Source organism: Leuciscus leuciscus (genome assembly GCF_965113295.1).
Source record: "Leuciscus leuciscus genome assembly, contig: SUPER_11_unloc_2, whole genome shotgun sequence".
NCBI lineage: Eukaryota > Metazoa > Chordata > Actinopteri > Cypriniformes > Leuciscidae > Leuciscus > Leuciscus leuciscus.
In genome coordinates this window covers 679,327-751,415 of record NW_028118545.1, presented here as the reverse complement: position 1 = coordinate 751,415, position 72,089 = coordinate 679,327, and the positions used below count along the sequence as shown (strand labels likewise).

Below are 72,089 nucleotides of genomic sequence, written 5' to 3'. Positions count from 1 at the left end.
TTTTCTAATATGTTTATTACTTATATTACAATTAGATTTCATGCTTAGCATTTAGCATGCTAATATATGCTATTGCTAATTAATAGTTTCGTAGCAATCTAATACAATCTTATAACTCAGTCATGTGACACAAATATAAGAAATTGAATGAATTAATCCAGTTAGGGAACCATATTAAAATCACTTTAAAACTTCTTAATTGGGTTACTTGGAAATGACTTGATTCCACGATGTTGACATTATGTGAACAAATGATCTTTGTTGAACTTAATTGGTTCATGTGGAGCTGATGTGCATGATTCAATCATTTAAATCCTACACACTTTTTCAGTGCATTGTTTTCTGTATCTTAAAAAGAATTTTGGATTTACTGTAAATCCCTCTGGTCCTCTTCGTTTAGGGGTCACACTTGGCTCCTTCGCGGTCAAAAGTGACCGAAGCCTTAAAATGTCTTCTTTTTTTTTCATTTTTTTTTTCAGGAAAACCAATGTAACATATTTTTGTTCAATAATATTTTTTTATTATTATTTCGAATTTAGAAAGGTTTCTATGGTACTACTAAAAAAAATTTATGAGCATTTTGTTCCATTAGAATTCATATTTTTATTTGTATTATTATTATTTTTCAATAAATGCAACATGTCACATTAGTGCAGGCCTTTAAAATCCATTTTTTGAAGTGAGAAAAGCGTCATCCAGTGGCGTTAAAAAGTAAAAACTTGTGTAATGTCGTGTAACCGCCTGTAGGCTGTACTGTTGCTCCCTATATAAATACATAGAGAGGCTTTTTGATTCCCATTGTTTTTTTTAGACATGATTTCTCCATTTTATTAGTTTTTTAAAATTTATTTAGATATATATTTAGACATTCTAAAAGACTATTTTTTTTAAGGTTTAGATAATTTTGTTACATAAGTATCAGGTTTTGCATTATGATTACAATCAAACAATAACGTTTGGTTAGAAAAGGAACACAATGCAAGCATTTTTGTTAATCAGTATTTGATAATTAAAAAAATCTAACAAAATAAGGGATGGATAGTGATAATTCAAAACACTTTAAACAGACATTTTGCAATTAATTGGTATTTTATTCAGTTTAATTCTATAAATGGTAATAAAACTTCAGAAGGGAACAGCAATTATGATCCAACAGCAAAAACAATCAAATAACAACAGCAAACAATCATTATCAAACTGTAGGTTAAAAAACAGGAATAAAAATGTAATTATAATAATAAATATTATTTTAACTATGTACATACAAACTGTAATTATTTTATGTATTGTTGCATATGCAGCAGATATCAGGAACACCTATTAGGCTAAAATAAGACCAAACAATTATTATTTGTTTGTTTGTTTGTTTGTTTGTTTGTTTGTGTTTGTGTTTGTGTGTGTGTGTGTGTGTGTGTGTGAGAGAGAGTGAGAGAGAGAGAGAGAGAGAGAGAGAGAGATCTTTTGTATTTTTTTATTTATTGATTTTATTTCGCATATTCTCAAAGTTTGCTGTTGCAGTCTTACCAGATCATTTCTCTCTCTGTGTGTGTGTGTGTGTGTGTGTGTGAGTGTGTGTGTGAGTGTGTGTGCGAGTGTGTGTGTGTGCGTGTGTTTGAGCGAGAGAGAGTCTCTTTTGTATTTTCTTCATTTATTGATTTTATTACGCATATTCTCAAAATTTACTGTTGCAGTCTTACCAGTTCATTTCTCTCTGTATCTGTGTGTGTGTGTGTCTGTGTTTGTTAATTTACAGTATGCATATTCCATAACAACCCGGCCCTCTACAAGAGTTTTAAACATTCCAAGCAAATCAGCATCTTCTCCTTCATTCTTACATGTATGGGATTTTAAAATAGACAGCTTTGCCTGTCCCACAAGAAAATTACCAAGTGTACATTGTACCTTCCATTCTTTCTTATACTTCACACCAAAAATGAACATATTTTTTGTAAACATAAAACCAAGCTTAGTAAACATTTTATCCAACAATTCAAACAAAGGAATTAATCTTGAACAATCACAAAAAAAATGAAAAACAGAATCGAGAATATTGCAAAAAGGCATGCAGATAAAACCATCTCATTAAATTTTGATACAAAACTGTTAGTTGCCGCACAATGGAGTACTCTCCACTGGAGGTCCCCAGACCTCTTAGGAATGGGGGGCTTATACAAACACCTCCATGATGGAGTTATTTCCGAAGAAATTGATAGATGTTCTCTCCATTTAGTATCAACACATCTTTTCAATTGAGTATAAAACAAGGATTTCACACACATACAATATAATATCTTTTTGCCAACATTATGAAACAATACATCTTCAAATCTTTTCAATAAAGTATCATTTAAATCTTCATCCAAATCAAGACTTATATTAACTCGAAGATCTGGAAAAATCATAGGCCTTTCATCATTCTCAATAAAATTGTTTACATAGGTCAAGAAAGACTGAGGAAAAGATTTTTTAAGATCTCCAATTATCCCTTCAACACATCTTTCTGATCTAAGCCCAACTCTATTAGCTATAGATTTAGCCGTATACCATTGACCCTTTGAAAAATCAATTCAATCTTTTACAGTAGCTATTCCTGTGTTTAAAAACTTGTCAATTACTGAACTCAGAATGGAAGAATTCCTTTTAAAGAGAGGATTAAAAAACAATGGTTCTAAAACACCATAATGTTTATCATCATCTCTCAATTTTTTAAACATTTGCCAGGCCTTTAATACAGTTACATAAAAGTTAGAAGAAGAAACACTTACTCTTGGATTTGGATTTTGGACAGATTTTTCAATTAGGAATAACTGCTTAGCTAATCCAACTCCCCCAATACTTTGTAAAACAGACAAACCTAATGCAATCCAGGGTATCTTATCTGAACAATATAATAGCCTTTGTAATGTTTGAAACCTCATTGTCTTAACTCTCGCCTCCAGATTTATAAGTCCTTGACCACCTTCTACAACTGGGAGATACAAAACTCCAGGAGGAAGCCAATGATAACCATCCCAAAAGAATTTAACAAAGACTTTTTGAATACCAGTCAATAACTCTTCAGGGGGATTCAACACTGTAAATCTGTGCCACAACATTGAGGCTGCCAGATTATTAACGATTAAACATCTCCCTCTGAAAGATAACCTCGGGAGAATCCATCTCCACTTCTGTAGTTTCCCCACAATTTTATCAACTAATCCTTCCCAATCATTTTTCATATAAGTATCAGATCCTAAATATACCCCAAGAACTTTAAAACCATCTTTGATCCATTCACATTGTTGTGGGATTTGAGGAGGATCTATATCCCTCCACTCGCCTAACAGAAGGGATGTACATTTATCCCAATTGATTCTAGCAGATGTAGCTTTTTGAAAAGTTTTCAAACTAGAAGTCAAAGCAGCCATATCATCAATGTTCCTTATGAAAACAGTTATATCATCAGCATAAGCTGTGAGTTTTACAGGTGGGATCTCTGGAAAACCAGGAATACAGAATCCATATAGTCGTTTCCTCAAATGTGACAACAAAGGCTCAATAGAAATTGAATATAGAAGTCCTGAAAGAGGGCATCCTTGTCGTATACCTCTTGTTACTGCAAAAGGTCTAGTTAGACAACCATTAATCTTAAGCATACTAGATGTTTCACTGTAAAGCAGTTTAATACAAGAGACAAATTGTGGTCCAAAGCCAAAGGCCTTCAGAGTCTTTAGTAAATAAAAGTGATCCACTCTGTCAAAAGCTTTTTCTTGATCTAAAGATAAGAGTCCAATATCAATTTGATGTTTTTTAGCAACTGCAATAATGTCTCTTAGCAAAAACAAGTTGTCGAAAATTGTCCGCTCAGGGATACAGTATGACTGATCTTCATGAATTATAGTTGCCATACATTTCTTCAACTTATTAGTTATAGCTTTTGACAGTATCTTAAAATCAGTACACAGCAACGACACAGGGCGCCAATTCTACAAAAGTCCAAGATCTCCTTTCTTAGGGATTAATGTCAACACTGCCCTCCGACAGCTTAGGGGTAAAACACCTTGATTAAAGGACTCCAAAAAAACATCATACAAATCATGTCCAATCACATTCCAAAAGCTTTTAAAAAACTCAGCAGAGAGATCATCCACACCAGAAGATTTGCCACTGTTCAGCCCTTGCACAGCACTTGAAAGCTCATCAAAAGTCAAGAATTCTTCCAATTCCATCTTTTCTTCTTTAGACAACTGTGGAAGATCTAGAAGAAGTTCTTCAACTGCTACTTCATCACAAAATTCGGACTGATAAAGTTTTTCATAAAAAGAAATAGCAGAAACTATCATTTCTCATTGATTGGTTATTTCTTTGCCATTAGGAAGTTTCAGTTTGTGAAAAAATTTCTGCTCTTTAGATTTTTTTCTCCAGTCCGAAAAAAAAAAGCAGTTGGAGCATCCATTTCATTGCACTTCACATATCTTGTTCTGACAAGTGTCTCCTTCTCCTGCTCTTCCAATAAATCCTTCAAAAGGCCTTTGTTCTCTTTAATGATATCACCTCCTCCCTGATTGCTGAGACTTTGTTGAAGAATTTCTTGCTCTATCATCTTCATCTTCACTTTCAAGTTCTCAGTATTATTTGCTGTGTATTGTTGACAAAAAACCTTTATCTGGACTTTTCCCAGATCCCACCATTGACTAAGAGATGAATAACTACCTCTCTCTTCTCTCCAAGACTTCCACAAAAGACCAAAAGAGTGCACAAAGATGTGATCTTGAAGTAATGTATTATTAAAGTGCCACTGTGACTTATAGGATTTAGGTGACAAGACAGACATAGACATAGAGATATAATGATGATCTGATATAGATGTAGGGGAAATACGATTACTAAAAAATCTTCCTTTATTGCATTCCTCAATATAAAAACGATCCAATCTGGCAGCAGAAACCTTATTTGAATTAATTTTCAGCCAAGTATATTGTTTAACTTGAGGATAAACATCCCTCCACAAATCTACAAGACTATGTCTATTAATTAAAGATTTAAGAACATCAGGTTTTTCCTGGCTGAAAATGAGGCGGAGGTAGCAAAATCCGATAGCTCGGTTCCTCTAGGGGGGTCCGGGGGCATGCCCCCCCGTAAGAACATTTTGTACATTTCAAAGATAAATGCATTAATCTGGTGCATCTTTTTATGTATAATGACCACTAGAAGGTGAAAAAAAAAAAACTTTTTACAAGCATGTATTTATTTATTTTTAGGCATTTTAATAATCAGATAATTTGATTTTATTTACAGTTCATAGGGGGCCATGAAATTACAAAACAGTACTAGTAAATTACGTGACTGCTACTTGTGATAGCTTATTTTATAAAAACGGCAGAAGAATTTCGGCTATTGCCTAAGTCAGGCTGGCTCTATGGATATATTTTAAGTAACCTAACTAGTTTGAGAGCCGAAGCTTAAGAAAAACAGTATCGGTACCTGGCTGTGACAAGTGAAGGCACTTCGATGCTGCAGAGAAGGTGCTTCTTGACTTTCGTGCGTCTGTGGAGGTTGTGATAACTGACAGGTGATGTTGAAAAGGGGGAGGGGCAGGGGCTCGTGCGCTTTCGCAGAAATTTACCTTGCTCCGTTTGAGACAAGCACGTTTTGGTGCTTAAAGCCCTGCATTTCAGCCCGAGCCCGACGTGCCAATATTATTATTATTGACTTATGCCCCTAGGGCCGGGCTTCGGGCCAATTCTCACGTCATAATTCACATGCGGCCGGGCCTCAGGCTTTTTTTGGGTTATCCTTCTTTTTATATTTTTAGACATTAATTTAAAAAATATGAGAAGCTGACGACGACGATAGAAAAACAAACATAGAAAGACATTTCATAACCTCATAACTTTCATAATCTTATAATTACACAGTGACATATGACTGACATGACAGTCTCATGCACGCACGCACGCACGCACGCACACACACACACACGCACGCACGCACGCACACACACACACAGAAGGTTTCCCATCAGCGCGACCCACGATTCACCTCATGTGCAAATAATGGAGAATATTAAGAGAAAAAATCACAGATGGCCAACTTAAAACGCAGCGGGAAGAGTGATAGAAGAGAGGAGGACTGGGTTAAAACCTTAGGCTACACTGTGGATGCTATTCTTTTTCTCCACGATGCTCTGTAAAAGACTGCTCTAACTTTTCGTTTCATTGGACTTTATTTTCGTTTAACTGTTGGAAACTACTGGAAAAAAGAATGGCCATGTTCTGTCGTGCATTTTTGAGGTAAGATAACCTGCAAGTTTATTTAATTTAATTGGTTTAGATAGGCTATTGCTCCTTTCGTTTGCGAGCGCTGGTTCGAGCAGCCTGAGCCTGCCTCAGTATTTCAAAAAAAGTTGTTTTACTCACTGTGGTTTAATAAATAATCATTTGTTAAATTAACTGTCTGTGTGATATGCTTGAAGTGTTTTATAGCCTATCTATGGATTGTAGCCAAGTAAAGTAGCCTATTAGCGTTGATTTGAGAGGCTAAATTGATCAAACATGTTGTAGGCTATACTCGCTGTCGGTTCGGCTTCATTTAAAAAAAAAATGCTCCAAAACATTTGTCTAAATTAACATGATAAAGAAATGAAAAGAAACATAACTAACAAAACTGACCTATTTTAATGGCTGCAAATAGGGCAGGCTGCCGCTGTGTAATAATAATAATAAAAAAAACGGACTCGGGCTGATAATTCTGATGAGCTGTCGGACTTGTGCTTGAGCGTCTCGGGCCAGGGCCGGGCTCGTGCTTATTCTGATGCAGTCGAAATGCGCAGAACGGTTTGAGAATGGAATGGAACCCGGCCGTGAACCCGCTGCCGAATCGTGTCGGTGGAAAAGAGGTATCTAATCATGTGATTCCGTCTTGAGTTTTTGTCGACAGACGGAGGCGGCCCGAAATTTGACGGAGGCGGCCGCCTCATAATTCTCTTTGCAGGAAAAACCCTGTTCATGATTCCTATCCAATTTATGATCTACCGTACAATTAAAATCACCCCCTATAACAACAATCTTATCATCTGAACACTTCAACAATTCTTCAGAAAGTTTCAGAAAAAAATCACAGCGCTCGCTTCCTATATTAGGAGCATAGATATTATAAAAAGAAAAAATATTATTGCCTATTATTAAATCAGCTCTAAGAAGGCGTCCTGGTATTATTTCTAAGAAAACTGGATTATCTTTAACACGCTTTGAGAATAAAAACGCAACACCAGCACTCACGTTCGTACCATGACTAAGACTAATACTGCCCTCCCATTCATTTATCCAATCTGTCTCATTACAGGCATCAGTATGAGTCTCTTGCAACAAAATTACATCTGCTTAGCCCCTTTCACACAGAGATTCCGGAAAATACACGGATAAAGTGACCCGGGATTTGACCCGGGTTCGTTTGATTTGGTTCATTCACACTACCAGTGATTTTCCGGAATCAGAGAGCGCGTTCACACACAACCCGTGTATGTTCCGGAAAGACGCGTGACGTCAGGATGTGACGTATAAGGTACGCGTCGAAAAGCGGAAGTGTTTGCATTGCTTTGAACAACATGGCAGCTGATCAGGCATTAGATGTTGCTGTTCAAACTTTGTTGTTTATGTACAACATGTTTCGTGGTCAAATCACAATTTTATTTTCGATTTTGAGTTCTTTTCAACGTGTTAATTCGATACGGAATACGCTGGAAGTTAAATTGGCGGAGAGTATGAAAGAAAATGAAGCAGCGAGACGTAAAGCACGGAGACGCCATCGGATGCTAAAAGCTATAGTTCTTTGTACACGGCTCATGCAACTGGGTGTTTCGAAGAGAAGACTGTGGATGGTACAAAGACCTCAAGGGGCTGTGTTTTGGTCAAATGTCCTGGAAAACTTCAACGAAGATCAGTGGCGGCAGCACTTTCGGATGTCATGGGACACGTTTGAGTTTGTTCTGCAACTTGTTGAGCTAAGCCTGAGACGCAAGCTTACAAACTGGAGAAAGCCCCTTGAACCACGCCGTAGATTGGCTATTGTTTTGTGGTGGTATGCTACCCCTGGCGAGTACCGTACAATCAGTTGTCTCTTTGGTGTGGGGCTATCCACTGTTTGTACACTGGTTCACGAAGTCACTGCAACACTGAAGACAAAGCTTTTGAAACGTTTCATCTCCTTGCCCAAAGGAGAAGCTCTTCAAAAGGCTTTAAATGGGTTCGCTGAACGTGGGTATCCTTTGTGTGCTGGTGCCATAGACGGTAGTCACATCCCTATAATTGCTCCCCAAGAAGATGCTACAGCTTACTACAATCGTAAGGGATGGCATTCGATTGTACTTCAAGCTGTTGTGGACCACAATTTCTGGTAAGAATGTAGTTCCTAAGCTATTGTGTTCATTACAGAAATTTGATAAATTTTTATGTGTCCATATATTAATGCCATGTCTCTTTATTAGCTTTACAGATGTATATGTGGGCTGGCCTGGGCGCACACATGACGCTCGTGTGTTGTCCAACTCTCCCATTTTCAAAATGGCAGAGCAACAGGGTGGATACCTGTTTCCTCGTGAGGTACGCAATATTTGTTTTACTGGCACATTTTATTTGTCATGTTTTGATATCAAGATGCAAGTGTATTAAGCCATGTATGACATTAACAGCTGCATTGTAAAAAATTGCATTGTGATTTATGTATTTTTACATTTATTTTTTAACAGAACTCAATGACAGTGAATGATGTCGAGGTTCCTGTCCATTTAATCGGCGATGCGGCATACCCCCTCAAGAACTGGCTTATGAAGGGTTTCACAAACCACCATGCCCTGACCCCTCAACAACGACACTTCAACTACCGACTGAGCTCAGCACGGATGGTTGTGGAGAACGCCTTTGGTCGCCTTAAAGGTCGTTGGAGGTGTTTGCTTAAGCGCAACGATGTTGACACTGCTCTGATGTCTGATGTTGTTGCTGTTTGTTGTGTTCTGCACAATATTTGTGAGCTGAACAAAGAAGTTTATTTGCCTGACTGGAACATCACAGATGATTTGCAAGAGCCTGATCAAGATATGTTTCAGGGGGTGGGAGGACATAATTGTCAAGGAATTCGTGAGGCTATGATGACTCTCTTGTCTTGACTCGTGTTACTTTACCTGCACAACCATTTCACACCATGTCAAAGTTTTTCAATAAAAATGATTTATTGTAAAACTATTCAATAAGTTTGTCAGTCACTTTTTTTCATAACTGAAATAATGGAGTGTGGTCACAGATGATAAATAAACTATTTGAAATATAATTTGAAAAACATTTTATGTACATTTAATCATTTAGCAGCTTGTCCGAGTTAGCCCAGCATTTTTTGTTTTTTTAAGATATAGAAAAGTGACTTCAGTAGTTTGTATTTCAATTAAATGAAATCTATTTAATATTTATCTTTTTTAAAATACATTACGTATTTTAAATGTAATTGATGTATTAATATGGCACTGTACACAGTTATTTTGAAAAAGCAATAATGAAGCACACACCAATATGTTGAACACAAACTTTTATATGCAAATAAAACATATACATTATATGAAACAATACAAAGTGTTTAATCTAGATTGCAAATATAAATTAGAGCACAAATGAAAACACTTAAAGAAAAAAATATTTTAAAACTCTTTGAAATATACTATATACACTATTCCTAATCCAGCTGTAGAAACGAAGAGGATGACAACGGCGTGAATGTGCTGTTTTCCGTTTCTTCTGATGTGCTTGGGATATTGAAGTGGGTATGACGTGGAGGCACATAATAATGTGTGGGTGCCAGAGCTGGCATGTGGCGTAGGAGTTCACCCAAAAAACAGTTTTGGGTCTCTTGTAGCTCGCGCAGAATTAAAATATACTATGACTATATACTATTCCTAATCCAGCTGTAGAAACGAAGAGGATGACAACGGCGTGAATGTGCTGTTTTCCGTTTCTTCTGATGTGCTTGGGATATTGAAGTGGGTATGACGTGGAGGCACATAATAATGTGTGGGTGCCAGAGCTGGCATGTGGCGTAGGAGTTCACCCAAAAAACAGTTTTGGGTCTCTTGTAGCTCGCGCAGAATTAAAATATACTATGACTATATACTATTCCTAATCCAGCTGTAGAAACGAAGAGGATGACAACGGCGTGAATGTGCTGTTTTCCGTTTCTTCTGATGTGCTTGGGATATTGAACCGGGTATGACGTGGAGGCACATAATAATGTGTGGGTGCCGGAGCTGGCATGTGGCGTAGGAGTTCACCCAAAAAACGGTTTTGGGTCTCTTGTAGCTCGCGCAGCATCGACATCTGCCTTGCCAGTTCATCTTCCCTTGCCAGACTCGCCTCTCTCCTCAGTCGCTCCTCGTATTCCCTCTGCTCTGCCAAGCGAACACGCTCCCTCTCCTCAAAGTCTCTGTCCATTTCAAAAAATAGGTCCTTCACCTCTTTCATAATTGTTTGAGTCCTTGAAAGGGGCTTTCTGGCCTTTTTAGCTGGAGGTGGTTGAGGCGATTCTGAAAAGACAAACCCAAAAGTTGTATTATTACCCAGGAATACACATGTGATGTATGGCAGACAAAACATAAACTAAAGACTACAACCATGGGGACATTTTAAAACACTTAAACTTGGCTTGATGCATGAACACAGTGATATTAGAGGGCCAAATTTACTATAAAGCTTATTTATTAATACTGTATACTATATACAGGGAAGAATATACTTAATATGACGTTTTGCACGTTAGATTTCAGTGCGATTCTGGCTTTTTTCACGTTCATTGTTTTAGAATGTCCCCAACAATATAGTTAATGGTTATATAGCTCACCTACACAAATTTCTCTAGGGTTTTCTTCAATGGTCTCCGGACTGGAGGCAACTGAGGGCAAGGGAGAAGCAGAAGAAGAGGAAAATGCGGAGGAACAAGACGGTTCTGGTGATAACTCCTCTTCGTCATTTGTACACGAAGGAAAAGACGAGTCCATACTCCCCAGTAGTGCCACTGGGTTTGCCGAGTGGCTCGTTCCCCATATGCCGTAGCACAGGTCGTAGAAAGGCCAGTCTAATCTTCCGCTACCGCTCTTTCCATTGTAGTCGTGAACTTGGTGGAATTTTTTACGCAGCGCCTTAAGTTTACTTATGATCTGCGCTTTCGATCTCGAGAAACCACGCTCGATCATTTTTTTCCGGATTCGGTCGTACACTAACGCATCACGTACCGTTCCACAAAGCTGGCGAACGATCTCAGCTTCGGCGCGGATTGCAAGGAGCTCTCGGGTCTCTGCTTCAGTCCAGTTTGCAGACATTTTTTCGTTCTTTCTTGTATCGATGACAAACACAAACTTTCTTCTAGAGTAACAGAGTCGCACGATAACTACGTCATTGCGAAGGCTCGTGCATCGTCACTACGACACACCCCTTACGGCATTTGTCCTGGCTTTTGTTCACACAGCGCGCGTTCCGGGTCTGAACACGGCAATGTTACTAGGTCCCGACCCGGCATCGATCCCGGCTTAAATCCCGGGTCGAGTTTGCGTTCACACAGAAGGCGCTCCGGCAATTTGCCGGCAATTTGCCGGGTTCAAAGTGCTGTGTGAAAGGGGCTCTTTTTTAAGTTGTAAATACTTAAATAAAGTCACTCTCTTTCGTACATCCCTACATCCATTTATATTTAAGGATCCGATATTAAAGGATACCATCAGGATGAAAAAAGATAAAATGAATAAATGCCAATATAGATGTAATTTCCAATACATAATAGGCTACCTCTTTAAGGACTTTTCTTTACTCTTTTTCTGACAGCACTTACAAACTTTTTTAAACGATAACGCTTAGGCTGATCTAATTCCTCAAGTGTTGCTTTCTTCATAGCCATAGCAGAGGAATCAATAAAAAGCTTCAAATCAGGAAAATACGTTTCAATCTTTGGTTTTCTCTGTTTTTTTGTAGCATTCAAGAATTCATCCAAACTATAATACCAGATCCTCTTTAATCGCCCAACAGTACTTTCCTGAGAATTGAATTCATCCAATTCATCAGTGATTAAGTCTGAACACTCACTATCCGGATCACTGTCAACATCCTGTGATATTGGTTCAGCATCATTTTGGGACATATCCCTATTTGATGCCTGCACCTCATCCAAGACATCCCTCACTTTAGACCCATCTTGTTCTCCAGATTGTTCTACCTCCTCCACAATCTCTACAGGGTCATTCATTCCACTCTGTCTAGCATCAGGAATGATCGCATCCATTTCTGTAATCTCAATATTGCCACCCTGAGGCAACTGTTCTCTCATTTCAGTAGACGCGTCAATTTCCGCATTCAAATCAACTGCAGCGCTTTCTATAGTCGGTTTAACCAACTCGTTATTCTCCAAAACAATTGAATCTTGCACTGAACCATTCTTTGCGCTTTGAGCCTCTTTCACAACAGGACAACCTGTTTTAATATGGCCGTATTTTCCGCAAACAAAGCATTTCATAGTCTCAGTAGTGATAAATATTGTATAGTCCTTACCAAACACTGTCAATTTAACAGACACATCAAGCATTTCAAATTCAGCGCTTAATATCATCAGAGCCTGACGTCTGAAAGACATGACATGTTTCAACTCTGGATTTTTCAGTCCTAGAGGAATCATTCTAATCTGCCCAACCAATTTTCCATAACGAGCTAAGATAGACTCGAGCGCTTTATCAGAAATAAACGGAGGTACGTTTGACAACATCACTCTTTTAGAAAGACTAGACAAAGGTAAAATTGGAACAAATACATCCTGAACAGTTAAACCACACTCCACCAATTGACTAACCATTTCGATTTCCTTCAGAAAAACGACAATTGCTTTATTCATTCTTGAAGCGGACATTATGTTTTGTGCACCTATTTCTCGACCAATAGCGACCAAAACACTCTCAATAGACACAGACTCATCTGACGGCATGCACTTGCACGCGTGCCGAGCAGACAAACAGGAAAATCCATCGGAATTTGAGCCCATCTTTATCAGATAAACTGACAAAAATAGCCACTATAACACCTTCTCCTCTAACTTACAGCAATATTCAAAATAAATAAATAAACTCAGAAAGGAAAAGTTCAACTCACTCAGCAACTCCACACACTCCTTGCTCACGCGCTCCCCACAAACACGCCGCACATGCGCACAGAGAGAGAGAGAGAGAGAGAGAGAGAGAGAGAGAGAGAGAGAGAGAGAGAGAGAGAGAGAGAGAGAGAGAGAGAGAGAGAGAGAGAGAGAGAGAGAGAGAGAGAGAGAGAGAGAGAGAGGGGGGGGGGGGGGGGGGGTCTTATTTGCGTCACTCCTTCATTGCTGCGCACTTTTTTTCTGCACAGCGGCTGATTTGTAGTTTGTACCACCAAAAGTTTCTCTGAGTTTTCGTATTTCCCATTCATTTCCTGTCGGTCATTTTTGAAGGAACCAAGTGTGACACTTTTTTTTACGACCCTTTACCATATCCGAATCATGTCTATGATTATTTTGTGTGTGTTCACAAAGCTAATACAACAATCGTCACCAAGTGTCATCCCATTCAGATGAAGCAAGATGAATCATTTTTAAACCGAAGAGGATCAGAGAATGTCAACATTGAAAAGTGGAAGATTAACATGCCTAAGACTTTTGCACAGTACTGTATATACTGGGGAGAACATTTATGTTTTAGGATTAGCATGTTTAATCAAGCATTGGCTCACCTGTGATATTCACTGATTTAACTGAATATTTATTTAATGTGCATTTGGACTGAAGTAAGTATCACTTGTAATTTATTGTTTAACTGAGTGTCTATGAATCACACATAAAATACTGGTTTTGGTTTTCCTGGTCAAACTATAATTGTACAGAAAATGAGCTCTCAATAAAATGTATTCATTTGTCTCTCATTTGTGTTGTGTGGATGTGTAATTGTTTGGTTGGACTCCTTCTTCAGACCCGAAAACAAGCTAGAGTTTAACAAGCAAAGTTGGTGATTGATAGAGCTGTAGCGGTGCGTCGATGACGTCGACGCGTCGACGCCAAAATTACGTCGACGTCATATTTTTTGCGTCGACGCTTCTTTATTTATTATCTATTTATTTTTTTGCACCATTCCCGGAGGTACAGCTCGCCACACACACACGTCTCCTTTCTCTGCAGAATGCCACAAATCCGCTCAACCAATCACAGCGCACCATTCCATGCATTGTAAACAGTAACGGTGGCGCTCTGACACCCGGCATCCTAGTTTTCCTTATCTACTTTGCACTTTTTGATCAACAAACAAACAAAAAAAATAATACATTGATGAACCTGTGGTGGATTCTGCCGTAGGGAAGAAACGTAAGCCATCGAAATCTAATCATTTACGTGAGGAGATTAAGAAGATGAGGCACGCGGGAGGAAGAGAAATGCCGACTGATGCTTGTTCTCACACGACAGCGTCAAACTTCTGTCGAATGCTGACACGTTAACCCCAGGGGATCTTTTAAAAAACTTTCAATTCTTGTACTCAAAGTCAACGAAAACCGAGCAGGACCTAAGCCATTTTACAGCTGATCGCCGTCAAAAAAGAAGGTCGCCGTCGTTCAGAAGGTATTTCTAGCGATGGCTGATTGAATGTAGCCTATGTTTAGTCCAGATTAGTATTGACCGAGTTCAGAGGCTGTCATATGTGGATCAACTTACTTTGTTGTGTATTTTCAACAGTTTCAATGTGAAAATTAACTTTTATATTGATTCAATGGATTAATTGCATGAAAAAAAAAAGGATTTATCACATTTATACTATATTATTCAGAAGTAAACATTGTAGCTGACAGTGTGTTTATGTCAGAATGTTTATTTTTAAACCACAACCTTCTAAGTGCTTCTTTTACCAATATATTTAACATATCTTTTGCATTTCTCATCCAAACAACGTCAAACTTGGCACTGCACTTACTCGTGCCCAGACAGCTGTCGAGTTTGAAATCCATCGGAGTAACGGCTCGACAGAGATATGCGAATAACAGACAGGATAAATAATTCCAATTAGTCGTTAGATTAGTCGACTAATCGATAAAATAATCGCCTGACTAATCGTTTAATTAATAATCGTTTACCCCAGCCCTAGTGATTGAGTAAAAAAGTTAAAAACTATTAAATAACTAATACATAATATATTTACCAAGGACAAAATATGTGTTTATCAGAGAGTTCATCTTACCCCAGTTTCTCCAGTTTACAGTGAGGATCCTCCAGTACAGCAGAGAGCAGATGAACTGAATCTCCTAGTTTATTCACAGACAGATCCAGATCTCTCAGGTGTGAGGGGTTTGATCTCAGAGCTGAAGCCAGAGCAGAACAACCTTCATCTGTGACTCCACAATCCCTCAACCTGTAGAGAACAATGACACACTCTTCACTCTCTCAGTTCAGATCAGATCAGTTTAACACAAGGGTCCGCAGCCGTACTGCAGGGGGTCCGCCAATTAATGCTTGATCACAAATAATTTGTTAAATTAAAAAAATAGTAAAAAACATCACAAAGTCAAATTTAAATATAAGCACTCTCAAGCGAATGCAAGATCATCCTCAGATGATTCTGTAATAATATCATACTGGCAAACTCTCAAGTGTGTTTTTGTGTTTGAGCTCTGGAGAACGTCAAATGTTTTTACAGCGGTGAGTAATGTAGCCAATCACAGTCATGTTTGTTGGTCTATTGAACGCAGTGGCCAATCAGAGGTGTTTCATTTTGTCAGAATCCACTCACCGAGATATAAAGGCCCTGTCCTAAATGGCACACCTCACTTTCAGTCTAGTAGACTTACAATGGCTTCTGCGTGCCCATTAAGTCCATAGGGTGTCCCATTTAGTAGTTTTAGGTTTCAGAAGGGTACTCACGAGCGCCCCTCTGCGGTCGATATGTGCTCTAAATGCGCACTGAAGCGAGCTCCACAGCAGACTTGTTCACGACAGTCAAAGCGGCGTTACGTCAGGAAAGTGCGGACTCAGAGGAAGACCGCGAGTGTTTAGGGTGCCATTTGTGACAGGGCCAAACTCACAATTGCGTGACATAAATAGCAATTGCAAGAAAAAGTCCGAATTGCGAGTTTATACCTTGCAATTCTGAGGGGAAAAACAGTCAGAATTGTGAGATAAAAAGTCACTGTTTAACATGTTCAAACAAATAATGTAGCAAAATGATCATTCAAATGTTATTTTTCTTAATTGCATTTACACCCACAGTTAAGACACTTGCGATTGCATTTTCATTACCGTATTTTCCGCACTATAAGGCGCACTTAAAAGCCTTTAATTTTTTCAAAAAACGACAGTGCGCCTTATAATCCGGAGCGCCTTATATATGGATCTGGCGCCTTATATTAATGTCTGTATACATTAATATTAATACAATATACATTAATACAACCGCTGACTTAAACCTTGTTTATACTTTCGCCTGGCACCGGAGCGCGAGCCTCCGCTGACTGCGCGCGCACCTCCCCAAACAGACGAGGCATTTATACTTGACGCAACTGTTTTGTTTTAGACTGAACACCAGACCATACAACTGATTTAGACGCGCAAACTGGGTGCCGGTGTGATGAGATGTACTAATATCCGTCTGCACGGGCAGATTCGGCTCAAAGTCGTGCATCTTCGGATGCGGAGGCGCGCGTGCTGTCACAATGACGTCATTTTGCCGCGCGCGCGCCTCCGCATCCGAAGATGCGCGACTTTGAGCCGAATCTGCCCGAGCAGACGGATATTAGTTTTTTATTACCTTCGCGCTCATGCGGACGCGTCGAGTATAAACAAGGTTTTACAGCTCAGCCACTTGTTTTTTCATATTTTTTTGCAAGTGGTAGATCTTGGTTTACATTTGGACTTTGGATGTGATCTTAGGCTTGAAAAGGTTGGTGACCACTGCATAACGCAAACCCAGTCAAACGTTTGACTGCAGTATCTTCTATTCTATGTGCCTTATAATCCGGTGCGCCCTATATATGAAAACAGTTCTAAAATAGGCCATTCATTGAAGGTGCGCCTTATAATCCGGTGCGCCTTATAGTGCGGAAAATACGGTAAATGTCCCGCAATGAATGAAGCAAAATTCAATGTGCAAATTGAAAATGCATTCCGCCGTCAATCACTGCGTGAAGTTGGCCCCGCCCCCTCCCTCCCTGTCAATGACTGTGTGAAGTTGGCCCCGCCCCCTCCCTCCCTGTCAATCACTGTGTGAAGAGAGAGAGATTTATTTATCCTTTCGGAAATTTGTTCTACACCATACAGCATCGGTTTCCAACAGGGGGGTCGCGGCCCACAAGGGGGCCTCACCGAGCTCTGTGGGGGGTCGCGTCATATTTTGAAAAGTTTTGAGCAATTTGCATTAAATAAAAGTCCTTAACTTTTTTTCTGTTCAAAATTTATATAATGAGCGAGTTCATCATGAATCCATTTTGCAGTGTTTTTGTCTTATCCTGAATCACTATGGTACACCTATAATAAGTGATTACATAGGGACTATTTTACCCTGGTTCGGATCGCTGCCGCTGCGGAGTAGCCCAGTACCTGCGTGACTCGTCATAGACGCACACAGAGAGAGAAGTAGTTCCGGCTACAATGTTCTTCCGAAAGACGCATTATTCTGTTAATAAACACAAGTTTATTATCACTCGCTATAGCGCCAAAAGCCTCAAAAATAAAGTCTCACATTGATAAAGCCTCACAAATAACATGCAAGTATTGAGGCCCCAGACAGAAGTCATTTAGTAATAGCCTATATTCATTCTTTTTTTACCTACACACAAGTGTGAATACTGATATTTTTGTTATTGCATTTAAAATAGGGCAAATTTATAGGCTACTCCTAGGCTTACATTTTTAAATTACAAAGGGCCTACTAATGTTTTTGTTATTGTATTTTCAATATTATAGGCTATTATTTGTGCATAAACATATCTGTTTATAGTAAACATACCGTTTATTTGAAAACAACATATTTTGTCATCCTTGCTGCAAGCTTACAAGAGCGATAATATAATTAAATGTGAAGGGGGGCCCTAAAATATTTTCTTGGGTAAAAGGGGGTCTCAGACAAAAAAAGGTTGGGAACCCCTGCCATACAGTACGTCTGATACATTTATACATAAGACAACAAGACAGTTGACAAGACAGAATTCCAAACAAAATATACAACAACATTTCCCTCTCCCCAAACACCCCCACCCTACCACACCCACACCCATACACAACATCAGGACAGAAGACTCAAACCCCACTACACATAACTAGGATAATAAAGTGCAGTTGTGCATACTGTAACAGTCAAGCTGGAAAGAAAGTGCATGGTGCTATTTAAAGTGCTGTCCTGCAGGTAAGTTCTTATTCATAAGTGTAATGTAGTTGGAATGAATGACTTACTGGCTCGATTAGTTTTGAAAGAGGGTAACCTAATCCTCCTCCCTGATGGCAACACCTCATATGCCTGGTGTAGGGGGTGTGACATATCTCTATTAATTGCTTGACCTTTCTTCAACACCCTTCTTTCACAGGTAATAGCCATACTGTCTAGTTTTTTCCCTGCAACCTTGCTAGCCAAGTTAACTATCTTGCTCAGTCTGTTTTTATTGGTCACTGACAAAGAGAAATACCAGGCAACACAACAAAAAAGTAGAATGCTCTCCACAAATGAGTGATAAAAAAGTAACATCATATCACTATCCACTCTAAATTGTCTTAGTCTCCGCATAAAATGCAGCCTCTGCAGCCCCTTTTTATAGTATAACTGTTCCATTGCAACTTATTATCTATTATTGTCCCTAAGTACTTGTACTCGGCTACAATCGCAACATCCTCTTCATTTATAACCAAACACTGATGGGGCTGGCTCCCAATTCTGTAATCTATTATTATTTCCTTTGTTTTCTTTATATTTAGATGAAGATAGCTGGACCTACACCAATCTGCAAATTGATCCACCCAGGCCCTGTAGTTGGTCTCATCACTATTCTGTATTAACCCCACTATTGCTGTATCATCTGCAAATTTTATTGTAAGATGCTCAGGTGTATTACTTCTACACTCATTAGTGTAAAGAGTGAACAATACTGGTGAGATGACACTGCCCTGTGGGGATCCTGTATTGGTCATAATCGGGGAGGACACAGCCTCATTTACCCTAACACACTGTGTTCTCTCCGTCAGAAAGGACTCAACCCACCTTATAATGTTAGGATTTACCCCTAACTGCCCCAGCCTCTCCATCATAATGTGCGGCCTGATGGTGTTGAAGGCGGAGGAAAAATCTATAAAGAGAACCCGGACATATCGTTTGGGCTTATCCAGATGGCAATAGATATTATGGAGCATATACAGAAGGGCATCATCTGTGCTCCGCTTGTTTCTATAGGCAAACTGTAAAGGGTCGATATTACATTGCACATCATTTAGAATATGTCTCAGAACAATTCTCTCTAGGCTCTTCACCACGATTGATGTTAGGGCGACTGGACAATAATCATTTAAATCAGCTGGTCTTGCTACCTTAGGTACTGGTACTATGAGCGAGGACCTCCAGGCTTTAGGAATGTAATGTGTATCTAATGACTTTTGAAAAAGCTGGCAGAAAATGAGGCTAAGTTGTTCACTACACATTTGCAAAACCCTACCACTTATTTGATCTGGGCCTGGTGCTTTTTTAGAATCAATTTTATTAAAAACTCTACGCACCTCATCCGCTGTAATAGTTGGAGGAGTACCATACTGTAACTGCTGTCTAATGGCATCACGCTCCAGGAGAAAGTCTGATGTTTCGAACCGTGCATAAAAACCATTCAGTTCATTTGCAAATGCTTGATCATCTCCATTTGCATCTATGTGGCTTTTCTTCTCTTCCTTCCCTATCATTGTATACATCCCTTGCCATGCATGTTTCAGGTTATTCCCCCTCATTTTCACCTCAATCTGCCGTTTATATTTCTGTTTACAGTCATTTGTTATCTGTCTAATCTCCTTCTGAATTGCTTTCATTTTAAGCCTGTCTCCCTGCTCAAAAGCTCTCCTTTTCCTGTGCAGTGCAACTTTTAATTCTTTATTTACCCAGGGTTTGTCATTTGGAAATACCCTAAAAGTTTTTTCTGGGATTATACAGTCCACACAGAACCGAATATAGTCAGTCACCACTAAAGTCAACTCTTCCAAATTCTTACTAGTGTGCACGAAAATGTCCCACACAGTACAATCAAAACAGCCTCGAAGGCGTTCAACAGACTCATTAGTCCACTGTTTAACTGTCTTTATCTCCGGTTTGCTGGTCTGCTGGTCTTGAGCTTTTGTTTATACTGCGGGACAAGCTGGATTGCATTGTGATCCGAGTCTCCGAGGGGTGGTTTTGCATAGCCCTTATAAGCGTCTTTAATATTCCCAAAGCATAGATCGAGTGTTTTATCCCTCCTTGTCGGGCATTCGACGTATTGATAGTAATTGGGCAATACGCTTTTGATTGAGCATCCATTAAAGGGTTAGTTCACCCAAAAATGAAAATTCTGTCAGTAATTACTCACCCTCATGTTGTTCCAACCGCGTAAGACCTTCGTTCATCTTCGGAACACAAATTAAGATATTTTTGATGAAATCTGAGAGCTGATCACTTCTCGGTAGGCTGCTAGGTGGCCCAAACTTGCTGGCCCAGAAAAGTTATTAAAGAGATCGTTAATATAGTCCAAGTGACTACAGTGGCTCAATATATCAAGCGACGAGAATACTTTTTGTGTGCAAAAACAAACAAAAATAACGACTTTATTCCACTATTCATTTCCTTCTCTCTGGGCCACTAGTTGGTTCGCGTAGTGTTTTTGCGCTGCACGTCTGTGTTACACGTCACCACGTAGGCTCACTATTGGCCGACGCTGGTCATGTGTGTGACGCGCAGCGCAAAAACACTACGCGAACCAACTAGTCCAATAGTGAGCCTACGTGGTGACGTGTAACACAGACGCGCTGCGCAAAAACACTTACGAGGCCCAGAGAAAAGGAAATGAATAGTGGAATAAAGTCGTTATTTTTGTTTGTTTTTGCGCACAAAAAGTATTCTCGTCGCTTGATATATTGAGCCACTGTAGTCACGTGGACTATATTAACGATCTCTTTAATAACTTTTCTGGGCCAGCAAGTTTGGGCCACCTAGCAGCCTACGGAGAAGTTATCAGCTCTCAGATTTCATCAAAAATATCTTAATTTGTGTTCCGAAGATGAACGAAGGTCTTACGCGGTTGGAACAACATGAGGGTGAGTAATTACTAACAGAATTTTCATTTTTGGGTGAACTAACCCTTTAAAGTCTCCGAGCACAAACTTCGGTGCATCAGGTGCCATGTTTTCTAGTTTAGCCATTGTGTCGTATATCCTATTTGCCGCGACCTTAGTATTAGCGCGGGGATGAATATATACCACAGTGACAAACACCTGACCAAATTCCCTAGGTAGATAGTAAGGTCTTACCGACAGCGACAATAGCTCAATATCCTCCGAGCAATGGGAGTCTCTTACTGTGTAGTTTTTACACCATCGCTCATTTATATAAACACACACCCCCCCTCCCATTCTTTTGCCGGTTACCTGTGCATCACGGTCCAGTCTAATCGGGTCGCTAAACCCTGTGATCCTGAGTGTTGAGTTATCAGTCGTGTCTTTAAGCCATGTTTCCGTGAAGCACAACAGACAACTTTCCCGATACTCTGAGAGGTTCCTCACAGCGTTCCGTAGCTCCGTAAGTTGCTTCACCAAGGAGCGGTTGTTAGCCAGGATGACCGTAGGTAGAGGTGGCTTGCTCCCCCGTGTGCGAACTCTACGCCGTACGCCTCCTCGCCGGCCTCTTTTCCTCGGTGATGTGGATGTCCGTGTACACTCATCTGGCAGATCGACTGGAAAGTTTCCGCTATGCAGATCCCTTAGTTGCCAGAGTTGATCCCGGGTATAATGTAAAATCCCATATGTTGTGGCGGCGGCCGATGCATAGCTTCCCCGACTCAGTGAAAGGACTGTTAACAGCAACAGGTGAATCGCCAGGACGATAGACAAAAACTGCGTAACAAAACGCATCTTGACTTTGTTGGCTCGCTTCTGACTTAACAACCAAACTTTCAAAGCGTGTAATTCGAGGTTTATGTGATGAAAAACGCTTACATATAACCCATAAAACAAACAAACATTTCAGACGTGCTGTAGGCACTCGTCGCCACAGTGCAGCGCCGGAAGTGAAGTTGGCCCCGCCCCATCTAACCGTTCTAACCTGTGTAGTAGTAGTACTGATAAATAGTAATAAGTAATTATTGATGAATAATTATTTACATAAATGTGATGCTTAAGTTATCCTAGTTTCTCTCTACAAAATAGTACATTTTACAACATTTTAAATCACATGATTTTAAACCTAAATTTGATGGATTAATAGCATGTGGTCACCGCAAGTATTATTTTATTTTTTTATACGTGTATACAGAACATTTTAAAATTAAGCCATTTTATTTTATTCAGGTCATATTTGCTGTTGAGTGGAAGCAAAAATTAGTCAAGTAATTGTCTCTGTAATGTTAATCCTAAAGCTACAATAAAATATGGTCTGTAAACAACTTAACATACCAGTACACATTCAAGGGAAAACGCAAAAATAATAACAGCATCAAGAAAAGAAATCTTGTCAGATGTCCAAAAAAAAGAAAGAAAAAAAATGGTTTAAGATATTTTGTCTGGTAAGAGTTCCTTCGTTAATGGCAAATTTTTCCACAGTGATCTGTACATAAGGTTCCTCTTAATTTGCTGTTCAGTGTCTGCAGGACAAGCAAAAAAAAAAAAAATTCAGCACTGATCAACTCTCTTCTAGTGCGCATGCATATATGACGTCACCAAACACACCACCGCGCATGCGCGTAACAGCGTCCAGTACGTGTTGGATCTGATCCAGCTACGTCATCGTGCTACAGGGTTCTTGAGAGTAGTCGAGTGCAGGCGGGGAGGAGCTGCAAATGGACACGTGAAGTCGGACACTTTCTGGTTCCCGTAGTGACCGCTCACGTGGTGTTTGCATACTTTACCACAGCTGAAGTGAAATAAATTCAATATTTGCCAAATAATACACAGATGTTTCAGAGACATTTTCATTCAATACTTTATGTACTGCTTCATACAGCGTCTGTTTGAACAAGAATAAAGTTCAACATAAACTTCTATCAATGAAGTGGAGTCTACGTTTTTTAATCAGTTTTAATTTGATAAACATGACACAATATAACATCGCAACTACATGAAAAGAGTGTTTACTGTTATAAAAAACTGATTTGTGAGCTTTAGAGGAACTAAAGGTTTTCGAATAAACACGAAACACACGTGATCGTTGTCATGCGGTGAATCCGGCCAATCGTGGAACAGCTGTGTTGTCATCAGAGCTCGAGCAGCCGCTCTTGAGAAGCTGCGCTGGCTGAGTTCTCCGGCTACTCTCGAATCGCTCTCGCGGTACTTTGATGGCATACGTCACAGTCACATGGCGTCGGCACTTTATCAAGTCGGACAAAATTTCTAACCGGCATGCACTGCTTCAAGTCAGCCGCCGATCGGTCTGCGCAGACCTGCATGAAGTCGAACAAGCCTTGTGTGAAGTTGGCCCCGCCCCCTCCCCCCCTGTCAATCACTGCGTGAAGTTGGCCCCGCCCCCTCCCACCCTGTCAATCACTGTGTGAAGTTGGCCCCCCCGGTGACATCATCATCTATAAGTCCTCCTGGGAAGTCGTGTTTACGACGGCAGTGCGTTCAAGTCACTTTCGTCAGAATAAGATGGCGGTGTACTTTCTCTTAATTAATTACATATAAATACAGCAAGATTCTTAAACTAGTTCTAGAAAATGAAGAACAAAGAAATGTACTTTGTTTTTTTATATTTTTCATAAATTTATGAAGCCACTGCAAACTTAAAATATGTTAAAATATGTATTCAATTTACATATTAAAACTAGTGTATGAAATGGCAAATGTAAATAATATAATTGAATTTTAATTTTAATTTTGCACCAAACGTTGCACAAATGTAATGGAAAACGTAAATTTAAATACAGAAATGCATTGCCATTTTACAAATTACATTTCAAATTGAATATTGCTACCCATATGCTTCCATAGAACGCAAAACAATGATGATGATGCATAATAACGCCAGCGTTGTGGATACACTTACCCAAAACCCTCCATAACTTTTCCATTAATTTCACATTTTATTTGTATAGCGCTTTTCACAATACATATTGTTTCAAAGCAGTTTTACAGAAAATGCACATCTACATTACAATTTAGAGTGATCTGTTATCAGAGGTGACTGTGTGCAAGTTATGTATTTCAGAAATTTACATATACAAATCACACAGTTAACTAATAATGTATTAATTTTATTTACTTTATAACTGGCACTTATTTGGAAAAAAATTGTTGAATGGCAAATAAATAAATGACGGACTTTTATTATGTAAGCTTTATTTTACACCTCAACCGACAAGGGAATTTATAGTCATATTTATAGTGTTAATATTAATTTGCGAGTCCACAAACTCATTCTCTTAAATGGCTTGGGTCTGCAGAGCATTCACAGCGTACAGTATACGGACTGAATGCCCCTGACCTGAAGCTTTTATATCAAGACCATTTTCATGTTTATCATTTATTTCTATTATTTGCGTTGCCTTAGAACTTCATGCTTACAGTTTAACACATATGTGTTTATTACCACAACAGTAAATAAGTGTCTTTAGAAATGTTATAATATATATTATAATGAAAAAGACTAATAAAATTGTCTCTTCATATTAAATGGATAACAATATATGTCTGGACACTTGAAAAATGTGTAATAATGGGGCCTATAAAACTTAAACATTTAATGATTTATAAGCATTTCACATATTTCTACACTAATTATACAAAACTATTCTGCCAGTGCACCATACTGTACAAATGAACTAGATCAATGTTCATTCTTGTCTGAAACTTTGGAGGAGACAAATATGAAACCACCAGTATGAAGGGCCGTATAGGAAACAATTATTGAAAAGCCTCAACACTAGTGAAACAAAAAACATTGATCAACCTTGGTGAAATTCATTCATACGCATTACTGAAATAAGAAGAGATTTCGGTAGTTGATGATGGCTAATTTCCCTTGAAAAGGAAGTTGTGTGTCCGCACTTCTGTTTAATTTGGCGCGTCTCACAAACTCTTTTAAGCAATGTCTGTTAGTTGTAACGAGTTGTATGGGAAGCCAAACACACCAACAGTGGGACGAAACGGAGCGGTGTTACAGAGCTCATGCCGTGCTGACATCATCGGTGCGGCTCAATGGACCGAGCTGTGTGACCGACTCGACATCGCAGGGAGGACGTGTTTGCTAGCGAAACCGAATGGACAGCGCAAACTAATCTCACCAGCGCGGCGCTGACCATGTTACTTTATTCATTACTGCTCCGCAGAAGTTCAGGTGTTTTCCCTGCATATAAGATAATGAAGATCAGCATGAAGTTATTACATTTCTTTTGCTTATTATCTTTCATATTAGTACATTAGTAGTGTTTGAAAAGCTACTTTGAATTTATTTATTTTTGTAGCCACGGAAAGAGCCGTTCAAAGCAGAAACTTCAACGATTAAGGACTGTGCAGTGCCGGGGGAACTATAGGATCAGATTATTGTTATTAAATTATTAAATAAATAAATTAAAATTATTGAACATAATGAATATAATGAAATACTCACTAAATTGAAAGGATATATTTTAAAAAGAATGTAAAAATGAACACTAATACCAGATCATGAGATTAGACATTTGTGTACACCTGTGATTTCTGTGCTGAGATTTAGTGTTTACAGAACATTTTACAAGCTAATTTTAGTCCTAAAATTCTTACTGAGGACAAAGACATGTGTGACTATCAGAGAGACAAACTTACCTCAGTGTGTCCAGTTTACAGTGAGGATCCTCCAGTACAGCAGAGAGCAGATGAACTGAATCTCCTAGTTTATTCACAGACAGATCCAGTTCTCTCAGGTGTGAGGGGTTTGATCTCAGAGCTGAAGCCAGAGCAGAACAACCTTCATCTGTGACTCCACAATCCCTCAACCTGTAGAGAACAATGACACACTCTTCACTCTCTCAGTTCAGATCAACACGTACAAGCCACAATTCTACACAGACTATTAAATATGTCTAAATTTCAATTGGAGATTTATCAGTCATAAAAAAAATAATAAAGAAATTCAAAAAGCTTTCAACACATGTGCTTCATAAATCCAACAGTTCTAAATGAGCTCAAACACAACTACACCTCTTCTCTGTGACAGACTCATCGTGAAGATGAAAGCACACAAGAGTATGGTAGGTTAACTACTGACTATAAGTAACTTTGTAACTACATGCCAACTTATTCTAACCCTAACCCTACTAGTCTACTAATAAATCTATTAACACTCCAATGGGAGTTAGTAGACATGTGCAACTGTACTGATAGTCAACAGAATGTGTTCAAGGGACCATTAAAATAAAGTGAAATCAATATGGTCAAACCTAAATTGATAATTATGACAACACTGTTGCTGACAGTGAACATACCATGAGGTTTTACTGGATATGCAGTGATTGTTTCTGTCTTCCTAATGCTACCTTCTGCCTCTCTGTTTTGCTCTTGCACACAATCTACTTCATGCCATCTGTCCTCTGATTGATAGTTTATACTTTTTTTTATCAAATAAAGTATTTTTTGCTGAGAAATGATTTATTAATGATTCATGATTTTTATAAATTAATGTAAGAAACATTTACTGGACTGAAGAAACTGGGTTTATTGATTGTTCACCATTTGTTAATGTTAAAAATTTAATTCTTTTGACATTTTTTCATGTTAATATAAATGTCAAATATGACACAACAGGCTTTTGGGGAACATTTTCCATCTCTTAATTATTATTGATTTGCATTGAATTGCATATATGTGTCAGGCAGTGTTGGGAAAGTTCACTTTCTACATGAACTAGTTCAAAGTTCAGTTAACAATTTTTTAAATGAACTAGTTCAGTTCATAGTTCAAACTTCAAAATTTTGAACTAAAGTTCACAGTTCCAAAAAATGAACTAGTTCAGTTCTTTTTTTCCATATGTTGTGCGAGCTATTATTTTTCAAAATTATTGCCACAGCCCATATAAAACCACAGACAGCAATTATGTTATCAGTTTTAACACTGAAACTATGCGTCAGATTTCATCTTCATATCCAATTTGAAAATCCTTATCCAACCAGGTTTTACATAGCATTGAGGGTAGGGTTGCCAACTAAACAAATGCGGGACAATCGTGCATGGTTCTTTACAGGAAAATGAGGGACACTCAAAAATATTTGTAGGCTATAGGCTAGGCCAACATAACACAGTAGGCCTATTAGGGGTGTCAAAATTAATCGTTTCTACGATGCATCGCGATGCAGACGAGGACGATTCGGTATCGGTTCAGTAATAGACCATAACCGGTTATAATGTACTGACGCTTTTCTTACGTCATTTGTCGCGTACGTGCTTTGTTGCGGTAGCATACAATGGCAGAGGGAGGTGAGACGCGAGTGAGAGAAAATTAAAAATGCTCCAACTACTTTAAAAGCCAACATCTGGGCACATTTCGGCTTTTATGAACAACGTGGTAAGCACGACCTGCAGAAGACACGCGCTGTGTACGCTCATGTCACGCACAAATAGAATATGCAGGAGGTAATACCACTAACTTGATAAACCACGTTAGCCGTTTTCACCCCGAGCTGTGAACGCCCGGCAGAGTCTGACTGCTTTAGAGTAAGTGGATGAGCTCCGTAACCCGAATCCGCAGCCAAAAACAAATCACCCACCCGCCCCAATAACTTTCTCTGATTTAAGTATCCGCACCCGATGGTCAAATTACAATTATTCTGTGTTGTTACGCGTGATTATAAATGGATGATCATCACTTTTAACAGCGGACTCGGCGACGGTTGATGGTGACGGCGACGGTCATCTTTAATGGTAAGTAACATAATACACTGATTAATGAGCGCTGCTTTTAAATGAACATTTCTTTAAAACAAAATTTATTTGACAGATTTTCCTTTTCTTAGTGTCATAAACAAGTTTTAATCCCTTGAAACTTAAACTGGAATGTCACTGTTTCTGTCACTGCAACTTCCTGAACAGGCGAGCACATGCGCGCACACATCACTTTTGAAGTAAAATTTAAAATTGAGGATGCGGTGCATCGTGATATCGAATTGAACCGGATCGATGACATAATAATCATAATCGAACCGAACCGTGAGACCAGTGTCGGTTCACACCCCTAAGGCCTATATGTCATTTCAGGTTCGTATGCGTTTAAAAGGTTTTCAGACAACACATTTGTTTTGATTAAAGTCATATTACACACAAACCATAGTTCAAAATAATAGCATTTATCTGAAATAGAAAGCTTTTGTAATTATACACTACTTTTAAAGAAATTAATAGCCTACTTTTATTCAGCAAGTACATTTATAATGCTACGTTTTTTTATTTCGGATAAATTTACTTTGAACCTTTTATTTATCAAAGAATCCAGATTTTTTTTTCTTTCTTTTTTTTTACATTAATAATAATTAATGTATAAATGTTTCTTGGTCAGCAAATCACATCAGTATATTATTCCCTCAGGATGATTTGATGCTTTCTTGCGTGGCTGGATGTATGTTGGACTCACAATAATCACGTTGTTTGAATTCGTTAAAACTGATTTGCCGAAATCAAAACCCAGTCGGACAGTGAAAGGGATTTCAGACAGCGGAGGATTCTGTGCGCAAATCAAACAATGATTTGTCCCAAAATAATAATTAATTCTCAATTTAGAGTTTGTTATTCGTATGGTCTGATCTCTGGGTCTGATGCGCGTGAGTGTGGACTGTGATTGGATGATAACCGGTGTCGTGATCAAGTGTTGCTGTTGTATCAGATTCAGTCATACATCAGTGGTTAGATCAGCGTCAATAAACGGGACAACGGAGGTTCCGAACGGGACGAATACATTTCTATAGAAATCTTGCACCCTTTTGAACGAAGTTAAACTGAGAGAGCGTGCCGTTCACAGACACCAGAATGAACGAGTTCACAGTAACGTTCATCAGGCAGTAACAGAGTACGTTCAGTTCACGTTCGCCCAAAATATGAACGAGTTCATGAACTATCTATCGTTCAATGAACGCGTTCAGGCACAACACCGGTGTCAAGGTTTTAGACTTATGTTTGGCCACATAGATTATATATGTTCATTGTGTCTCTTATTGGTTTTCAGTCTCTGTCATTATGTCTCCTGTGCCTTGTTCCCTGTTTGTGTATTTAAGTCACCCTTCTCCTGAGTACTTTGCTCAGTGTTTCCAGTGCCATGACCAAGTCTAGGTCATTCTCTTGCTGTGCCTCTTTTGGAGTTATCTAAACTCTTTTGGAGTTATCTAAACTTTTGCTCTTTGAAATTTTGGAGTACTCACAGATCTTTTTGTGAACTTTTTTTCAAATTCCTTCTAGATTTACTTTGTGGACTTTTTGGATTTACTTTTTGGAACTGTTGTCAATCTATTTGTGGAAGTTTTTTGGAGTTTACTTTTTGGATTTATCCTAGGAAAGTTTGGACGTTCCTTTTCATCAAATACAAGATTTGAAGATATTTCCCAGAACTGTCATCTGGTTTTCTGCATTTGGGTTCACCTTTTGACTGTGTTCAAGTTTTCACACTAGTCCTAACCCTGTGTTTCTGACAGTATGAGCCATAAAAGCGATGTATAAATATGATACTCAACAAAAAAACACACATGCATGCATATACAAGTTAGCATCTGTTTTTTGTTGAGTATCACATTACACACACACACGGCTTTTATGGATCATATATGCAATTTTTAACATAAAAAAAATGGTTTATTAATATCAATAAACCCCAGTTGCTTCAGTCTAATAAATGTTTCTTACATTTACATTTATAAAAATAAAAACTTTCTGAGCAAAAGGACTTTACTTGAATTTTGTTTTTGTTTAAGTATAAACTATCAATCAGAGGACAGAAGGCATGAAGAAGACTGTGTACACGATGTTTCTCAGCAAAGTTTTGGTCATATTGATCATTCATAGGCCCTAGAAATTTGCATATTAAATATGATACAGTAGGCTAATATATTCATAAACAGGCATTGTTCGACCGAATTTAACAAAGAATATTTAAAGTTATGAGAGAATACATGTTTTAAAATTGTTATTAAAATCAGAATCAGAATCAGAATCAGAAAGAGCTTTATTGCCAAGTGTGCTTGCACCCACAAGGAATTTTTCTTGGTACTGAAGCTTCCAGTGCACATATACAAATACAAATACAAATACAAATACAACAAGAAACATAGTAATACAAATTCTAAGAATAAAATATGTTTAAAAAAAATAAAATAAAAATAGTATAAAAAAAATAAATAAAAAAAAAGGGGTCACAGTTGGGTTTAGTCTGAATAAACATTTACAGATTATGAACATATTTACAGTATTTTGAGAAGTATGAATAATATAAATATAAATATCACCTGAGTTAAAGAATATTACACTAGACAGTGGGAGTCTAGTGCATGTTACAGATTATGAACATATTTACAGTATTTTGAGTAGTATGAATAATATAAATATAAATATCACCTGAGTTAAGAGAATATTGCACTAGACAGTGGGAGTATTGCACTTACAGGCATATGCCTTGGGGGGCATGTTAAGTGTTCAGAAGGGAAATGGCCTGTGGAAAGAAACTGTTCCTGTGCCTGGATGTTCTTGTGGCCAGTGATCTGTGTCGCCGTCCTGACGGTAACAGTTCAAACAGGGGGTGTCCAGGGTGAGTGGAGTCTGTGATGATTTTACCTGCTCTCTTCCTCACTCTGGAAGAGTACAGGTCCTGGGGGGTTGGCAGGGGGGCACCAATAATCCTCTCTGCTGTCCGGACTGTCCGTTGTAGTCTCCTGATGTCCGATTTGGTAGCTGAACCAAACCAGACAGTGATGGAAGTGCTTAAAACAGACTCAATGACGGCTGAGTAGAACTGGATCAGCAGCTCCTGTGGCAGATTGAACTTCTTCAGCTGGCGAAGGAAGTACAGTCTCTGCTGGGCCTTTTTCACAATGGAGTCAATGTGATTTGCCCACTTCAGGTCCTGAGAGATGGTAGAGCCCAGGAACCTGAATGACTCCACTGCTTCCACAGTGCTGTTCATGATGGTGAGAGGGGGGAGTGCTGGGGATTTTCTCCTGAAATCCACAATCATCTCCACTGTTTTGAGCGTGTTCAGCTCAAGGTTGTTATAGCTGCACCAGACAGCCAGCTGTTCAACCCCCAGTCTGTAAGCAGACTCGTCACCATTTTGGATGAGACCGATGACGGTGGTGTCGTCTGCAAATTTCAGGAGCTTGACAGAGGGGTCTTTAGAAGTGCAGTCATTAGTGTACAGGGAGAAGAGCAGTGGGGAGAGAACGCACCCTTGGGGGGCGCCAGTGCTGATGGTGAGGGTCCTGGATGTGAGCTTCCCCAGTCTCACTCGCTGCTGCCGGTCGGTCAGGAAGCTGGAGATCCACTGACAGATTGAGGATGGCATGGAGAGCTGAGTCAGTTTGGCTGTGAGAAGATCAGGGATGATGGTATTGAAGGCCGAACTGAAGTCCACAAATAAGATCCGTGCATAAGTCCCAGGTCTGTCAAGATGTTGCAGGATATAGTGCAGTCCCATGTTGACTGCATCATCCACAGACCTGTTTGCTCTGTAAGCAAACTGAAAGGGATCCAGAAGGGGTCCAGTGATGTCCTTCAGATAGGCCAACACCAGTCTTTCAAACGACTTCATGACCACAGACGTGAGAGCGACAGGTCTGTAGTCATTAAGTCCAGTGATTTTAGGTTTTTTGGGAACCGGAATGATAGTGGAGCGTTTGAAGCAGCAGGGAACTTCACACTGCTCCAATGATCTGTTGAAGATCTGCGTGAAGACTGGGGCCAGTTGGTCAGCGCAGGCTTTTAGACAAGCAGATGAGATGCCGTCTGGGCCTGAAGCTTTCCTAGTCTTCTGTTTTTTGAAGACTCGGCTCACGTCCTCCACACAGACCTTAAGCTCAGGTTGGATGGCAGAAGGGGGGAGGAGAGGGGTTGCAGGAGGTGATGGTGGATGTGTGAAGTGCACATCAGAGCGGGTGTGAGGTGTGAGTCTGGGCTTCTCAAACCTGCAATAGAATGCATTGAGAGTGTCAGCCAGTTGTTGATTCTCCACAGATCGGGGGGATGGTGATTTGTAGTTGGTGATGTTCCTCAGGCCTCTCCAGACTGATGCCGGGTCGTTGGCTGAAAACTGGGTTTTCAGCTTTTCAGAGTAGCTTCTTTTAGCAACTCTGATCTCCTTTGTCAGTCTGTTTCTGGCCTGGTTATACAAGATTTTATCCCCACTTCTGTAAGCATCCTCTTTGGCATGACGAAGCTGTTTGAGTTTCCCAGTAAACCATGGTTTATCATTAGTGAATGATAAGAATGTCCTGGTAGGAATGCATGTATCCTCACAGAAACTGATATATGATGTTACAGTATCTGTGAGCTCATCCAGATCGGTGGCTGCAGCTTCAAAAACAGTCCAATCAGTGCAATCGAAGCAGGCCTGTAGATCCTGCTCTGCTTCGTTGGTCCATCTTTTTACAGTCCTTATTACAGGTTTAGCTGATTTCAGTTTCTGCCTGTAGGTCGGTATAAGATGAACCAAACAATGATCAGAGAGCCCCAAAGCTGCCCGTGGGACGGAGTGATACGCATTCTTTATCGTGGTGTAACAGTGGTCCAATATATTACTGTCTCTGGTAGGACATGTAACATGCTGTCTGTATTTTGGCAGTTCACGGGAGAGATTTGCTTTGTTAAAATCCCCAAGAATGATTAAAAGAGAGTCTGGGTACCTTTGTTCCATTTCAGCTATATGTTCAGCCAGCTGTTGTATCGCCGCGCTCACACACGCGTCTGGAGGAATGTAAACATTCGCGAGAATGAATGAGGAAAACTCCCGCGGCGAGTAGAAAGGTTTACAGTTTATGAAATGTGCCTCTAAATTAGGAGAGCACATCTTCTTCAGTGTTGTTACATCTGAACACCAACTTTCGTTAATGTAGAAACACAATCCACCACCTCTCGTTTTCCCCGTTAGTTCCGCGATGCGATCCGCTCGGAACAGCTGAAAGCCCGGCAGATGTAGTGCGTTGTCCGGTATGGCTTCACTCAGCCAGGTTTCAGTGAAGCACAGAGCAGCGGAGTTTAAAAAGTCCTTGTTAGTGCGGGTGAGGAGAAGAAGTTCGTCCATTTTGTTAGGAAGAGATCGGAGATTCGCAAGATGAATACTAGGGAGTGCAGTGCGGAGGCCGCGCTCGCGGAGTTTAACCAGCGCGCCAGCGCGCTTCCCGCGTTTGCGTCTGACCGCGCGTTTGAACAACACCGCTGCCCCTCCGACGAGAATGTCCAGTAAAACGTCTGAGTAATCAAAATCTGTGAAAAAGTTGTCTGGTGTGTGTTTCCTAATGTCCAGTAGTTCGTCTTTGGTGAAACTGATAGGAAAAGAATGACTAAACGCAGAACAAACCAACAAAAACAACACAATAACTGGAGAGCTCCACACCGAGGCAGCCATCCGCGGCGCCATCTTGGATATCTAGGATGTTGTAACACGTTGTTGTAACACGTGTTACAAATGTTGTAACACGCATTGCCAAACAAACATTCTTTTTTCCAATTAATTTATACTCCCAAAGGGGAAACGTATCCTGGGAGATACAAACATTTACAGGCAGATTATGGAAAATGTAAAAATTAAATCCATAAAATTTCAACATAAATATAATAAGCTAACACTTAACAACAACTATTTAACACATGTATCACTGAAGGCGGTTTAGTTTGAGATCTTTCACTTTTGAAAAAGTATTAAATCTCCTGATAAAAACACAGGCGAAGAAGAAGCAGAAACATGCAATATCATATGTGACCCGTGCTGGCAAAATGAGTCAGAATGCGTACAGGATAATTCTGAGCTACAGGCAAAATGGTCGAATTTGAGGTGTTCACAAAAATGAGTTCATTAAGCCCTCATCTAGTGATCCCAAGGGTCAAAATACCAATTAAACATTTAAAAGTATCTTTATTTGTATGTTTTCCTTTGTCCATGAAAAATTCAGTTTTCTCTGCTCGCTTCTCGACGACTGTGCTTTCCCTCAGCACAAGTTTGGTATTGTTTTAAAACGTAGCAATCCAACTTTGTGAATATTAATAGCGAATTCTCGATGGCATGAGTCTGAACCAATGAAATGTGATTTTCAAACTCATACTGATTTAAACAAAATGATTTTACTCACATTGACTGACACATCCGAAGCGTGCCTCAAAGACGCCTCAGACAGCGCGTGATCCCGATATACTCTTATACCTACACAGAATTACAGTGTTTCAAAATATCTGTCTTGGCGAGTATTCAAGCAAACATAATCTGCTATGTCTTAAAGGTATAGCGGAGGATGTTTTACTTCCTGGTGGGTAACCTATACTATTGGTCCTCCTAATTGTCAATCATTCTGGTGAATCAATCAAACTTTTCAAAAAGTGGAGAGGGCGGGTCTTATCTAAAATTTGGAAAGATCCTCCGCTATACCTTTAAGTGAACATTTGGTTAACTGTTGGGGAAAAACAGCTGATGTGTAACATTATATTAGACCTGTGCAGTACAGTAGGTCTGAATATATAGGCTGTCTTTTTCATTAATTTTAATCAAACAATTGTGGTACCATGGGGGAAAAAAGTTGAATATATATTGTTCCTATAAATATTTGGTTTTGACTCGGTGGTGTGTGCCAAATGTGGTGTTATTACCCGAGATTTTAAGGTATGGTTGGTAGATGATTTTGTTTTGGAACCTTCAGAAAACTTTAACTCGATTTTTCTCAAAATTGACTTTGACTATTAAAGTCAAACAGGTGTAGCTCAGTCATGAACAATTGCTCATTGCGACTCATTTTGCCAGAACGGGTCACGTATGTAAGCAGACGCAAATGTAAAATCAAAACTGCCTAATGTTACTTAATGAAATGTCGACGCAGGACGAGGTATAGGACTGTGAAGCTTTGGGGGTGTTGCTGGACTTTATCTACTCCATCTGTGTTTTGATCATCGTTCTGAATCCGATCCAGACGTAGTCTAAATATCTAATATCTAAAAATTGTTAAATCAAGATACATAAGCAATTTTTCAGTATACAAGACTTAACATTTTAAGTTATTTTGCTTCTCAAGTAAATTTATCTTCAATTAAGAATACAAAAAAGAAAACAAAACAAATATACTGAGAAAGAAATTTATTTTCTGCAGTGTATCCCTAAAATTTACATCAGAGCATTTAGTCCAGGGTTCCTCAAATCCGGTTTTGAAGTGCCGCTGTCCTGCAGAGTTTATCTCCAACCCTAATTAAAGACGCCTGAACAAGCTAATCCATGTCTTCAGAGTTACAGGAAGGAGAGTTTTATCAGGGTTTGAGCTAAACTCAGTAAGGCAGCGGCCCTCCAGTGCCAGATTTGTGGAACCCTGATTTAGTCTTACAGAAGACAATAACATGTCTGACTATGATATACCGTAGATGATCTTACCCGAGTTTCTCCAGTTTACAGTCAGGCTCCTTCAGTACAACAGAGAGAAGCTTCACACCCGGATTTCGCAGTTTTCTATTATTCAGATCCAGTTCTCGCAGTTGTGAGGGGTTTGATATCAGAGCTGAAGTCAGAGCAGCACAATCTTTCTCTGTGACTCCACAATCACTCAAACTGTAGAGAGATGAAAATCATACTTGGTAAACACTATGAACTGAAAACAAAAAGCAATAGAAAATTTAGAAAAAGTAGACAATTTGTAGATGGAGTAAAGAAAACACTGCACTTGGTCACCAATGGATGGCATTGTCTCAAAATTACTCAGGAACCTTGAGGTAATGGTGTCACAGATTACAATTGGAGAGAGTTAAGTGTGAATAAAAGACAAATGGGACATGGTGTGGACTCAGGATAACAAACTCTCAGTGTGCAAAAGAACAAGATTCTGAACAGACACGACATATACAACATAAAATTAAACCAACTAACTCCTCGCTTTGCTCTAAATGTAAGACCGCATTCTTGGGCTAGAATTCTTGGCCTCCCTTGCAGGTGAATAACCAATAAACATGCTATATGAATATTAAATTTTTTGTCCGTTGTTGCCAGGAAAACTACTTTATAAATCATTTGTAACATTAAACTTGTTTGTTTTAAATGAATCCTCATGTTGAAGACATTGGGTGTCAGGTGCTTTAACACAAGTTTGAGTCAGCTTGTATTGTTTCCCAATCTCATCTCCCCGTCATTATTCACATCAATAAAATAGATTTTAAAAAATCAGAAAAACAATAAAATCAAGTATGCTGCCATATTGCTCCTATTACTGATACAATAAATGTTTGTATGTTTCTTAGATTTATGAGCTTTTTATTTTCTTTTGTTTTAACAGTAAAGTGATAGTTTTCACTGATACTTACTGAACTTTAATCACGGGCAGCAGCTTCTGAAGAACCTTCAGTTTTTCAGCTTTATTGTTTTCTCCAACAAATGTATTAATATCAAACTTCTCCAGACTCTTCTCTGATGTCAACAACACAAAAACTACAGCTGACCACTGAGATGAAGAGAGTCTGGCTTCACTTATTGTTCCAGATTTCAGATACTGTTGTATTTCCTCGACTAGTGACTGGTCGCCCAGTTCATTCAGACAGTGGAACAGATTGATGGATTTCTCTGGAGAGTCAATGGTCCTGATCTTCTTCTTGATGTACTCAACTGTTTTCTCATTGCTGTCAGAACTCCTTCTCAGTGTCATTAGTCCCTGAAGGAGAATCTGATGAGACTCCACTGACAACCCCAGAAGGAAGCGCAGGAAAAGGTCCAGATGCCCATTTTTACTCTGTAGAGCCTCATTCACGGCTCTCTCATGGAGCTCAGAAAATGAAACATGTTTAAACTTAACTTGAAACCAGTCCTTTAATACAAACAACAAATCTGGTTCAGAGACTGGGTCAAATACATTCCTGTTGTTGTTTGTGAAGCAGAGGTGCACATATAAAGCTGCTAGATGTTCCTGAACACTCAGATGAACAAAGCAGAAGACTTTCGCCTGATACAGGCCTGACTCCTCTCTGAAGATCTGAATGCACAATCCTGAGTACACTGATGCTTCTGTCACATCAATGTCACACTCTCTCTCAGGTCTTTCTCATAGAAGATCACATTGCCTTTCACAAGCTGCTGAAAAGCCACTTTTCCCAGTTTGAGGATCATGTCTTCATCTGTCAGGTTCTTCTCATAGTCTTTCTCCTGTTTGATGTTGGACTGAAGGATCAGGAAGTGTGTGTACATTTGAGTGAGAGTCTTGGGAATCTCTCCACTCTCTGCTTCACTCAACATCTTCTCTAGAACAGTGGCTGAGATCCAGCAGAACACTGGGATGTGGCACATGATGTAGAGGCTCCTTGATGACTTCAGGTGTGAGATGATAGTATTGGCCAGACTCTGATCACTGATTCTCTTCCTGAAGTATTCCTCCTTCTGTGGCTCATTGAAGCCTCGTACCTCTGTCACTCGATGGACACACTCAGAGGGGACGAGATCGGCTGCTGCTGGTCTAGAGGTGATCCAGATCAGAGCAGAGGGAAGCAGATTCCCCGCAATGAGGTTCGTCAGCAGTACGTCCACTGATTTATTTTTGTTTACATCTCGTAGAGTCTCATTCCTTTGAAAATGTAAGGGAAGACGACACTCATCCAGACCATCAAAGATGAACAACACTTTATATTTGTCACTGGATATTTCCATTTCTTTTGTTTCAGGGAAAAACACATGAAGAAGATCTGAAAGACTGAATGTTTCGCCCTTCATCAAATTGATCTCTCTGAAAGGTAGTGGAAATATGAGCTGGACGTCCTGATTCTCTTTGCCTTCAGCCCAGTCTAGGATGAACTTCTGCACAGAGACTGTTTTTCCAATGCCAGCGACTCCCTTTGTCAGCACAGTTGTGATGGGTTTGTTTTGTCCAGGTAAAGGTTTAAAGATGTCATTGCATTTGATGGGTTTGTCCTCTGTTGCTGCTCTCCTGGATTGTGTCTCAATCTGTCTCACCTCATGTTCATTACAGATCTCTCCACTGTCACCCTCTGTGATGTAGAGCTCTGTGTAGATCTCATTCAGGAGTGTTGGGTTTCCCTGCTTTGCTGTTCCCTCATTCAGACGCTTAAACTTCTCCATCAGTTTTGATCTAAATGTGTTCAGGACTTCATGGCTGTAAAATTAAAATAACATGGTATTACATAAGTTAAATATATAGAGTAAAATGTTGTATTTGTTTACCTGTTTGTTTACTTTACCTGACACTAGCATCCCTGCTTTCATTAAAGTCCTGTAGTTGATTCATAGGCTGGTCATTCTTCTTACAGGCGGGTTTTGTTACTGTTGATCTTTGTGGTGGGATTGACCTTAAACATCATGAAGAGAATCAAGAATCAGACATTTTGGTGGATTTGTTTTATATTACCTTAATAATTCACTGTCAACCTCCTAAAACAGATAATAAGTAAATGCACTTATTAATAAATCAACTGCTCAAGGCCACAACTGTAATAATACTAAAAACAAAAACTATAAAAAAAAAAAACGTTTGTCAAGACAAACTTTGTGTTAGCTTGAGAAAGCTTTTTATATATTGTAAATATTATATTAAAATAATATATTATTGATTGATTGCTTATAATTTAACATCATGTCAGTTGTCAGAGCTATTTTAATGGTGAGAATAAAAGTAGCAAAATATAAAAAGAGAAATAAACTAAAAACTAAATTTACAAATGTTTTTAAACTAATTCAGCCTCACTTAATAAAAAAAAAATCTATTAATACGAATCAACAGAATAAAAACAGAGTCCTAGAAGAGTTAAAACCATCGCATTCCTTTAAAATCTGCTTTAAAGATAGTGGACTCTGTCATAAGAGGCATAAAGGAGGATCTTCAACTGATAACAAAACCTTGTGCCTATTTGGCAATATGTGCAGATGATTTGGTCCCAGTGATTATCAGAGTAGAAACAATGTTTTCTATCAACAACAGGATTAATTTCATAAAGTTTAAAGGTCAAATGATGCGATTTCTTGTTTTCCTTTTTCTTTAGTGTGTTATATGTAGCTGTTAGTGCAAGTATAAGATCTGCAGAGTTACAAAGCTCAAAGTGTAAAACCTTAAGAGATATTCTTTATAAAAGTTATAAAGGCTCAGCCACGCCTTCCTAAAACTCTTCTTTCAAACTCGCCCCAACAAATCTAGGTCAGTGTGTGGGGACAGAGTTTCATAAATAAATGTATACGCAAAGAAAGAAGGCGTAACTTTTGTTCTCGCTGTATTATTGTTGCCGCCAGCGCCGCCATGTCGTGGAGACACTGTGTTTTTCGCTGCGAAAGCCAAACTAAATGAGTTTGGCCTTCCAAAAGAGGACACAATTAGAAAACAATGCTTAAACTTTATTTACAACTGTTCCAGAACAGTACAACTAAAATATTCGACTGTGTGATGCGCAATTTTCAGAGGACTGTTTCCAGACCCTGCGAGAGTACAAGGCAGGCCGTGCACAAAGCTGATTCTAAAAAGTGGGGCAATTCCATATTTGCTTGTACATTCTGGCGCTTCTGACTCACACACAGCCTGTAAGTATGTTTTTTTTATATTTTAAGAATTTGCTACTGACTATTCAAAAATCTCTTTCATTCAAATATTTAAATGTCTTTAAGAAATGTTATAGCCTACCTGAGATCAGTCTGTGTATCGTCATTCTTAAAATCTATTGGATGACCCATAGACCCGTCACTCCTCAAAGACACACAGCTGGGCGCTGGTTCTGATCTCTCCTGCTGAACTGAACTATAACAGAACAGATTTAATTAGTTTTTGATGATAATCATCATATGCAAGATCTTCATACTGTTTGGATGAAAAGCACTTGAGGAGGGTTTAGACATTGTTTTCAAGAAATTCATTTAAAACAGACATCTCTTTTATTATGGGCCTATAAAAGGTTATTTCATTTGGAAATATGTTCAGATGATATGGTCCCATGAATTGTCTGAGTAGAAACAATGTTGTAACTTTTGTTCTCGCTGTATTATTGTTGCCGCCAGCGCCGCCATGCAAAGATGATCGCTCATCTTGGACATCTGCATTTTCCGGATCAGAATCGATCTCGAATTGATAAGGTAGTTCTGACATGATCACATGCCTTTATTGCTTCTGGAGCTGATGTTCCAAATATGGTAAGGGGCGAGACATTTCCGTCACACGCTTGAAGGGGTGGTTGATTATGATTTCACTTTTTTAACTTTAGTTAGTGTGTAATGTTGAAGACGAAGTCCTTAAAAAATGCTAATCAATGAATAGAAGATAACACATAAGCTACCTAAATTCATCAACTAACCATTCAGAAATGTACTGTTGCATTCTACATGTTGTCACTTCTTGAGTCTCTCCATTATTGTCTGACTCTGGTTTGAACATAAACATTGACATTTTCAGTGCATGTCTGTGTGAGGTAAAAGGATATAAAATATCTGTGGGGTATTTTGAGCTAAAACTTCACATACACACACTGGGGACATCAAAGACTTATTTTACATCTTGTGAAAAGAGCATTATACCACCCCTTTAAGGTTATCGGGCCAATCACAATGTACTGGCTAGCTGGCCAATCAGAGCACGCCGCGCTTTTCAGAACGATGAGCTTTGTAAAAATCAACGCATTTCAGAAAGGCGGGGCATAGAGAAGCAACAATAATGTACAGTATGTGTAGAATAATGAGTATGTTTGTTTTTTAACCTAAAGCCGCATAAACACATTGCATTACACCAAATACACAAAATAATGTTCTTTTTAGAACCGTCATATGACCCCTTTAATTGTATTACATTGATACCATCTGTTGGTCATTTTTGGAGGAGTCATTTTGGAGGAGGTTATAATGGGTTTGAGGTCAGAATATAGAATAGGGTATTTTTTTGAGCTCTGAATATACATGTAAGGCCACAGCAGCACTGCTGCACATTACCTGCAATTCCACAACGCCCAGGTACCAACAAAAAGGACTGCAGTCCATTTAAAATGTCCACAAAAGCTGGGTGTTTCAAATAATATAAGCATCTCTTTCAATAAAATGCTATTTATCTGATTCCAAGCCATGAAATTGGAACACTCATAGATTATGTCTCTCTTGCATCAGGTGAAGACAATGTCTATTATGAATATCATAAATACAAAATACAAAACACCATAATATTAAAATGTTAATCATGTCTTTAAGAAATGTTGTAGCCTACCTGAGATCAGTCTGTGTATTGTCATTCTTAAAATGTATTGGATAATCCATAGACCCGTCACTCCTCAAAGACACACAGCTGGGCGCTGGTTCTGATCTCTCCTGCTGAACTGAACTATAACAGAACAGATTTAATTAGTTTTTGATGATAATCATAATATGTAAGATTTTCATACTGTTTGGATGAAAAGCACTTGAGGAGGGTTTAGACATTGTTTTCAAGAAATTCATTTAAAACAGACATCTCTTTTATTATGGGTCTATAAAGGGTTATTTAATGTATTAATTTAAAGTACCTGCAAACTGGAGAAAAATCTTCAACTCTGGATGTTTGTCTGTCATCCATGATGAAACTGAACAGTTGAAACAGTCTGATCTCCACTGACTCTGGATGTAAATGACGAACAAACACAAAACTAAAGTAATTAAACTTAATTAAACATCTTTATCATTGATCTGATCATGAGAGTTGGAGGTAATAGATGATGACATCGATGCGTTCACTCAAAAAGGTAATTTGAAAAATCATCACATAGCCTAACTTACAGCACGATACACAAAAGAAACCCCGTTCCTTTACTACAGGATGAAAAATGTCAAACACGTCCTTTCAGAAAAAAAGTATTAATGTGGACGTCACCTGTAAAGGGCCTCAAGACATAAAAAGTCCCCTTGATCCAAATTTAGTCTAACGTTAGATATCCAACCGATTCACAAACTCCTCCATCTTTTCCATCAAGTAGCTAGTACACACATTCCTGTCTACGGTTTTATAAAAGTTTCTGTGAAATACTTACTAATATTTTGTTATCGGAATTTAGGAATCGACTGTCTGATTACATGGCGAAACATCAGATTCCCTTTCAAGGGAACTCCAGCTGTCGAGACGCGGTGGGAACGCCCTGCGTGATTGCGTCGTGAAGCACGTGTATAACCAGTCCAATGGAAAGACGAGACGTAATAGGCGGGTGAGATGGTGCTCGATGCAGAGCCAAATGGGAGGAGCTAGAGCTCGAGCTCACCCTTGCTGGATCTAGTGCGAGTTCAACCGTGATGGAGGAAGGACAAGTTTGTTTTGATGCGCAAGATTCTGGCATACATCATATTGTATTTTTCTCTAATATTTGTCGTGATTATGATTAAATATTTATCGTTTCTGTGACAAACGCGTAAACACCCAATAAGAACATTGCTCACACTCTGTGTGTGTGTGTGTGTGTGTGTGTGTGTGTGTTTCTAAAAACGGTTGAAACGTATCTATGTAGCCTATTATTATTTTATCTTTATAACGGTTTCGTTGTTTTCCTCACTTTTAAAGCTGCTTTGGACAAAAGCGTCTGCTATGATTATGTAAATTACTAGACTTAAAAGGCAATGTGAAAGCTTAGATAGTGCACCCCTATTTATTTTTTGTCCACCGCATTTACGTGTGTGTTATTTGTGAATTAATCTAAATCATCTGATTAATTTATGAAATAAAAAATAATAAGACTAGGTACCTAAAAAACACAAACCATTCAAATGAAGTTGTTTAATGGACAGTCGGGTCAGCTTATGTTCTGCGTTATTTAAAGCAGTGATGGTTTACTCTGGCCCTCAGCGTCCACTGTCCTGCAGATTTAGCTCCAACCTCAAACCCTCCTGCCTATTGTCTATAAGTAAACCTGAAGACTTTGGTTCAAATTTTCAGATGTGCTCGATTAGGGTTGGAGGTTAACTCTTAATTAACCTCAAAAAGTAGAATGCAAAGGGCCAGAGTTGCCTGTTCCTTACATAAATTTACAAAGCAGCAGTCAGTACATTATATAATATACACATTGAAGTATTTTATATATATATATATATATATATATATATATATATATATATATATATATATATATATATATATATATATATATATATATAATATTGCAGCACATAATATAAGCGAAGTACTGAACAAAAACAGTTATATCAACAGCAACCTATTTTAAAAGATTTTTAAGAAAGGCATGGTCTCTTGAGCCTTTGCCAGTGATGCTTGATTTCTTTCCAGACAACATTCTCTTCTGTGAATTGTTTCAAGAGCTTGACTTGGTCAAACACCAAGTGATAACCTGTACAATGTAAAATTGTCAACATCACAGTAAATTGACCGGTGTTGATTTTCCAGTGTTACAATAAAGTGTTAAAATAAAGTGTTGAATCAACACTAAACAGATTGGGTTTAACACCAGAAGTGTCCGTTTTAAATAAGAGTTGGTGTCATTTTGCGTTGTTGCAAACATAACTCTCTTTTAGAGTTAACCAAGCCACACCTCCGTTTACGTGCAACCGTCGTTTTGACTGAACCAGAGTCCAGACCACATGCGAACGCCATTTTACTTGTGGAAGAGTCAAGCGTGGGGTAAGTCTAATACTTTAACTTGATAGTAATACAGATAAATCAGACTGTAAATTGATTTCAATGTATACAGTTTATTAGTTTAATCTATTATTCGATCACAAATCACTGTAATAATGAATAATTAACATTAGACAGCCAACGAGCTCTGACGTCTGATTTTTGTATTTTGATTTTTGCCAATGTCATGCCACTTTATAAATGATGTAAAGGTAGTAAAGCCTCGATTAAGCTTAGTTTTGTCTATCATCACGTCTCGCGCACTGTAATTGTTTTTATGCACGTTCACAGGCATTTTCTTTCTGAGCACACTCGACAAAGCCTAAAGTTTTGCGCGCGCGAAGCACAGGCCATTTTACAAGGTGAACTGTTGAATTTCTAGAGTGTTCTACCAGTAACGTTAAATTGGCCTATCAGGAAGATCACTGGACAAACTAATTGTTATGATTTTAATTTGAATATTCTTTCGTTGACCGTGGTTCTGTGATAGTCGTGGTTCTGAACTGTGGTAACGTTAAGTTTATCATGTTGTGAAATGATTGATCTGCGTGGTATTATTTTCTGCCAAATATGGGTGTCAAACGCAATTAATTAAAAATTTTGTAGTGAATTAAAGCTCTCAGTTGCCTTTTAAGGAACGAAATCCAGTAATATTTGTTAGTGTTCGCTCTAACACTGTGTGGAACACTCGTCGTGAAATATAGGAAACGTTAGAAATAAGGCACAGCTCTTCACTCATCTCCCTAGGGCTGAAAAATGTAGTCGACATTATCGATAAACGTCAAAAGAGATATTGTCGACAGATATTTTCAACTAATAACGCCTGCAATAACGCGGTTTAACCATTGGGACGCTGTAGTGCAAGGCTGTATTGCAGCTGATGCAATAGAAGATGGCGGCTGAAGCTTTTAATGGTGCTGCTTTATTTAATATAGATTTGTGAGGCCAAGATGGCGGCGGTGTAGGTGGTAGTGTTTCTTTGCTCTTCAGGGAAATAAAGGTGAAGTGGTGATATAACCTATTAATCGGACTGGTGATAATGTGAAAAAATACGTGAAAACGTTATATGATTCTGATTTGACATCTTTATGCATGGGAAAAAGAGGCAAGAAGAAAGTTAAACAAGTTTGGCTTGACACCATGTCTTCCGACGCATCTGGCTCAACTGATCAATTTGAGAATTCAGCATCAGCCTCGAGTAGTGCTGGATTTAAACTTAAGAAAGATACCGAATCACAGTGGTTTGACACATGTCCAAATTTCGACAATGAGGTTGTTGTCACATCCCTCTCGGATACTCCTCAGAGGCCAGCTGCTAAAAAAACTAAACGCGCAGAATCTAACGTTAGTGGAAACGGGAATGAGAATGTCTTGGTGGCTATTCGTAATCGCGATTACGCCTGGCCGAACGAGGGTACGCTGGCGCGCTTTGGCTGCCGCTCCTCTCACAGTTTGTTTGTTTTTATGTTGACGTGGGGTTTTCTACCTGCTGTTTTTAGTCTTCCGACTTGTTGCAATGTCGCGGGACTATTTTACATTCGTTGGATTATTGCTTGTATCTGCCTGCGTTCTCTGGAGAACCCTGGAGCCTTATCGGAGGAGTTTACCCTGTGGCCTTACTTTGGACTTTCGCTGCCTTGGGACTGTTGCGATCCTGGATCAACGAAGCATGGCTCTAAGGTACACTGCACACCAGTTGCTGAACTTAAAACAAAACTACTATTTACAAAAAGATGCTTATGAATTCTGTCGTAACGCTGGCCTGCTGAGACAAAGACGGTACATACATCGGAGTTTTGGCCGCAGATATGGCCTCTCTTCCTCTAACAACATCTGCGTACCTATGTGTCGCCGTCAGGCTAAAAGCGCATTTCGTACTGGTGCTGTCTTGAGTAACTTATCTTCGTTCATTCGATCAGAGTTGCATTCTGCGATGTGCCAGAGCCCCGTAAATGTTGCGTTGCTCAATGCACGCTCAGTAAACAATAAAGCCCTGCTTTTATCGGATATCATCGCAGAGCGAAAACTGGACTTATTGTTTTTAACTGAAACATGGCATAAACAAAACGACGGTCTCCTCTTCAACCAGATCACTCCAGAGGGGTATGGACTGTTTGATCTCCCGCGACCTACTGGTCGAGGTGGGGGCATTATTGTGGTTCATAATCTACAATCAAACATCAGCGCTGTGAGTGTACCACAGTTCTCATCATTTGAATGCCTTGTTTTGAATATTTCTGCTCCAAAGGCAATTACCATCGCTACTGTCTATCGACCACCAAAGGCAAATGAAGCTTTTATGACTGAGTTTGCTGATTTGTTGTCAATGTTGTGTTATAAATTTGAGAGAATCCTCATTCTAGGGGACTTCAACATACACATTGATGAAAATGACTGTGTGATGGCAAAGGACTTCCTATTTTTATTAGACTGTTTTCATCTTAAACAGTTTATCAGCGGCCCTACACATAACAAAGGTCATACATTAGACCTTGTGATTGCAAACGAAGCAATTGTATCACAGCAGTGTTCAGTTGATATTGGTCTCTCTGATCATCTGGCAATCTTTTTTAATCTAGAACTGCCTCTTCCGCCTGTGTCTTCCTCACACTCTGTTCATTTTCGTAAATGGAAATCAATTAATCCGTCAGACTTTGCAGACTCTGTTGTTTCCTCTCTTAGTGGTCTTCCGTCAGCTCCTCTGGAAGATAAGATTTTGCACCTGAATACTGTTCTTGCCTCTAATTTAGATTATTTTGCTCCCTTGAAGTCACGCAGAGTCTCTTTTACTCGTTCTGCCCCTTGGTATAATGACGACCTGCGCTTTAGGAAAGCAGCTTGCCGTAAATTGGAGCGCAAGTGGCGTGACTCGGGCCTGAATGTGTTTTATCAAGCCTGGAAAGATCACCTGGGGGAATATAGATCTGCAATTGAGTCTGCCAGATCTGTTTATTTTTCTCAGATAATAGATAATAATCAAAGAAATCCAAGGCATCTCTTTCATACTATAAACAGACTTCTCACATGTAATGTTGGTACCTCTCTGCCTGTCTCAAATCAGGTGTGTAATGACTTTCTTCATTTTTTTAGCTCAAAAATTGACAATGTTTATAAAATCATTCATGCTATACCTGGTTCCTCTTCTGTACTTTGCTTGCCTAGTTTCTCTGGCACATCCTTTACTGCCTTTTCTGAAGTTGACTCTGAGCTGCTCACTAGCGTGGTATCATGTATGAAAGTTACCACTTGCTTACTTGATCCCCTCCCTACAAGCTTGTTTAAATCTTGTTTTGACTCACTGTGCCCAGCTGTTCTTGGCATTGTCAATGAATCTTTGTGTTCTGGTGTTGTCCCAGCAGCATTGAAAACTGCTGCTGTAACACCTGTTCCGAAGAAGCATGATGTAGATTTGGACAACTTAAATAATTATCGCCCGATATCAAATCTTCCATTTGTGGCAAAAATTTTGGAACGTGTTGTGGCTTTGCAGCTACACAGTCATCTCACAGTAAATAATCTTTTTGAGCCCCTTCAGTCTGGTTTTCGGAAATTTCATAGTACTGAGACAGCCTTGGTCAAGGTCACCAATGATCTGTTAATAGCCTCAGATTCTGGTTCTCTTTCTATTCTTATCCTCCTTGATCTTAGTGCCGCTTTTGATACTGTTAATCACAATCTTTTACTCAACCGTCTGGAAACTGTCTTTGGTGTTTCTGAGATTGTTTTAACCTGGTTTAGATCTTACCTCTCTGATCGTAAGCAGTTTGTCTGTATGAGTGGCTTTCGGTCTGAGCTCGGCTCTGTCCGTACGGGTGTTCCTCAAGGTTCAATCCTAGGCCCGTTACTTTTTAGCATTTACATATTTCCACTTGGACTGCTACTAAGATCACTTGGGCTTAATTATCACTTTTATGCAGATGACACTCAGATTTATATTCACTCTAAACCTGGTCAAAATCTGGATGTTCCTTTTTTAACACATTATATTTCTGAGATAAAAACATGGATGTCCCAAAATTTCTTGTGTCTCAATAGTGATAAGACTGAGGTCTTGCTTATTGGCACCCCTCATCAGCTTCGTAAGGCTGGTTCACTAATTTTAAACATAGATGGCTCTGATTTGGAGGCACAGACTAAATTAAAAAACTTGGGAGTTATATTTGATTCTAGTCTGTCCTTTGACTCTCATGTGCGGTACATTGTTAAGAACTCTTTTTTTCATCTCAGAAACATTGCTAGACTCCGCTCTATGTTATCCCTCTCGGTGACTGAAAGGCTTATTAATACCTTTGTTTTTTCTCGCATTGACTATTGCAATGCACTTCTTGCTGGGGTTCCTAAAACCACACTTAACAAATTACAATGTGTACAAAATTCTGCTGCTAGGATTTTGACTGGAATCAGGAGAAATGAGCATATTACCCCGATTTTAAAGTCTTTGCACTGGCTCCCGGTCAGGCTCCGAGTTGATTTTAAAATCCTTATGCTCACATATAAGGCACTGCATGGTTTGGCACCTCAGTATCTGTCTGCGCTTTTAACTTTATACACACCTAAGCGTCATTTACGCTCTTCACAAGCTGGTCTATTGGCAGTCCCACAGACTCGATTGCGTACTGTGGGGGACAGGGCTTTCTCATCCTATGCTCCTAGGCTTTGGAATGCTCTACCTCCAAATATCAGAGATGCACAGTGTCTGAGTAATTTCAAATCTCTTTTAAAAACGCATTTTTTTAGGTTAGCTTTTACTTGATTTTTTTTTTTTGCATCTTGTTGTATTGTTGTATTGTATTTTATTGTAGTGCTGTATTTTAATTTTGCTTGTTCTAGTATGTAAAGCGCCTTGAGAAGCTGCTTTAAAGGCGCTATATAAGAATAAAGTTATTATTATTATTATTATTATTCGTGAGCTTGATTCTAAATTAGACAAAACGTTCCAGAAGATTTCGGCGATTGAAACTACCACCGAGGCAACTTCCAAACAAGTCAAAAGTCTAACAGCGACGGTACAACAGCTTATTTTGGATGTTGGCGTGCATAAAGAGGCTCTCGATCATATGGAATCTGAGGTCCACGCTCTGAGAAAGGAAAACAAATCACTGAAAGCAAGTGTACAGGAGTGTAGACTGTAACAATAACGACTCGGGGTAAATTTGAATTAGCTCAAGAATATAGGGAATTTTGGAAATATTAATAATTATAACTCATGGTCATAATTCATAAGTCGCATGTACATTTATTTGATCAATTATCGAGATTACCTTAATATGTAACTGGTAAGAATCATCAGTTATTCGTCCAGCGAATAAATGTAAGATTATCTCAGTTAAGAAAGGGGTATCCCTTTACAAACTCCAAGAAAGTTTTATTTTCTGGCCACGAACATCAAACTTTCTGAGTTTATTAATTAAAACTAATCAATGTAGTTTACAATATCGAGCTTTGTAGCTTAGATCTTTTAGTTTCATTGACTTTATAAAGTGGGTTTTCAAACACAGAGACAATTAAAAGTATAAATGGGTTTATTAATAAAATGACTAATAAACTACAATATAAACGTACGTAAAAATGCAAACAGTAAAACAGACAACATTTAACCAAACAAAACAGAAAACATCGCGTGGTCAGAATAAATGAAATGAATAAAGGAAAGAAAGAAAGAAAGAGAAGAGAAAAGAGATAGAGGGTAACTTAATTCACAGACCTAAGAACGGGACACCTGAAATCAGCGTTTAGAGAGAGATACGTTACGTGCAAGTTTCTGTGCTCTTTCAGTGTGGTGCGCGTGTGCGCGTGTCCGGCTGGTTTGCGTCTAGCTTCGTCTTCTGGGTCGTTTCGCAAGACGATGTAAAGGCTCACTTGAACTTTACGTTACCGAGAAAATTCAGATTCGTCTCCCGGGATGGGAGAGGCTGGAAATCTTAGTTGCAAAGACCGGCAGCTACGACTCGAACATGGGTTCGTTCGATGGAGAAGGCCAGGGCCTCCTTCAGATGTTCCTTGGAGAAACGCTGCGCGTGGAGGAGAAGGTCCGAAGAGAGGATGAGTTGAGAGGATGAGAGAGAGAGGAAACTGAAGGTTTGGACTTTTATCAGTGTCGCATGTGCCGTCCCCTCCTTCGTGTAGGACGAATCAGCTGTCGAGATTTTTCGAGCGGGAAGATTCCTTTGTCCGGTTAGAAACGCCCACTCGAATGAGTCATGATTGACTTTAACTTGAGAGGATTTTCTCCAGACATATGAACTTATAAAACAATGCGCATCACTGAATTCTGCTATCGGAATTCAGCTCCGTTAGCTGGAGAGGATTACAGAGATATCAAAAATAGAATATAGGCGTTGTAGCAATGCAAAGATACATTATTATGCATTTGTATAGGCATTTGCAGTTCTATTAATGTTACAAATAGGACATGTATGCTTTCCTATGGTTTACACACACCTCTTAACACACAAATTTATATATTTAGTACATTTAAGAGTGACTTTATGGGTAAAAGTCCTTTTCTGTAGGGGGTTTCTGTTTCAAAGTCCAGAGTGTGTTTGTGTGTGGGTTGGTGGTCAACTTTTATGACCTGCCAATGAGATCGGATTACGGGATGCGATTCTACTGGGAGAACATTCTTCAGAAATAAATTTCAGAGCCAAACACTCGAAGATCATAACTATATGATAAAAACAACATTAATCACACATGCATACAGGAAGTTCAGATACAAGTCTGAGTTACATACATTAAAGGATGCTGGTGTGTGTGTGTGTGTGTGTGTGTGTGTGTGTGTGTGTGTGTGTGTGTGTGTGTGTGTGTGTGTGTGTGTGTGTGTGTGTGTGTGTGTGTGTGTGTCATGAGTGCCTGCGTTGGAATGTCATGAGGCTGTAAAGTCACAGGGAGTCCATACTGAAATGGGGGTTTTAGAGGGTATTCTCCCAAACAGGGTTCCCTATGTGAATCGAATGTCCCTCTGGGGAGCCACAAAGATGCCATTTTGACCGTTCAAGCAGACTCAGAGGCGCCATGAACAAACTCGTTGTCTAAGGAGACAACGAAGGATGTGTTGGGAGATCAGGATCTACTAATTTGAGCAGCATGTGACCGCATGTCATAGTCATTGTCGTTACAAGACGTTACAGTTGGCGATGGTTTCTAAAGTTGCACGGCGTTGCGGAAAAAGACAATGAGGATGTCCGAAGTGTGGTCCTCAACATCTTAGGGAAGATTGCTCCTGGAGTCGGAGACGGGCTACAGGACAGTGTCGATGTCGTTCATCGTCTGGGTCCGAAGCGAACGGATGGAAAGACCAGATCGATCATAATTCTCTTCTCACAGCGCCACATTCGTGACATCATTTGGAGTGCTGCTAAAGGTTGCAAGTTTCTAACTGACAATAAACTGCGTCTCTCGGAGCCGCTGTCTCCTGAAGATAGAGCAGCGCGGGATAAGCTGTGGCCTCTTGTGAAGAAGGCAAGGGAGGAGGGCAAGAAGGCAACCTTTCGCAACTCATTTGCTTTGATTGATGGGAAACAAATCTTCTATGCTGATGTCGTGTAAGCCAAGCTGCTGCTTGCACTGGTTACTTTTCTCATGCAAAAATCGAAAAGATGAAACTTGACGACTAACAATATAAACTGTGCAAAAACTTTTAAGTTGTGCACAAATAGGAACTATTTTTGTTCTTCTTTAATTATTGTTACCTTTACTATTAATCTCCTTATTTGTTTATCACCTCGATAACATGTGCTTTGGTTATTATCCACCTCTCCCTTTACATTCTGGTAGCTAGTCTAAAGAAAGTAACTTTTTTGTTGTTTTTTCTCATTTTGTTTAGGGGTTTTTGTTATGGAGTATTCGTTTAACTCCTTGTCGGTTGTAACTTTAAATGTTAGAGGTTTGCGGGACAATCTGAAAAGAAAAGCAATTTTTTTGTTTTGTAAAAGAAGTGCAGCTGATCTTATCTTTCTTCAAGAAATTCATTCAGGGGAAACAGATGTAACATTTTGGAGAACGCAATGGGGAAGCTCAATTTTCTTTAGCCATGGCAGCAGCCACTCGGCTGGGACTGCTATAATGTTACATAGATTTAAAGGGACTGTATTAGAAACTGTATGTTCTGATGAAGGCAGATGGGTTTGTGCTGTAATTAAACAAGATAACGCCACCTTTATAGCTTGTTGTGTATATGGACACAACTCTCGTGCATGCAATAGAGTAAATGTTCTCTCATCTAGTGGACAAGCTTAAAAAGTGACACAAAAAATATAATAATGTTTATTTTATTTTGGGGGGAGATTTTAATGAATGTATGGACGATCACCTGGATAGATACCCCCCCTAGACTTGATAGCAGGATGAATAATGATCTAATTTTTTCCCTGTGCTCCGATCTCTCTCTTACTGATGCATGGCGGTTCTTTAATCCTTCTACAAAAGATTTTACCTGGTCCAATAGAAGTTTCTCTCTTAGATCTAGGATTTACTTTTTTCTAATTTCATCTTCTATCCTTAAATATGTAAAAGATGTTTCTCATGTCACTGCCCCCTTATCGGATCATAAATTAGTTGCAATAAAATTGAGTGACATCAATGATAACCCGAGAATGAGGGGCTATTGGAAACTTAATAATACCTTGTTACAAGACAAACAATTTAATAATAGTATCATCAATCTTACCAAAGAATTATTTACTGGATCAACCAGAGATTATAAAAAAAAAACTGGGAGTTCTTTAAATATAAAGCTAGATATATTGCAGTTAAAAGAAGTAAGGAACTTAAAAATATTAAACATAAAACCGATTCAGAGTTGGTTAATAGACTTAATGTTTTACTAGCTAAAGATAAGATTACAGAAGAAGATATGGAAATAAAAAAAATTAAATCTGGAATTCGACAGAGCTTATTTAGAGATGGCCAAAGGTGCATATATTAGATCTCGAGTGAAATGGCTTGAGGAGGGGGAGAAGAATTCTAACTATTTTTTTGCCCTGGAAAAAAGAAACGGTCAGAGGAAAGCTCTTTCAGCGCTTAACATCGATGGAGTTACCTCTAAAGACCCTAAAGAAATATCAGAATGTGTTAGCAAATTTTACAGCAATCTTTATACATCTGAATTTAACTATGACAGCTGTGAAAAATGTATTAATACAATTAAACACCGTATACCAATTATTGATCGTGAGTTTAGTCGAATTTGTGACGCTGATTTGTCAATAGAGGAAATTAATCAAGCTCTGCACTCAATGAAAATAGGTAAATCCCCTGGTATTGACGGGCTTTCAGTAGAATTCTATCTTCACTTTTGGGAGTTTATTAAATTGCCTTTATTTCATATGTATAAGGAATGCATCAGTCAGGGAGAGATGACCTCTACAATGAAACAGGGAGTTATATCCCTTATACCCAAGTCAAGCAAGGGCCCTTTATTAATTGACAATTGGCGGCCTATTACTCTTTTAACATTAGATTATAAAATGTTAGCCTCTGTTTATGCTAAAAGATTACGTACTGGTCTAAATAACATTATTTCAGAATCTCAGTCGGGCTTCATGAAAGGCCGTCACATATCTAATAATATAAGGTTAGTATTAGATGTGCTAGATTACTCTAATTTAATTCACTCAGACGGTCTCATACTTTTTCTTGATTTTCAAAAAGCTTTTGATTCCTTAGAACACAAATTTCTTTTTCGCACTCTAGAGTTATTTGGATTCGGTAAATCATTTATTGATACTGTAACCATGTTTTATAGAGATATTAACAGCTCAGTGATCGTTAACTTTGATACATCCAAAAGGTTTTACATCCATCGTGGAATCAGACAGGGCTGTCCAATCTCCCCGTTTTTATTTCTTTTAGCCACTGAACTACTTTGTCTAAGGATTAACCAAAATGAAAGTTTGACAGGAATCTCTATATTTGATCGAGAGTTTAAAATTGCACAGTTAGCGGACGACACCACACTATTCTTGGAGGATAAAAAACAGTTACCTAATGCTCTGGAATTGGTGGAACAATTTTCTTGTGCTTCGGGTCTAAAACTTAATATTTCGAAATTATCTCAATTCATGATATAGATGAGACATCATTGGAGGGGATCCCTGTTAAAAACTGTGTAAAATATCTAGGTATCCATATCACAAAAAATCCAGTTACCAGACATCTTTTAAACTTTTCTGATAAAATGACAAAAACTAAAAACGTCTTTAACATCTGGCTTCAGAGAGATCTTTCATTATACGGTAGAGTCCTTTTATCTAAGGTGGAAGGGCTCTCTCGCTTTGTATACCCTGCTCTTTCTTTGTTTATCAATGATAAAGCTATAAGGGAAATTAACAAAATATTTTTGGATTTTATTTGGAAAAATAGGCCTCACAAATTGAAAAAAGTAGTATCTAATTCCAGAGGTGAAGGTGGCCTTGACTTTTTAGATTTTGCTGATGCTATAAACACCTTTAAAGTAAACTGGCTGAAAAGATGCCTTGTGAATCCAGTGTCGTTATGGTTTTTCATTCCTAATAATATCTTCAACAAACTCGGTGGCCTGTCTTTCCTATTAAAGTGTAACTTTTTACCTAGCAAGTTACCCATCTCCTTATCTAACTTTCATCAGCAATGCCTTCTCTCGTGGAAATTGTGTTTTGTCCATTGCTTTTCCCCCCACAAAGTTCTCCTTTGGAATAACGCGGATATAACCGTTAGAAATAAATCTCTCTTTTTCCCTAGATGGTTTTAACAATAATTTTAATTGCATTCTATCTGTCTTTGATGATTCTGGTCATATTCTAACTTACAAGCAATTTTTGAATCACCATAACTTTCCAGTTCCACCAAAGGAATATAATACCTTGATAAAAGCTATCCCAGACAATTAGTGATGACATGAGAAAACTGATGGTGAACATCTTGGTTGCACACATGATTGAGACAGAAGGGTAATTATCAAAATGTAATAGTCTTGGGTTATTTAATTTGTTAGTGATTATGATAGTATATAAATTGTGAACTATATTAGTTGGGTGCTACAAATTTAAAGTAATAAGCTGTTGATTGTTCTGAAAATAATTATATATTTTTAAACAATTCTCATCATTGTGAAGTAACATTGAGTGTTTCCATTTTTCAGGAGAGTCCCACATCGACTTACCAAACAGAACTATGGTTTGGGAATTATCACCTTGTTTCCCTCACTCAGAGATCCCCAAGGGAGGACTGGATATGTGAGTCATTATGTGAGATTAGAACATTCAGTATTTTTGTGATCATTTAGAAATGTCTTTCTAAGAAGTTGTCATTTTCGATGGAGGGTTACAATTTTGAGTTTTAATTTGTGTCATTTCATTAGGAACATTTTTATGATGGCCAAAAAAACACTGGGTTCTTGTCATGGCACCTCAAAACAGTACAACGGGGGACAAAACCTTCTGCAAATAAGGATGATCCAAAAACAGAGGAAAAGGGAGGCCCTTTGCTTGACAGACAGCTGTGTCACCGTGAAGATCAGCTAGATAATGACCAAAGTTTAGAGGCTATCTCCTTGACGAATCATACAAGTGACCGTGAGGTCATCATGCAGAAGATGAGGACCACGTTTGAATACAGACAGCACCTTATCCATGATCCAGAGAAATCCGTTTCAGATCATTTCCTCATTACTTTCAGTCTACAACTCTCTACCCCAGAGAAATCCGTTTCAGATCATTTCCTCATTACTTTCAGTCTACAACTCTCTACCCCTGCACCCCCACCCCCACCACCAGTCACTTTCAGACGAAACCTGCGCTCACTTTCCCCCTCCCATCTTTCCTCTGCCGTGTCATCCTCTCTTCCCCCACCCTCACAATTCTCATCTCTGGATGTGAATACCGCAACGGACACCTTATGCTCCACTCTAATCTCTTCTCTAGACATTATCTGCCCTCTCTCCACCAGGCCAGCACGCACTACTCCCTCTAACCCCTGGTTATCTGAGGTTCTTCGGGAACACCGGACCGAACTCAGGGCAGCGGAGAGGAAATGGCACAAATCAAAAGACGCATCTGACCTGAGTATGTATCAATCTCTCCTCTCCTCCTTTTCTGTTGATGTTCATGCTGCAAAATCTTCATACTTCCACAACAAGATCAACAGCTCCTCCAACACACGATTACTCTTCAAGACATTCAACTCTCTCCTCTGTCCACCTCCACCACCTCCCGCCTCCTCCTTAACTGCTGACGATTTTGCGACCTTCTTCACCAACAAAACAACAGCTATCAGCAGTCAGTTCTCAGCTCCACACACACAGGAACCCAGACCGACCCCTTCCACAGCCAATACCGCTCTGTCCTCCTTTTCTTCGCTAACCGAGGAAGTAGCATCTACACTTCTCCTCTCCAGTCACCCTACCACCTGCACGCTTGACCCCATCCCCTCACACCTTCTACAAGCCATCTCTCCCACACTTCTACAATCACTCACACACATCATCAACTCATCCCTCCACACTGGCACCTTCCCTACAGCATTCAAGCAGGCTCGGGTTACTCCACTGCTCAAAAAACCAACGCTAAACACATCATTGGTAGAGAATTACAGACCTATCTCTCTCCTACCATTCATTGCGAAGACACTTGAAAGAGCTGTCTTCAACCAACTAACATCCTTCTTGTCTCTAAACAACCAGCTGAATGTCAACCAATCTGGCTTCAAGAAAGGACATTCAACTGAGACTGCATTACTGTCAGTCACAGAAGCCCTACGGATCGCAAAAGCTGCTTCCAAATCTTCAGTCCTCATTCTCCTGGATCTGTCTGCTGCCTTCGACACGGTGAATCATCAGATCCTTCTGTCCACCCTCTCATCACTGGGCATCACAGGAACTTCACTCCACTGGTTTGAGTCCTATCTCACAGGTAGGTCCTTCAAGGTCGCATGGAGAGGCGAGGTATCCAGAGCACATCAGCTGACCACAGGGGTTCCCCAGGGTTCAGTTCTTGGTCCCCTCCTCTTCTCCATCTACACCACATCACTGGGACACATCATACAGGCACACGGTTTTTCCTACCACTGCTATGCTGATGACACACAGCTCTTCCTCTCCTTTCAACCAGATGATCCCACAGTAGCTGCACGGGTCTCAAGCTGTCTGGCGGACATCTCCACATGGATGAAGGAACATCACCTGCAGCTCAACCTGGCAAAGACTGAGCTTCTCGTCCTCCCTGCCAATCCATCTCTACAGCACGACTTCACCATCCAGCTAGAGTCATCATTAATCACCCCATCAAGATCGGTCAGAAATCTTGGAGTAACGTTTGATGACCAGCTGACCTTCACAGATCACATTTCAAAGACAGCTCGATCATGCAGGTTTGCACTGCACAACATCAGGAAGATCAGGCCTTTCCTATAACTGAGCATGCAACACAACTTATCGTCCAGGCCCTGGTCATCTCTAGGCTTGACTACTGCAATGCCCTTCTGGCTGGACTCCCAGCATGTGCGACCAAACCCCTACAGATGATCCAGAATGCTGCAGCTCGTCTTGTCTTCAACGAGCCCAAGAGGGCCCACGTCACTCCTCTGTTCATCTCTCTGCACTGGCTACCTCTAGCTGCTCGCATCAAGTTCAAGGCACTGACGCTTGCTTACAGAACTATCACAGGCTCAGCTCCCTCCTACTTTCACTCACTCCTACGAGTCTACATCCCTACCAGACACCTACGATCGGTCAACGAGCGACGTCTCGTGGTTCCATCACAGAAAGCCACAAAATCACTTTCCAGAACATTCTCATTTACAGTTCCATGCTGGTGGAACGCTCTCCCCACCCTCATCCGGAATGCAGAATCCCTGACAACATTCAAAAAACAGCTGAAAACCAATCTCTTCCGTGAGCACTTAACCTTATAGAAAAAAAAAAAAAAAAAAAATCCTTTCCCTTTGAAACATCACTTATCAGGCTTATGCTACCCTGAATAATACCTGAACTTCGTATTTTGAGCACTTCCTGCGTTGTTGTTGCTTTTGCCTCTTTATGATGACTCGCTGAATTTAGTCCTAATTTGTAAGTCGCTTTGGATAAGGGCGTCTGCTAAATGACTAAATGTAAATGTAAAATGTAAAATCCACCACCATTCTTTCAGTTTTTCCTCGATTCCTGGATACTAAAAGATTGGTATGGATTTTGTCTTTCCTTTTTTTTGACCAAATTGAAATGTTAGTTTCAGAGAATTGTCAAATAGTCTGCTTTGTTGAAAACACATTTAGCTTGTTAAGAAATGTAATATGTTATGGTAATTTCTTTACATGTTTTCTGCAAACTGCTTCAGATTCTTCAGGACTTCACACTCCTCTTTGGGTCAGAATCTGCTTCCAGACTTTTTGAAAGGTGGCCAACTGTCTTCAAAGCAAAGGTTATCAGGCTAGCAGAAACCTTGACCTCCACTCCACTGCTGAAAAGATTACAGTCATCTGCCAAAGAGAAAAGGGAGGAACAGGATTCCCCAGGTAGAGTTGTACAGAACTAACTTGCAATGGTTTAAAATCTGCTTAACTTAGTTATTGTAGTGTAGACATTTAACATATGTTTTGTGTTTTTCAGAATGGGACAGTGACCTATCATCCTTCCTTCTACTTCTGCATCTCTTGTCACCCCAGGCTTCAGGAAGAAAAAAACCCCACAAGATCAGTATTTCTCAGGCTGTTGACCACGTGGTGGTATTTCAAAAAGTAGGTTATTGGTGACAAAATACAAGGGCTATAAGCGTTATACTTAGATTTGCTCCGTTAATTTCTCCATCTTATAATTCACTATTAGATGAACTGTAAATGGGGGTAAATATAGTAAGTTATCTAAATGTAAATGATCTAAACCAGAGATGTTCACAAGTCTTTAAGCTGAAGTCCGAGTCGAGTCTCAAGTCATTTCATGGCTTACAAAAAAAAAAAAAAAAAAAATGTCATGCTTAAAAATCACCTTTAACAGCTAGTTGGTGCATATACTGTTTTCTTCTGGAGTGTCTCTTGTTCTGTACAATGTTCAATCAAGCTAAAAAGACTAAAATGTATGCTAACTGATAAACCTGCACTTGTTTGTCATTACTATTAATCAAATTTGTGTTTTTGTTTGTTTGTTTTCTTCATTCAGGCATGCCGGAGTATACAGGAACATCTTGAGGCGGAAGAGAATCGTCAACCATACATTCTTGCCACAGGGAGCAGCAAGGAAGCTATCAGTCAGTTCTTCATTGTGGTTGATAAAAAGCTCATCCCCTGTCAAGAATCCTCTTCACTTGCAGCAATTGATGAACTCTTCAAGGTCCATTTTGTTTTCAGCATCAGTTATGATCTTCCACTCAAAAATATGTACACTTTTCTCCAGACTACAATCTACGGAATTGATGTTGGCACCACAAGTGAGAGCCCAAGGGTAAAGGAGCTCAGAGCGAAGTTATTGAATGATGTTTAGATGCTACATCTGTAAAACGCTGCTTGCTACAACAGTAAAATTAATTCGGCACCTTAAACTTGTACATGGTTTGTATCCTGGCAAGAAATTTGAGCTGGTTTGTGCTCAGGATGGTTGTTGCTTGCAATTTAAAAGTTATGCAGGTTTTAAAAAACATTTAACTAGATTTCATTTTAGTGGTGTAGCATCAAACAGTGAGAATGTATCACTACAAAATCAACAAGCTCCAAATCCCGGTGAAGCAGCATCACTTGTTGTGTCGAACACAGAGCAAAGTTCAGATAATGATGCAAGTTTGCATGAATGTTCTTCTGTTTCAAGGGATTGTTCCAAAGAAATGTGTGCATCCATAATGGCTAAATTGCAGGGTAACGGTGTTGCAAACAGTGTTATTATGTCAGTTGTTGAAAGCATGGAGGATTTTGTCACTGATTTCCATACAAGTTTAAGGGAAAACATTTTAAATGTTGTGCCTGTTGACAGCACAAGTAGAAGTTCAGTTGAAGATGTTTTTAATAGTTTTCATAATCCATTCTCCGATTTTAATACCGATACAAAATGGAGAAAATATTTCAGTGAGAAATGGGGGGTTGTTGAACCTACTGAAATACACTTAGGTGTCAGATACGATACAAGAAAGAATAAGATCTCTGGAATGTATGAACAGATTCCAGTTAATGACACTTTCATATATATCCCTCTTCTGAAGACTCTTGAATTCATTTTTAGGAATAATGAGGTGTGTAATCTTATTCAAGAGAAACGGCAAAGTGACACGTATCGAGATTTGTGTGATGGACAGTATTACAAAAACCATCCTTTGTACTCCATCCATAGCAATGCCCTTCAGATCCAAATTTACTACGATGATTTCGAAACGGCAAACCCATTAGGATCTCAACATGGGATTCATAAACTTGGCTGTTTATATTTTGTGCTTCGTAACCTACCAGCACACATAAATTCTTCCTTAATGAACATACATCTAATTTCTTTGTTCCATTCTGAGGATGGAAAAAAGTATGGCATGGACAAAATACTTGGCCCATTGATTGATGATGTGAAAATACTTGAGCAGGAGGGAATGAAGGTGTCATTTTCTGAGGAGCCCATCTTTGGTACTATTGCGCAATTTACCGGCGATAACCTTGGCCTAAATGGTATTCTTGGTTACGTTGAATGTTAGCACAGGAAGTATTTAGTGAGGATGATCCGCGGGTGATATTGCGTAGCAGAAACCTAAATGAGGAACATTATAAGTATCTAGCTGACAACCCTAATGAATATGGAAGGCATTTTCTGCCAAATTTAAATAAATAAAATGATTAAAATTAAAATTAAAACCAGATTAACGATTTCATTACAGAAAACAGTACGCAAAATATGTGACAAAATTGAGAATGAAATTAAATGATTTCATTTTCACAGCATTATCCCTGTCAAATTGAAAAATAAAATGCAATTGGTGATTTCACATTTCATTTTCACTAGTCTCGAGGCAAGACTGCCAATATTAAAATGAAAAGCCAAACGTGAAAAAGAAACTACAAATACAGTTTTTACAATGCTCTTTAGTAACGCTCACACAATAATAGTGACACAATTCAAATACAAATGTAAATTTTCGTTTTCATTTTAATTCCTCTTTTATTTCACAGTTTTCATTTTCGTTTTCATTTTCAAAGACAACCTGCATGCAAATTCTATGTTAATGAGTGGGTGTGGCTTATTCTAGTAACGGCGCTGAGACACGCCTTCTGTAAAGCGAAGTCGTCGACGTCCCGTGTGCATGAGTTGAATGTGTGAAACGAAATTATTTAAATGTGATTATATTATAATCGAGACGACGAGATATGGCGAAATCTGTTAGTGAGCTTTTGCGGGAAGCTGCCGCAGCATTAGAACAGGGAAACAACCAGCCTGACCATGTTAGTTATGATGTTAGACTCAGACCAGACCATAATCGACCATGAGGTTCATTCATGTATTAGGCTGTTTTGGAAATTCAACTATTTGGGTGTACAAAGGTCTTAGTAACACAATTTCTACAACAATTATAGCCAGACATTAATACCCGCTAGCTTTAACCGAGAACCTCGGCCAATGTTTCATATTCGCGTCGTGCCTAACAACGCCCTTCAGCCGTGACTTATTCAGATACAGCACTAGCCTAGACTAGAGTACCTTATTGATTTTATAAAAAAATACCACGCAATACTTGATCCGAAACATATGTATCTATGCAACTATCATGAAATAAAATGAATCACTAAAAGACAATTCCTTCCGCTGGAGAAAAAAAAAAATAGTCCCTGACCATTAAGCAACAGAAGAAGTTACATTATTTCTCCATTAGATAGAGACAAAGACTGTCTTAATGAGTGAGTCAGTCAGTCAGTAGAGAAGACTTTTGAAAAAAAAACGCAACTGACATGACTATAGGCACGGACAACCCCTATTATTAACTGTTAAAAGTACAAGATATCACACCGGACATTCAAACGGATTTTTTATTATGAATATAGCACTGACCTGAAGGAAAATGCTATATCTAGCCCACTGTAAATGCAGGTACACGCTTTCTCGATCTCATCCAGAAGTTGTTACTGGAAATGAAAATCAGCATTGTGATTCTTTTTGTACACAAACTTAAAATAAGCAAAAGACACGTAACAGTTAAACAGCGGACAGATACAGGCTAGTGCTGTATCTGAATAAGTCACGGCTGAAGGGCGTTGTTAGGCACGACGCGAATATGAAACATTGGCCGAGGTTCTCGGTTAAAGCCAGTGGGTATTAATGTCTGGCTATAATTGTTGTAGAAATTGTGTTACTAAGACCTTTGTACACCCAAATAGTTGAATTTCCAAAACAGCCTAATACATGAATGAACCTCATGGTCGATTATGGTCTGGTCTGAGTCTAACATCATAACTAACATGGTCAGGCTGGTTGTTTCCATGTTCTAATGTTGCGGCAGCTTCCCGCAAAAGCTCACTAACAGATTTCGCCATATCTCGTCGTCTCGATTATAATATAATCACATTTAAATAATTTCGTTTCACACATTCAACTCATGCACACGGGACGTCGACGACTTCGCTTTACAGAAGGCGTGTCTCAGCGCCGTTACTAGAATAAGCCACACCCACTCATTAACATAGAATTTGCATGCAGGTTGTCTTTGAAAATGAAAACGAAAATGAAAACTGTGAAATAAAAGAGGAATTAAAATGAAAACGAAAAGTTTCTTTTTCACGTTTGGCTTTTCATTTTAATATTGGCAGTCTTGCCTCGAGACTGTAGTGAAAATGAAATGTGAAATCACCAATTGCATTTTATTTTTCAATTTGACAGGGATAATGCTGTGAAAATGAAATCATTTAATTTCATTCTCAATTTTGTCACATATTTTGCGTACTGTTTTCTGTAATGAAATCGTTAATCTGGTTTTAATTTTCATTTTAATCATTTAATTTATTTATTTAAATTTGGCAGAAAATGCCTTCCATAAATAAACTCCTGTTATGGTATTAAAAGAAATTCTGTACTCAATACCTTGACTTACTTTAATGTATCAGAGAACTTTGTGCTGGATATTATGCATGATATCCTGGAGGGAGTTGCACAGTATGAAGTGAAACTGCTTTTTGAATACATGAGTTGCAATCTAATTTCTTGCGATTCCATTCCTCAAAGATTGTATGCCTTCAACTATGGCTATTTGGACAAAAATAATCGCCCAACCAAGGTTAACCTTCAACAAGCTGGAAACAGCATTGGACTCAACGCAAGTCAGACATTGTGTCTCATTAGGAACATCCCTCTCATATTTGGAGATGTAGTCCCAGAAGGGGATAAGCACTGGCATTTGATGTTGCTCCTCTTACATATTGTTAACATTATATTTTCTCCTTGCATCTCTGAAGGAATGACAATATTTTTGAAGCATCTGATAGTGGAGCATCATCGATTGTTCAAGGAGTTGTACCCTTCTAGGAATCTGATTCCAAAGCACCACCTTATGATTCACTACCCTGAATGCATCAGGCAAATTGGCCCATTAATTCATGTATGGACTATGAGGTATGAAGCAAAACACAGGTTTTTTAAGAAAAATCTGAAAAATTTCAAAAACCTGACCAAATCACTTGCCAAAAAACACCAGCTAGCCATTGCCTATCACTGGGAGCACTGTACTATCAAAGGTATTGAGTCTGGCCCTGTTTCAAAAGAATTGTTGTCCGACCTTGAAAACGGTGATTTTATTTCTGAGCAGCTCCACATTGATCTCTCAAGTGAATTAACGGTCACACCGTGGGTTAAGTGTCATGGTACGGAGTATCGTAGTGGTCTTGTTGTGTGCTTAGACTTGGTTGATGATGCACCTGTCTTTGGAAAAATTGTTAACATTTTTATTATGGACGGAATTTTTTTTTTGGCATCATGTATGGAATCAGAGTTTGTTGAACATCTTCATGCTTTCAGTGTTTTTGCACAAGAGAACAGTCTTGTGCTCAAAAAACCTGACGAATTGTTTTACCACAAGCCGTTTGATTTACAAATGTCCTATGGAAATGACAGTCTATTTTACATCGTTTTGGACTGTTATTTGTAAAAAATAAAAATAAAATAAAAAAAATTATTCATGTAATTTAAAGTACTGGCTAGATGTATTGGTGCTCTGTGCTGGAATAAAGTTTTGAAAGAGTAATACAGAGTGATGTGTTTATTTCAAAGTGAATTTATTCTTTTCAGATTAAATAATTGTTAGTTTATTTTACAGTTCTTTAAAGTAGGTAATGCAAAACCCTAATAAGAAAAACTGGTAACTCCTTTAGTGTTGTTTTTTATTTGTAAATAGGTGTTCCATCAACACCAGGATGGTGTAAAATTTGACTCCTATAAGGTTGAGAAGATTGTCATTTCCATTTTTTTAAAGTGTTAGGTCAACACCAGAACAGTGTAGAAGTTTAACTCTGCCAGTGTTTGCTACAAAGCTGCACCCAGCTCTGTAACACAGTGTTGTTGTTCTCTGCATTGGTGTTAAAATTGTACTCTCTTAGTGTTCATATTGTTACACTGTGTCGGTGTTGCGAGAGGCAACACTTTTGAAAGTGTTGAACTAACACTTTGTGGGTGGTTCCCATATATACACTTTCAAAGTGTTGAAATTAACTGTATTGGTGTTGATTTCCGGATTTCAAATTTACTGTGATCAAATTATGTACTACATATTACAGCATTGTTTCAATACAAGACATACCAATGGACTCACGCACCTTTCTGTCTTCTTTGGGCACCAGATGTTCCTTCCTCACCCGAAACAAAGGACTTATTTGATTAGCTTGCGTTGATATAGGACTGGTCTTCCTTCTCTGCTGTAAAACAAGAAAGTCTCGACTTACTCTATGTGCAATAACTATTGTTCTTGAAACATAAATTAAGACAGTTATAAATAAGTTAATTTACCATACGATTCAGGAGAGAACATTTGATGAGTAAATACTGATTGCAATATTCTAAAAAATAAATAAGCAAACTTAAGAACAATTCAAATTCCCTAACATAGGGGTTTATATAAACTGATATTCTAATATAAGTAAGAAGAATTTAATAGCAGGGACTGTATAAATTTTCTTGAAGGATTTACAAAATAAAGAAAAGTCATTTTTTAATGCATTCACATTTGGAAGAGATTTTGTGAAACGTCATTTGTGGATATAGAATTTAACAAACAGTATAATATTATTTATCAAATATTCAACTTTTTTATTTTTCATTAAAAGTCCATATTTGATCCCATTCCAGGAAAAAAAAATCAGATCGTGACGTAACTCTTTGATAGCGAGAAAGTTAACCTGCGCATGCGCGGCCCCTCCCACTAAATCCAGCGGGGTGAAGCTGGAGCTCCAGCGAGGGGAGGAGCTGGAGCTCTAGCTCCTCCCATTTGGCGCTGCATCGAGTACACACATATATATATATATATATACAGTACCAGTCAAAAGTTTGGAAATGTTACTATTTTTAATGTTTTTGAAAGAAGTCTCTTATGCTCATCAAGCCTGCAGTTAAAAAAAAAAAAAAAAAAAAAAAAAAAAAACTGTAATATTATTACAATTTAAAAATATAGCTGCGAGCAGCGATTGCGGGCCCAAGCCGGTGGCACCGCAACCCCGGTGCCTTTAGTTACCTAAAGGCACCAGGGTGGCGGTGCCGCCGGCTTTGGCCCTCCATCGCTGCTCGCAGCTATATTTATATATTTATATATATATATATATATATATATATATCACACACACACACATATATATATACACACACACACACACACACACACACATATATATAAGACAGAAAATATTACTTGTCTCTGATTTTATGATACACTCAAAATATTCCACAACAAATCCTTTAAATTTAATGTAAAAATAAAAACGAAAGTAAGCCGTGTTGGTCTCACGTAACCCTCTCAGTAGAATCAAAATGTTTCAATATTTGCGATGTATTTGGATGCTAAACTATTCTTTATTATAGGCTTTGTACTTCACTCGTGTTCCAATATCGATGGAAAAAATCATCCTCTTCACACGCGCAAAAATGTGCTTGGAAACACCACAGCGGAGCTCTGCTTACTGTGAATGGTACAAATTGTACTACTGACTATTTAAACAGGGCAGTGTAATTCGTATATCTTATGTTGACTATTTTTATTATTATATTGTATTAGGGCTATAATGAAAAGGCTGCGATGTCAAGATTGCAATTCTGGAATGTGTGTGTGTGTGTGTGTGACGCTGTTGCGGTTGAACAGTGGACACATAAAAACATAAATAAAATGTATTAGTTTATTCCTACTTCCATAGGAATACATTGAAAATGCTCGCTCTACTCCGCACCATTATCAATGTCTGTGCGGACGTCTGTATTTTACTTTCGCTTTTAAGTTAGCGATTTAAAAGCCCTCAGCGGTGTCACACGTCGATTAACCGGTGGGAAAATTGTATCACAGTCACATCCCTAATATATTTATATATAAATACAATAGGCCTACCTGAAAGAGAATTTTACTTGCCCGACCAGAGTATAGCCTGATTAGAACGTCAATAACAAAAAAATAATAACTTGGGAATCACTAAAACGAGAGATTATTCTAATTTCATTACATTCATTTTTAAGTTGCAATCAGCAGTTAATAATAAATGTATTACTGATCAATGGTAACAAGGTTGCCCTGCTGAGGCTCATGCAGCTTCTCCAGGAGAATTGTAAACAAATGAGCGCAGCACACAAAAAAGCAACCCAGTTAACAACATACTGACTATAAAAATTACAAATATGGAGTTTTTATATATTTTATAACAGAGTTAAGCAACCTCACTTGACGAGTAGGCTACTATTTCCTGAATACAATCACGATTGAAACTGTGACATTGATTTCATACAACAGGTTAATAAACAGTTACAATTAAGTCACTTACATTTTAGATGCAATATTGACTGTTTTTGTTCTGTTTCAGCAGCAAAAATAGTTAAAGATCACAGCAGAACCGTCGCGCATCTCACAGCAACTTGTTTTCTCATTACTGAATGATTCAGCATTTAGAACGAATCGGTTGACTCAAAGATTCAATGATCAATCCATAAACATCTGTCTCAATCATGAATGACTCAGTCATTCGAACGAATCGTTTGAACGAATGAATCAATGACTCGCTCATTAAGATGGTCGCCTGGCGACACCTAATGGCGGTTTAGTGTTATGTTTAAAAGTATCATTCTTTCCAACGTGCACCATTATCAATGTCCGTGCGGACGTCCGTTTTTTACTTTCACTTTTATATTAGCGATTTAAAAGCACCCGCTCGTGTCACACGTCGATTAACCGATGGGAAAATATCCTCACAGTCATATACCTAATACATTTATATTTAAATACAATAGGCCTACCTAGTAAAAGGTTTTATATACTATTTTGATATCCTTTTGGACACAAGAGGGCAGTATAGCCCTATGTTTGCTTTTTTTGTTGAACCAAATAGCACTAAATAGCCTGTTTTTAACTTTTTCATACTCCTTGAATTGCAAAAACAGAATAAAATGGGTTTAGTTCTAATATTTGTATAATTGTATATAAAAATAAATGGTGTATAATTACATTTTTAGAAGTTATGAGATGTTTCCTGCTTCCTTTTTGACATTAATTGAATCCCTCGCCATAGCAAAACTGTTTGAGATATTCAATATCCGTTTACAATTTAGCATCATTAATATATTTTTATCATGTTGAAAAAGTTTGGTAGGAATAAAATAAACCTTTTAGGAGGAGTAACTAAAAACTCAGATGCTGATTTAGCAAAAAAATCCATATTCAGACCAAAATATCTGACTTTCTGTTGGTTGCGGCTAATGAATGTAAATTAGAAAGTTGTCCGGCTTGATGAGTACAATATACAAACTATTTTTTTTTTACTGTAGTTAAAACTAACCCGCCCACTTTTGTCAAAAGCATGTTGAAAGTGACACACTTCCTGCTGCCAGTTGGTGGCGCTATAACTTTGACTCACAATAGTTACATCCATCTGATCGGCCTCTTACCACGAACACACTGCTGAAGTTTCATCAAGATCAGTTAATGTATGCAGAAGTTATTCCACTTCGTGTTTCTCTTTTCTCGCCATAAATTCGTTTCCTCGCCACGGCCAAACCGTTCGAGATATCAAAAATCCGTCCGCAATTTAGAATCCTCAATGTCTTGACTTCATGCACACCGAGTTTGGTGGGGATTGGATGAATTCTCTAGGAGGAGTACTTCGCATTCCACACACAGCAAGCGTTTTCCAAACAACCCATAATAGCCGACTTCCTGTTGGGCTGGCGTAAAACTTGACCAGGGGAAAGTTGTTCGGCCCGATGATATCTATATGTGTACCGAGTTTCAAATTAATTCATGCAATCGTGTTTGATCTATGGACCAAGTTTTGGGACCCCGTTCAAGGGGGCGCTGTTGAGCCCCCCTGCCACGCCCGGGTACCAGCTTCAACCCGTCCCTGATAGCAGGGGGTTCCGACTTGTATGTAAAGTTTCAAGAGTTTTTGAGCACGTTAAGGACCCCAAAAGCCCCTGAAACCTTGATTAACAATATAAAAGCAATAGTCAAATCCCCCCTCCCCTCACACACACAGAGACACAGAGAGAGGGAGAGAAAATTCTTCAGAAAATCCACATTCAAACCAAAATATCTCTCTTCCTGTTGGTCTGAGATTATGACTTTAAATTAGAAAGTTGTCCGGCTTGATGAGAACAATATACATAACGATTTTTGTTAATGTAGGTAAAACTAATACCCCATTTTTGACTAAAGGTGGCGCTACCGAGCCCCTCACCACGCCCGTTTCTGAAACTTTGCACATGTCTACTGGCTAATAAATGTGATGTGTCTGTCGAGTTTCATGCAATTTCAAGTATGTTAAGAGTCTCAAAAGCATCAAAAAAGAATATTAAAGTTTGATGCGTTGCCACGGCAACAGTATCTAAGATATCAATAATCCTTTCACAGGTCTACATCATCCGTGTGTTTACATTATACACATAAAGTTTGAAGCAAATCTGGTAAAAATAAGAGGGTTATTTCAAAGCATTTTGAAAGTGACACACGTCCTGCTGCCAGTTGGTGGCGCTATAACTTTGACTCACAATAGTCACATCCATGTGATCGGCCTCTTACAACGAACACACTGCTGAAGTTTAATCAAGATCAGTTAATGTATGCAGAAGTTATAACACACTTCCTGTGTCCCTTATTCGCCATAAATTCGTTTCCTCGCCACGGCCAAACCGTTTGAGATATCAAAAATCCGTCCGCAATTTAGCATCCTCAATGTCTTGACTTCATGCACACCGAGTTTGGAGGCGAATGGATCAATTCCCTAGGAGGAGTAGATCAAATTCCACAGCATGCGTTTCCAACAACCCATAATAGCCGACTTCCTGTTGGGCTGGCGTAAAACTTAGAGCACGAAAGTTGTTCGGCCCGATGAGATCTATATGTGTACCGAGTTTCATATTATTACATGCAAGTGTGTTTGATTTATGGACAAGTGTTCGGATCCCGTTCCAGGGGGCGCTGTCGAGCCCCCCTGCCACGCCCGGGTACCAGCTTCAGCCCAGCCCTGATGGCCGCAGGTTCTGACCCGTGTGCAAAGTTTCAAGAGTTTTCGAGCATGTTAAGGGCCCCAAAAGTGCCCGAAAGGTTGACAAAATAATAATAATAATAATAAATATAGCTGCGAGCAGCGATTGCGGGCCCAAGCCGGTGGCACCGCCACCCTGGTGCCTTTAGTTAGACTAAAGGCACCGGGGTGGCGGTTCCACCGGCTTGGGCCCTCCATCGCTGCTCGCAGCTATATTTATATATATATATATATATATATATATATATATATATATATATATATATATATATATATATATATATATATATATATATATACATACATATATACATATATACATATATACATATATATATAATAAAGACGGGAAATTTTACTTGTCTTACCTTATTCTGATTTTATGATACACTCAAAATATTCCACAACAAAGCCTTTAAATTTAATGTAAAAATAAAAACGAAAGTAAGTGTTGGGCTCACGTAACCCTTTCATTAGAATCAAAACGTTTCAACAGTTGTGATGTATTTGGATGCTAAACTATTCTTTATTATAAGCTTTGTACTTCACTCGTGTTCCAATATCGACGGAAAAAATCATCCTCTTCACACGCGCAAAAATGTGCTTGGAAAAATCACAGTGGAGCAGTGCTTTCTGTGAATGTACGAACTGTACTACTGACTATTTAAACAGAGCAGTGTGTATATGTTAGGTTTACTATTTTATTATATTTTATTAAGGCTATAATGAACAGGCTGCGATGTCAAGTTTGCAATGCTGGAATGTGTGTGTGATTTAACAGTAGACACATAAAAACATAATTGGCACATCATTTTGTTCATACAGGACATCATTCAAACTGCAAAGTGTTTACTTATATTTATATATACTCGCAATAAAACACAACATTGTGCTTTTGTAAAATAAATTCAAGCAATCCACCCCCCGAAATGGCGTTCATTTTAAAATTAAACTAAAAGCTCTTGGCTAAACAGGCATTCATAACTGTGAGCGCCCACGGCGAGGAACGAGCAGAACAGAGCGAACGTTTTTTAGTTAATTCCTACTTCCATAGGAATTCATTGAAAATGCTCGCTCTACTCAGCACCATTATTAAAGTCTGTGCAGACATCTGTATTTTACTTTAAGTTAGCGATTTAAAAGCCCCCAGCGGTGTCACACGTCGATTAACCGACATCCCTAATATATTTATATATATACAATAGGCCTACCTGAAAGAGAATTTAGCCCGACCAGAGTAGCCTGATTAGAACGTCAATGACAAAAAATAACTTGGGAATCACAAAAAAACGAGAGATTATTCTAATTTTATTACATTCATTTTAAGTTGCAATCAACAGTTGATAATAAATGTATCACTGATCAATGGTAACAAGGTTGCGCTGCTGAGACTCGTGCAGCTTCTCCAGGAGAAACGTAAACAAATGAGCGCAGCACACAAAAAAGCAACCCAGTTAACAACATACTGACTATAAAAATTACAAATATGGAGTTTTTATATATTTTATAACCTATGATAGAGTTAAGCAACCTCACTTGACGAGTAGGCTACCGTTTCCTGAATACAATCACGATTGAAACTGTGACATTGATTTCATACAACAGGTTAATAAACAGTTATAATTAAGTCACTTACATTTTAGATGCAATATTGACTGTTTTTGTTCTGTTTCAGTAGCAAAAATAGTTAAACAAAGATCACAGCAGAACCGTCGCGCATCTCACGGCAACTTGTTTTCTCATTACTGAATGATTCAGCATTTTGAACGAATCGGTTGACTCAAAGATTCAATGATCAATCCATGAACATCTGTCTCAATCATGAATGACTCAGTCATTCGAACGAATCGTTTGAACGAATGAATCAATGACTCGCTCATTAAGACGGTCGCCTGGCGACACCTAATGGCGGTTTAGTGTTATGTTTAGAAGTATCATTCTTTCCAACGTGTGTGCACCGTTATCAATGTCCGTGCAACGTCCGAATTTTACTTTCACTTTTATATTAGCGATTTAAAAGCACCCGCTCCTGTCACACGTCGATTAATCGATGGGAAAATATCCTCACAGTCATATACCTAATACATTTATATTTAAATACAATATAGGCCTACCTAGTAAAAAGTTTAATATACTATTTTTATATCCTTTTGGACACAAGAGGGCAGTATAGCCCTATGTTTGCTTTTTTGTTTAACCAAATAGCACTAAATAGGCTGTTTTTAACTTTTTTTATACTTATTGAATTGAAAAAACAGAATAAAATGGGTTTAGTTCTAATATTTGTATAATTTTCTATAAAAATAAACGGTGTATAATTACATTTGTAGAAGATATGAGATGTTTTCTGATCTCTTTTTTGACATTACTTTAATCCCTCGCCATATCAAAACCGTTTGAGATATTTATTATCCGTTCACAATTTAGCATATTTAATGTATTTTCATCATGTTGAAAAAGTTTGGTGGGAATAAAATAAATAGTTTAAGAGGAGTGGCTAAACATTCAGAGGCT

At 38.7% G+C, this 72,089-nt stretch overlaps 1 protein-coding gene and 1 pseudogene across 2 annotated transcripts; one reads left to right on the top strand and one right to left on the bottom strand.

Annotated features, from left to right (window-relative positions):
• Window positions 1–7,939: 7,939 nt before the first annotated feature.
• LOC309510137 (uncharacterized protein) lies at window positions 7,940–9,218 on the top strand (the record flags this gene model as incomplete). The annotated part of the gene is made up of 3 exons (XM_082191207.1): window positions 7,940–8,373; window positions 8,465–8,579; window positions 8,726–9,218. The coding sequence occupies 3 exons, from the start codon at window positions 7,940–7,942 to the stop codon at window positions 9,140–9,142; spliced, it is 966 nt and encodes a 321-aa protein (XP_082047333.1). The 3' UTR covers window positions 9,143–9,218.
• A 6,016-nt stretch (window positions 9,219–15,234) lies between these two features.
• On the bottom strand, window positions 15,235–41,947 carry LOC309510136 (NLR family CARD domain-containing protein 3-like; annotated as a pseudogene). The gene is made up of 10 exons (XR_014211758.1): window positions 41,848–41,947; window positions 41,553–41,666; window positions 39,993–40,106; window positions 38,566–38,673; window positions 36,688–38,480; window positions 36,062–36,096; window positions 35,768–35,891; window positions 35,631–35,715; window positions 26,002–26,165; window positions 15,235–15,409 (listed from the first exon to the last, which is right to left on the bottom strand). The product of XR_014211758.1 is annotated as an NLR family CARD domain-containing protein 3-like (transcript).
• Window positions 41,948–72,089: the final 30,142 nt, after the last annotated feature.